This window comes from Callospermophilus lateralis, chromosome 11 (genome assembly GCF_048772815.1).
Source record: "Callospermophilus lateralis isolate mCalLat2 chromosome 11, mCalLat2.hap1, whole genome shotgun sequence".
Taxonomy (NCBI): Eukaryota; Metazoa; Chordata; class Mammalia; order Rodentia; family Sciuridae; genus Callospermophilus; species Callospermophilus lateralis.
Window position 1 is genome coordinate 116,816,718 of NC_135315.1, and position 72,089 is coordinate 116,888,806.

At 33.7% G+C, this 72,089-nt stretch overlaps 1 protein-coding gene and 1 pseudogene across 1 annotated transcript; both read left to right on the forward strand.

Annotated features, from left to right (window-relative positions):
• Positions 1-5,923: 5,923 nt before the first annotated feature.
• On the forward strand, positions 5,924-43,444 carry LOC143410777 (A-kinase anchor protein 9-like). Its single transcript, XM_076871504.1, is given in 10 exon segments — positions 5,924-6,190; positions 6,711-6,755; positions 10,157-10,210; positions 10,578-10,751; positions 11,686-11,841; positions 12,614-12,811; positions 17,231-18,492; positions 18,494-19,586; positions 27,169-27,382; positions 43,428-43,444. Coding segments are annotated over 10 exon segments (3,480 nt in total).
• Positions 43,445-44,255: 811 nt separating this feature from the next.
• On the forward strand, positions 44,256-45,539 carry LOC143410778 (synaptotagmin-17 pseudogene; annotated as a pseudogene).
• Positions 45,540-72,089: the final 26,550 nt, after the last annotated feature.

Below are 72,089 nucleotides of genomic sequence, written 5' to 3' on the forward strand. Positions count from 1 at the left end.
GCTGGTTTCCTTAGAATTGCAGGTAAAGAAAGGAGAAAGGAAAGGAAATAATTGAAAAATTTTCTCAAAAAACCCCAAGACCTGGAGGAAATTTTAAATGATCCTTCTAATGTATCTCTTCATTATACAGTTGAAGAAACTGAATTCTCCTTATGTTAAGTGGCTTGTCCACTGTCACATAGCTAGTACTATATGACAGCTCAGCTCTATATTATATGTATTCCATATTGTTTTGAAATTCAAGAAATATTTGGGTTGTCTGTATACCCAGGCCATGAAGTACACAAAATTAAGATGATTCCTTAAGCTACAGAATCTGTTTTCTTTTTAAACATGAAGGTGATCGAATTGAATGAGATTATAGGCTAAAAATAGGTTCGGTTGCTCAATGATTTAAAGTCTTATGGTCTTTTCCATTCTTGATTTCCTTAGTTTTATTTAGCACTATTTTTTTCTTACAGGTTTTTTTTTGAATGGGGTGTGTGTCTTGTTGATTCTGAGGCTGACCCCAAACTCCTACATTCAGGAGGTCCTTCTGCCTCATCCTCTCAAATAGCTGGGACTACAGGCATTCTACTAGGCCTGGTTTGTACCTTTTTTTTTATTTTGGAAAATATGATTCAGAGCATCCTAAAGTGTTGCTTTTATCTTTGCTCTCATTTCCCCTTCTTCAGCTGGTTTTTAGGTTAGTCGTTATAATCTTTTTGTTTCCATGGTTAGGCCACCAAAGTTTTTTTGTGATAGTTTATATAGCTTCTTGTTTATCATCCATAAAGAAATATTAAAAAGGCTTAATGACAGCCCTGTAAAGAACAAATAGTCACCATAATTAAAATTATTTGGGATTTCTTCCATTTTCTACAGGAAAAACATAAAAATCACTTTTTATAGTTATTTTTAAATACTATAGAGATTACCAGATTACATATTTTTGTAACATTCTCTTTGAGGTATGTGCATTTTCACATTTGTTTTTCCTGTTATCAAAAACCTCTTGTCAGTTTGGCAATTTCATTTGTTCATGCTTTAAAATTAATGTGCTAGGATTGTGAAATACAATGAAAAAGGACCTAAAAATACATAGAAAGCAAATTAGTATAATGAAAGGTTGGATTTGGAGTCAGATACTCTAGTTCTGTTTTGTTTTGCCACTGATTAAAATATTGATCAGGTAACATTGATTTTTTAAAATATTTTTATTTCTACATAATACATTTATTTTGTTTATTTACTTTTATGTGGTGCTGAGGGCCTCGCATGTGCTAGGTGAGCGCTCTACCACTGAACCACAACCCCAGCCCCTAACAAATTGATTTTTATATATCAGCTTCTACATTTTTTTCTCAGTAAGATATTTTCTGACCTCTCCCTACAGTCCCACAAATTGAATTTCCATTGTATGCTGTCTTTAATGCATATACTTTCTCTTCAAAGCACTTTTTATAACTTAAATGTATGTATTTCTTTATTTGTTTAATATTATCTTCCTTAATGGATTACAATTCATGAGAGTTCATATGTGTTATTTGTCACTACATGCCCTGTCATAGCTCATGATAGGCAGTCAATAAGTATTTGTTAAATAACTGAACTATATACTTACAACCTGACATAAATCCAATTTTTATGCTTTCCAGGCATAAAACTACAACACATCTCTTTCGGAAGTCCTTTTTAAAGAAAATCAGGACAATACAGTTTCCTATAACACAATACACCTCTTCTCTCTCTTCTCGCTGTCCATATATGTATATATGAACGATTGCCAGGCTTAAGAAATTGTGCTCTAACCCTTATTTCTCACTCCATTTAATAATAGAGTTTGGCATTATACTCTGAAGTTCTACTTTTGGGGCCATGTGTTTCATTGATGTCTAGCACAGTGCCTGGCATGTAGTAAATAGTCAATGTACACACAAAAAAACTAAACAGATTTCAAATAGTCATTTATTTTTGAAGAAACATTATAAAAACTTGGCATGTTTTTATATATAACATTTTGAAAATGTATTGTTTTATTGAGAATGATCATTTATAAAATTATAAATATTGAGTTTAAGGAACTCAATATATTTATATTCAGGTGTTTATTCATGTTCTGGTCAAGATAAGACATTTACTTGTGATCTGGTCTACTTTTGAAAGATAAATATGTGAACATAATATCTTTCCAGTAAATCTTGCAACTATTTCTGTGACTACATATGTTAACACTTTTATAATTGGGTTCCAAATGACAAACACAGATGGCTGTAGTCTGAATTTTCAGCATGTTTTAGAATAAATGTTTTCTCAGTAATTTAAAGTGCATCATTTTAGTATCAGATGGTTATCTAATTGATTCAGATTTTTTTGCTTATCTGCTAGCTTGCCATTTTTCAAATTTAAAATAAAACTAGTTATAAATAACTGAACACATGATACAATCTTATTCCTTTCACATTTTTATAAAACAGTAGTCTTACCAGAATTCTATTATGGATATTATTTTTTTATGAGAAACTTTTTGTTCTGTTTTGGTTTTCTTGGTGGAAGAGGGAGGTTATAGTGAGAAGGATTCTTTTTATGTTCTTATTCATTTATTAGCCATTTTTGTAGTTGGTCTATTTAATAGTTACAGTAATTCCAATCATATATTTCCTCTTTTTAAGGAACAAAGAAATTCACTTCATCTCATTCTTTTATCTTTCACCTCTTAAGAGTGATTCAAGTAATTTGAAAATTGTTCATTTTAATTTTGAAACCACGGAACATTTTAATAAAGTAGAATTAGGTATGCCTTTTATATGATCTTGCTTAGTTTGGTGACTTTTCAATAAAAGATAAATTATCCTTTTAAGAAATTCAACATAGGGGCTGGGGATGTGGCTCAAGTGGTAGCGCACTCGCCTGTCATGCATGCGGCCCGGGTTCAATCCTCAACACCACATACAAACAAAGATGTTGTGTCTGCTGATAACTAAAAAATAAATATTAAAATTCTCTCTCTCCCTCTCTCTTTCTCTCTCTCTCTCTCTTTGCCGCAGTCCGGCTGCAGAAAACTAGCCGGGGGATGACGAACAGCTTGTGTATGTTGATACAGCAGGAATGGGAGCCGTTTATTCTAGGACAGGAGCGATATTTATACATTCCACACAGCTTATCTAATTAACATAAACTAGATACAGCAGTCAACCAATCAGGAATCTCCACACTTAATGGCTCACTGGCATTATTTCACAAACCACTCCCTCTGGCAAAATGCCAGGTGCCAATCCAGACTTGTTTACAGACTCTAACATCTTTTAAAAAAATAGATAAAAAATTCAACATATATTTATTTAATATTGCTCTAGGCTTTTAATATATAGAAGTAGGGAGGAAAAAATAGTCCTTGCCCTCATGGGGTTTACCTTCTGGTTAATTTTTCTGAAAAAATAATATGACTCATATAATGAGTAGTATAGGCCTAGAACAGTATCTTTAATTATGTTTGTACAAGTGATTCATTCTAAATACTATAATGGAACTATTTCTACTTTTTATTCCATATCTGTGTGCTTCTTTTTGCATTTAATAACAGATATTCGTATTTTGGAGGTTTTTTTTTTTGTTATTTTGTTGTTGTTGTTGTTGTTGTTGTTTAAATCAAACTTTCCATTCTTTATTTATCTATCTTTCATTTTGTGCTGATGGTTGAACCTGGGCCATCTGTGCTTGTTAGGCAAGCACTCTACCACTGAGCCACATCCCCATATCTAAGTCATTCTTTCTATAATGCAAAGTTAATAATTTTTTCCTTTGTTGTATATTTTATATTTGAATAAATATTAGAGATAAATTATTGATATAATCTAACACTTGGAATTTTAAGCAAAATCTTCATCTTTGCCTTGATAAATTTTGCTGACTAAATATATTCTGATGCAGAAACGTGATATTTCAAGAAGTTTCTGAAATTGAGTATAAATATTATAAATGTTATTATTAGTATTTATTTTTTGGCATTGCATTCTCTCTAAGGGATGTTTTTAAATAATGCTCCTGGATTTCTGATTCTATTTATAGATAAAGTATTTGCCAATATTCTAGTTAGTTTATTTTTAAGAATGATCTGCTATGCTCCAAGTAGTTCAAGTACATTCCAGCAGCTTAATAATGAGAAAATAGAGGCAACTGGTCTTGCACCTGTTCCTCAACACACTGGGTAGTTACTAAATAACTGGGAAAAATGTTAAATGTGATATATTTTTATACTCTGTAAGTATAATCATCAGCTATTTCTGACTTATGAATTAAATATCTTTATTAAGGGAATAGAACTTGTTTATATGTTTTTCTTCATCTACAACAGATAATTTAAGTATAAAATGTTATTTATAAATAATGTATTTGCCACATATTTTGATAGTAACTCTTAGCAAGATTGCTTTAATACTTTAGATAATAAGAAATTTATTTGCTGTCTTTGTAATTGGTCTGGTTATGAGTTATGGTAATTCTAGGCATATGTTTCCTCTTTTTAAGGCAGAAAGGAATTTACATGAGGTCTTCTTTCTTCTCCTCTTAAGAGTGATTTAGGAGCTCAAATTAAATTTAAGTCTTTGTCAGTAGTTGCTTTATATAAAAATCAGAAAACTTACTGTATTTAAAAAAATACAGTAATAGCTCAGCAATATATCCTTTGCCTAGCACAGACAAGGCTGTGTGTTTGATCCTCAGTACTACATAAAAATAAATAAAATAAAGTTATTGTGTCCATCAAAAGAAATTCTTAAGAATAAATAAATAAAATGTAAGTGAGCAATAGGAAAAATACCTGTAATCTGAACTCCAAATGTAAACATGAGACTTGCCTTATCTTTTAAAAAATGAAGTGTAATTTTCCTTTCATGAAAAGAAATAGATATGCTACAATACTACTTTATACTTGCTATTATATTACAAAGTCTTTAATAGCAATTGCTTGCATTGGCATTTTTAATATAAGTTCACCATAATTAGTTCTAGTGTTACCTGGTATATAATGTGTACTTCTGATTTTAGGTGGTAAGAAAATATTTTAGGTCTTAAAAAACTTTGGATAGTATAGTAAGAAAGTTTTTACCTTTTTCAGTTTTTTTTCTGCTTATGATAATGAAAATCTGTTTGATGCTTGTCTCTCTTTAACAGTCTTTTATTTTGTCCATTTTTTCATAGCCTTCAGCAACCTCTTACTAAAATTTCAATAATAGATTTATCATTTCTTTTATTTTCAACTTATCTCTTAAAAGAAATAACAAGTGATATTAACTTTCAATTTATGCCAGAGATTACATCTCCTTTTAAAATAAATTTAAAGAAAATACACTGTTTAAAATATGTTAAGTAAATGATAATGTATCGATGACTAGGATTTGGTACAAATTCTGATGAGGACAGACAAATGATAAAGGGTAGAAAACACTGCTGTTTAAAATTTTAAGTTACTTGTAAGTTTTTCCCACTATAAATATGGTTGCAGTGAGCATTTGTATAGCTAATAGGCTAATTATCTTTTTTGTATAAAAGATAATTATAGACAATATCTTTTGTATAAAGTAGTAGACCAGAACAAGTGTGTTTGGAGCTCCTTGTTTTTGTGTGTATTTTCATATAATCTTAAATCCAGAGATTATACTGTGAATGAGAGTCCCTCTATTTCCCTATTGTAGTTATAGAATAGTTTTTCCCTTAACTCAGCTAATTTCCTCTTCTTTAGACTTAATATGTTCATTTCTTACCCCTCAATATTTAATAAGTTTATTCTCAAGTACCTAGTTTTACAACCTTTACAACCCGAATATTCAATCCAATAGTTATTCTGAAACTGTGAAGTCATCTATATTATGATCATCGTTTTAATTTGGTGATAGTTTGATCTTTTAAAGAAAGTGATCCCAAAGAAAAATTATCATTGATATTAATGATACTTTTTTTCCTGTACCTTGCCCAGTTTCAACAAAGAAGAGCTTGACTGGATGGACAAAACCCTCATAAGAAGCCAAAAAAGAAGAAAACCTCAAGCAGTAAAAATGATGTTCATGGCTTCAATATTGATCAATCAAAGAGTGAGGAGATGTTCATAAATAGTTCTCAGGGTGTTGGATCAGCCATGATGCCTGAATCCACAATAATGAGAACTCTAAACAATGAATAAATGCTTAAGCATGAGCAGGTCTTTTCTGTTGATGTAAGTATTCATCCAGATTTTAAAACATTCTACCTCTAACTAGAAAGTAGTGGCAGTGAAAAGTCATTAACATCCACCTGAGGGAAGATTGACAAAGTCATTGACTTTTTAGCATCAAGAACTGATGATTCTTTTAAAAAACTTGAACTTTTCTGATGGCATATTAAGGATTTACTTTTATTTAAAAAAGTTACATGAATTAGAGGAATGGTGTCTTTGATGCTTTTGGCTTACAGATGACATCTACTATATATGTAAAAGTTCTTGGTACTTTTGTATTTATAACAATGCCTTGTGATAAATTTTATATGCATTATTATAAGTCATTATAATTCATAATGGAATGAAATTTTTAAAGATTTGGATAATTTTTACTAGTTTTTTAATAGTATTTTTGTGAATTTTCTATCATTGTTACTAACAGCAACATCTTAGTAAAGCAGGATTTTTTTTTGTAAAGTATGATATTTAGCAGGGGAAAAAATGTCATAATTGTAATCATGTTTTACTTTTGCTGTAGCCAGAAAGTGAGATTTCAACCACAGCAGATGATTACACTTCGGAGGTAAGACTAACATATCCCAATTAAAAATGTCATAGATAAAATTGATATTTTTTGAAATTATTGATTGTTTGTACTTTATTACTTATAAATTTATATGCTTCTGCAAATATTTAATATAATTTAAGGTAACATAATATAATATAAGTGGATTGAAAAACTGAAAATTATATTTTACTGCTGTATCTTTTTCCAGTGGTTAGCTAAAGTCTTAACTGTTTGAATTGCTTAATCCTTAATTATATAGCAGCCCTATTTTGTTTTTTAGGAAAGTGAGTCTGCATTTGTAGGATCCATGACCATTTTAAGAGCCATTTAGCACAGTAAAAATTTCATAATTAGTATGATTTTTATAGTAATTTTTTTAAAAATGTTTGAATACTAGTGTGTGTGTATATATGTATGTGTGTATATATATATAACATTTATATATATAAATGTTTATTGGAATTAATGTTGCTGTAGTGTTGTGCGTGTGCATGTGTGTTACTGGGCATTAAACTCAGGGCCTTGTACATGCTAGGAAAGCACTTTGTCACCAAGCTACATTCCCAGCCCTTTTTCAGTTTTATTTTAAGATAGATTCTTGCTAAGTTGCCCAGGCTATCTTTGAACTTGTGATCCTCCTGTCTCAGCTTCCTGAGAAGATGGGATTAATGGTGTGCATCACCATGCCTGACAATGATGATTTTTATTTTAGGTGATAAACTATAAAATAGGCATTGGTCTCTTAAGAAATACCTGCCTTCTTTATATGTTTGCAATAAGTATCCCTTTGTTATCTTATTCTTTTTAGATATGATTGTCATTTCTTTGCTCCCAAGTTTAGAGTACATGAAAAATTATTCTTTATTCTGAATGTTTAAGCAACTTAGTATATTTCATAAGTCTGAATTTATTGTAGGCTTCTAATAGAAAAACCATGTCCTTTTTTTAAGAGAGAGAGAGAGAATGAATATGATTCTTTTTTGTAGATGGACACAACACGATGCCTTTATTTTATTATTATTTTTTAATGTGGTGCTGAGAATCGAACCCAGGTCCTGCCCATGCTAGGCAAGCACTCTACCATTGAGCCACAATCCCAGCTCGAAAAACCATGTACTTAAATTAACATATTACAGTTTTTATTTTTGTTGTTTGAGTGTGGGTGTGTGTTTGTTACTGGGGATTGAACCCAAGGGCGCTCTACCACTGAGCTACATTCCCAGCTGTTTTTATTTGAAACTGACTTGCTAAGTTGCTCAGGCTAGCCTTGTACTTGCAAACCAGAATTATCTGAACTTTTTCCATGGTGTGGTTCTCTGAGGACCTGCCTCTGAACATCACCCAAGAAAATGCTCCAGCAGAGTAAAGTCTTGAAAGTCATTCACAAAGACATTGTTAAAATTTGCCTTGAGCTTTTTTCTGAGCTGGCAAAAAATAAAGAAAACTACAGGGAAAACATGTCAGAGGCATTCTCTTAAACTCTCTAAAACCTAGAAGCTCTGAGGACTCCCAATAACTACTGATGCCTTTCTGAGCTGCTTGACTATCATACCTCCCAGTCTGGAGGTGAGATCACTTTTCTGTCAAAAATGTCTGTTGCCTGAAGGAGACTCAGGTCTCATCACTGATGAGAGCAAAGATAAGATAGCAACTCTGCTTTTGTGGAGTGGAGAAACAGGGCTTTCAGTTTGTATATTGATGAGTGTTGTATGCTGTAGCTTGGGGAATTTGGTGGGAAGGCCTGCAACTAACTAAAGATGAGGATGAGAAGAATGAAATGGAGGAGAGTAAGGTGAAGTTTGAGAACTCTTCTGCAAACTTATGAAAAAAATTTTAGATAAGAAGTTGAGAATCTTAGTTATGAAGGTTGTGACAATCCTCCAGTAGGCTGTCTTCAACCTGCTACATTGTGACTAGCACTTAGGGCTGAACAGTGAACTCAGAGCAGATCATAACAGTCCAGGCACTTCAAGACAACTCTACAATGGGCAACATGATGGCCAGAAAATACTTGGAGATAGATCCTAACCAACTCATTGTGGGGCATTATAAATATGTTTAAACTGAATTAGAGAAGAACTAACTGAATATTTGCTATAGAGGTATTAGATATAACTATTATACTGGATAAATAATTTATGTAATACTGATAACATGATATTTGACATTATCTTTGATGATATTTACAAATATTCATTTTATTACACTGTTACTTCAAAATAGAAATTTTAGTGTGTACTAAAATCAGAATGTGTCATTTCTGAGTCATGAAAAACTAATTGAAATTTAGAAGTATTACAATTTGAAAATTATCACAAGTGACTTTATATCTAGAAGTAGTATTCTACATTCTTGTGGTTTTTCACCAATTACAATAATGTGTTAACAAAAGTTGTTTTTTTGCCTTCCCTTTAGCTTTATTTCTCAGAGATTATTCTTAGAATAAAAGTAGAGGAATCAAACTGATTTTTTAAAAGTCTCTTAGTTAGGACCCTCTCCCCCTTTTATTTTGGCAGTTGTGGGTATTGGGCCTTGCACATACTAGACAGATGCTCTACAACTGGGCTACATCTTCGGTCCTAGGATTTTTACTTTTTAATGTTTCATGGCTCATACAGACTTAATCCTAACTCTAGACATTCTGACTAGTCTGTCCTACATATTTCAATGTTAACAATTTTATTCTCCTGGGTTCTATTAACATAGAATTGTGAAGGCTTAAGATATGGGAAGGAATGTGGGCAGGAATGAAGTTGGTTTTTGTATTCTTAGTGGTAAAAAGGCAATTAAATGATTAATTGTTAAGAAATTAATTTCCCACTCCTTAAACATTATATACATATTCTATCATCCTCCTTTCTCTTACTACACAATATCTGTTCTACAGACAAGTGGTGATATGTTAAAGAAAGCCCCCACATCTGTCTGGATTGGCATGACTAGCAGTAGTACTATCCCCAGAGGAAAGATTTTAGGGGAGTGTTCTTTACCTCTTTATTTCCCTTGGCTTGCTTACTAGCCTTAAATAAAATTTATACCAGTAAATGGTTTTATTTGAAAATAAATAAGGCTTAATTTTAAAAATATATTTAGCTAATTTTAAGGAAGCATTTTGTAAAGAAGATCTAGTAACTTGAAGCTTTTAGTTATCTTTCTGGAGACTAAACAGGAACTGCACTTAGAACTTCAGTTAACTTAAATGAAAGTGTCTTTTGCATTGTAAGAACTTAGATGTTTGAGGAATGATTGACATTTGATATGCCTCTTGGATACTTCAGTTAAATATAATTACCATATTTGTTTTGCTATTAAGGCATTTTCCCTAGACGTAAAATATACACAGTTAGTAAAAATATTATTGTTAGGTAAATAAAATTTGGTCTATCATAATATATCAGGAAATTGTTTTTATACAGGTAAATGATTGCTGTAATGTGGTGAAAACAGGAAAGCCTACCAATTTATTAATGGTACAGTATATAAAACTACTCATGATACTAATATTTTTTATTATTTAAAACCATTTGACTTACTAACCAAGCTTTCTCCTGTATGTAATTCTTTCTGTATGTGATTTATAAAAGTTACTAGATCTTCTTTATTGCTTAACATAACAAAGTTACCTCATTTTCATTATAACATGGAATTGGAACAAAATTTGAAGATATGCTGTTTAGGGGTAATATCACATTAATAGCAAACCAGATTGCCATAGAAGTGAACTTCAAAGTGAAGAGTGATGTTTTAAAGTGGATTTTGCTATGGAATTCAATATTCGAATTCCTCTCTCAGGAATGTTGCTAGTACTGAATTATTAAAAATATTGGATTGATTTAGGAAGAAGAATTTGGTGTCGTTGATTCTTATTCTGAACAAGGCACACACTATAGTGAGACTCGCCTAGAGTTGATAGAAAACAAATTAGTTGGGAAACCTGAACATGAGCTCGAAGTACTGAACAGAGAACTGGAAGAAATGAGGGCCAACTATGGGACTGAAGGATTGCATCAGGTACATTTACCTTCTGTGGCCTTTGTTTGCTACTCACAAAAACAAAAACAGGAAATTTTTTTTTAAATTTATTTTTTTTAGGTGAACACAATATCTTTATTTTACATTTATGTGGTGCTGAGAATTGAACCCAGTGCCTCATGCATGCTAGGCGAGTGCACTACCACTTGAGCCACATCCCCAGCCCTCCAGGAAATTTTAATGATAGTTTATTTATTTAATGAGAATTACAGGTGTTAAGATTATCTCATTCACGAGAAAAATGGGGTTCTTGCACATAGTATTAAGAATCCCATTTTACACCTAGAATTCAACTAATAGGGGTATCATGTATGTTACTTTGTTTATTTAACTTAATAAGATAGAGTAAAATAACTTTAGTGATTTCAGGACAGATGTTTTTCTAATGAGCCTGAAAGAAAATTGTGGTATAAATCATATTTTTTTTAAAATGATGACTTAAACCCATTAAGAATATCAGCAAGTCCCTGTAAATATTATCTGCAGTTAGAGTGACATCTCTTGTAGTAAGTAATCAGTTATGAATCAAGATGAAAATGGGATATTAATGAGGATGACAGAATAGATTTCAGTTTCATCCTCTCCAAGAACAAGTTGGTGGTGTTGCCTGGTAACAGATTGGGGGAGCTCCCCAATATAAAGGCATTTGCTTCTAGAATTTGATATATAGAAAAGCCAGAACAAGTGAAAATATTTTGCATGTGCACATTAATTTCTTTCAGATTGATTTGGAAGTAAAACAAATTTCTTAAAGCTCATAGCTCTCAAATGTGGGAGATAGCATACAAATTGTAAGAATTCCACTAATGTGTTTTGAATCTCATATTCTTTAAAAAGTTGCTTGTAACAATGATAATCAGTTTTATGTAGAATATAAGCCTGGAATGTAATTATTTTCACTGATTTCCTTTAGTTACAAGAATTTGAAGCAGCACTTAAACAAAGAGATAGTATTATCACACAGCTCACCGCCAATTTACAACAGGCAAGAAGGGAAAGGGACGAAATGGTGAGAGAATTTTTAGAGTTGACGGAGCAAAGTCAAAAATTGCAGATTCAATTCCAACAAGTAAGTATTACAAGTAGAACAAGACATACTCGATTTTTATAACGAACTTTTAAATTTTTTCACTTTCTAGAACAATTCTGTTATAAAGCCATTTGCTTATTCGTACTGGAAAAACTAGTGAATAAGTGTTATGTTAATCAAGAATTTAATTTATACTTCTTGGGTAGTTTCTTGCTGTTGTTTTCTTTGTACTTCCTCCCTGTCTCTATTTAAAAATTCTACAAAGTCTTATCAGGTGTATTTTTGCAGAAATTTAACCTGCAGTTACACCCTAATTTTTCCAACCCTGGTATGGTTTTATGTTAATTAGGTTCTCAATTATTACTAGACTGACAACTGGATATATTCCATTTATCTTTAGTTGGAACTATAATCTAATTGTGTTAAACAAAAGGGAGGAATTTAAGGTAATAATACAGGCTTGTTTATAGAACTTAAGGGCAGAAATACAATCAGAACTCTGAGAGAAATTGGAACTAGAGTTTGAAAAGTCATCAAGAATCCAGGAAGAACTTTCAGTCCGTATTTTTCTCTGCCTCTCTGCCTGTCTTATTTCTCCTATTTTCTCAGCTTTATAATGTGAAAGGTAAATTCTTTGGCTCATTACCCAAAGTGCACATGACCTATCAGCATGTTGACGGCATGGAAACATGTTGACTGAGATCGTAAGCCTATGAAGTGAGCATAGTTTCCAGAGAACCCCTGTGGGCTGAGGGTACAATAAAGTGTCACTTCAAAATTTAATATTTTGAGGTTTCTTTCTATTTTCAAGTTACAGGCTAGTGAAACTCTACGAAACAGCACTCACAGTAACACAGCTGCAGATTTACTGCAAGCCAAACAACAGATTCTCATTCATAAACAACAGCTTGAAGAACAAGACCATCTATTAGAAGATTATCAAAAAAAGAAAGAAGACTTCAAAATGCAAATTAATTTCTTAAAGAAGAAAATTAAAGTATATAAAATGGTATGTGTATCTTAAGGAAGTCAACCTACTTGTAGCAGCTTTGTAATTAACTTTAAAGTTTTTAATGGAGGTGTTTATCGTTTTTTATGCATATGCACCCAAAATTTCATAATTGAGTCAAACTCTTTGAGTATATAAAATAATATATTTCAAAAACATTGAGAATTTCGTAGTAATAGTTTTAAAGATGATACTACTCATTACTCTGCTCCTTAAAAGTGATCTGCCTATGTTAAACTAAATTCTCAGGAGAATCTATTTTTATAACTAGGATTTTTATCCTTTTTCCTCCAACTAAGTGTATTTCTTCTTATTTTAGCCATGATTATAAAATTCTGAAAAAGAAATTTTGTAAATTTAAACTAGAAAAAAATGTGGTTGATTCTTTTTATTCACTTGAGTTATATTCCAGTTTGGGGGAACTATTTAGTCAATAATTGCTCCTGGTAGGAAATGTATCACATGGATTGTAATCTTTAATCTTAAAAGCAATTCATGCTAGCAGATTTCATTTTTTGTTTGTTTTTTTGAGAAGTTGAAGTTTAGATGTGATTTGCCTGAAGCTGCCCCATTAACAGGTGCCAGAGTTGAAATTCTGAGCTCCTTGCACTACACTTCACTCTGATCCTTGCCATCTCTGTCCTCTTTTTTGCTCTGTGAGAGCTGAAACAAGGCAGTGTGATCACTGTGTTTGAATGTAACTGAACATCATTTTACAGTAACCCAAATTTTTTGCCATCACTCTGTGTGTGTCTACAAATGTCTATGAAAGCACCATTGGTATGGATTTGTGGGTTTCAAATAAATTTGAGCAAGTAGGCAAATACAGAATCTGGGAATAATGAAGATGGAGAATACATATAATACAGCATATTTAATAAACTTAGAAGATTCTACAGGAAGTTGAGAAATTACCAAGAAAAGAATATTGTTTGGATAACAAAAGCATTAACTAGCACTTATAAAGTACTTACTCTATAACAGGCAGTATTCAAAGCCTCTTACACATATTAATGCATTGAATCATCACTACAACCCCATGAGATAAGGGTACCTTTATCATTTACAAATGATGGTACCAAGATAATGCAAGATAAAGGAAATAATCCAGGTGCAGAAGTGATGTATTGATAGAGCCAGATTTCAAAGCTCAGCTATCTGACTCCAGAGACTCCTCTTTGAAAAATAGGAAATGTACAAATTAAAATTATGAGAAGGGTAAGCTTTTCAACTAAGGCAATTTAAAGATTATGCAAGTGTTTACAGAATACCTATTCTGTAGTAACCCTTGCAAAAGATACATGACGGACCTTAAGATGTCCCCTTTCTTCACTGAACCCATGGAGAGGTGCGGCATGTACACACATTACCACAAAATAAAAAGTAAGTGCAGGTAACAAGTGTTATGAATGTTTTGACGAGGTCTGATTTATGAGGAAAAGATTCAGGGTAGACATCAGCACGGAGGTAATATTTGAGATAGATCTATAAATTGGAATAATGTGTTATTTATATTTTGTTTACCCATAAATTGGTATAATAAATGGAACATAATATATGGAACAGCTATTCAATACCTATTTGGTAATCAAGAGAATTGCTTATGAATTCATGACAAATAGAGATAGGCAGGATATTCTTTGCGGGGTGTGGAATGGGCATAAAGACCCAGGCTGAAATGTTGAAAATGTATAGGGAGCAAAAAGTAATTTACTTAGAAAGCAATAGGCTTTGGAAGTGTCTTTCTGGAGGGTAAGAGTAGAAAGACAATCAAGTCCTAAGTTGAAAGTGTCTGTATCTAGGATTTTATTATTTCTTATTGTCACTAGGCTGTATAATTTCAGATTACCTAAAATTTATGTAATTCATTTTAGTAATGAAAATAAACTGTTTATTTGAATGTTAGCAATAATACTTTTATTGTTCTTATTATTATATTTTAATTTCTCAGTTTTCAAAAAAATTAATCCCTTTGAGAAGTAGTTCTGTCAGAGCAGCTGAAGTAACTATATTGATAGTCAAAGGCTCATTATCCTAATCCTCCAAACCTCCTGTGTTATAGTAATCACAAACAGGAAGTATATTATTCCCCACTCTTTCAGGTGTAGTTCTAAAAATAGAGGTTTTCTTGACTGAAGGGCTCTCAGTTTTGTAACATAGAACAAGTGATTTAAAACTATGTAATTTGAAAAAAGCTAAACAAAGAAAACTGTGAATTTGTGGTGTTTAATAGTTGAATGAAGAATTATGGTTATCATATTAGGTGTTGGACAGTGTTGTTATTTTCTTTTATGAGGAGTGTTCCTTTCATCTTATAGAAAATCAGGAAATAAAATGATAACAGATTTTTATATCAATGTTAACATTTTTCAAAACTAGTTATTATTTAGCAGTTTAGCTAAAATTGACCATCATGAACTGATTTTATTTTTTTAATTTTTTTTTTAGTTGTAGATGGACACGATATCTTTATGTATTCATTTATTTTTATGTGGTGCTGAGAATTGAACCCAGTGCCTCATTTGTGTGAGGCAAACATTCTACCTCTGAGACCCAGCCCCAGTCCTGATTTTACATTTTATATAGGTTCCAAATAATTTATAAATTTCTTTCTAGTATATGAATATATTTGTATAAAGCTCAGTAAAAATAAAATACCTTTATTATTTTATTTTAACCTCAAACACATTCTGTGATATAGAGGAAATTTATCTTTATTGTACAGAAAGAAATACCAGAATTAATAGATTACACTAATTTACTAATGTTGCATTCTAGTGTAGAAATTAAGAAGGCTCAGCACTTGGTAATAACATATGATGTAATTGGAAAAGGAATATGTGACACTAAGACAACAGCTCATAGTCTCACTCAAGAGGCTGCACAAGATAACCTTGGTTTATGTAGTGCAAAATTTGGCCTTTATTTGTTAGGCTCAGAAGTCATATTTTTTTTTCTTGAGCTATATCAGAGGTGAATTAGTTCAAGATGTTAATCTTTGAGTCTAAATATAAGACTGTGAATTTACAATGAGAAATAATTATCACAAACTTCAGATTTTAAGCTCATTGGATTTTATATTCTTTCTATGGACAGATGAATTTTAAAAGCCATGTAATAATTTAAAAAGTTGTTTATTAAGTATTAGATGAAAGGGTGTTGGAGGAATCAGATATTCAGTGGCATGAGGTTGAGATAACCTGTTACATCCATCTCAGAGTAGTAATGTTCATGTCTGTAGACTAAATTTCTTAAATGCTCCTTGCTGTAACTCCTAACATTGTTTTCTGCATTCAGTATGGTTTTTCAAGAGGGATCAGACTTCTCAAAGGTTGACGGTGCATTGGTCTTTTTCCAAGAACTATACTCAATTGATCAATGCATACATTTTCTTAGTACATTCATTCAAGGTGCCTAGAAGTCCTGTTTGGCAAGGACTCGTGTCTCCTTAAGATAACTTTACTTCCTTACCTATATTTTCATCAGTTATATGGATTTCACTTATTTTCTTGGCTTTGGGACTATAGCTCTTAACTGTTTAATGAATATGCATTAATATGTCTTGTCTTAGCCTAATCTCCAGTTCCAAAATTGAGTCCCCAGATAGGAACTGGGGAAAATTATTGATGGTCTTTTATCTTTCTGTTTGAACTGTAGGTCTAAGCCCAAGTTGGTATGCTGTAAATATACAGTAGTGGTCTTAGGTGTCACTTGATGTTCAGTCACTTAAGCATTGCATATCCCTAAATTTCTGATTCACTTAAAACCCCAGGAATGAAGTTAAGGAAGACTTAAAGGAATCCACTTTAGTTCTTGTTGTTGTTCTCATTTTATAGCACTTGTCCATGAAATACCTTCAAATCACTAGAATACAGGGGAGGACCAGTATTTATTTATTTTTTGTTTTTTCTGAGAATCCAGGGGAGGACAGGTTTTTATATTTTTGTGTCTTCTGAGAGTGTCTAGATAGTATGTAATACTATAACTAGCCATCAGAAATACTTATATTTAGAATATTGACCAGTTAATATGAAAAATGAAAATGTGATAGTTTATATAGATATTTTAGTCAGACTGGTTTTTGTTTTGTTTTGCTTTTTTGGTGGTGTTAGAGATCAAACCCAAGGCCTCACACATCCTAGGCAAATTAGATTGCATTTTTAAATTTAAATATTTAATCACAGCACAATGTAAGAGAAATTTCTTCCCAAGAAGGGTAAAACTGTTATATTGTTTGCTCATATGTACTGTCAGGTAGATAAGTCCTAGGTCTCCTTGTACTGGGAAAAATGGGGTGGGGGGGGGGGCAGGCCCAACAGTTGCTTTTTATAGAAATTTATAAAAAGGAGACACCCATAAGTAGTTGCCAGAACCTAAAAAATGTCATTCTTATATTTTCATTTTCTTTTCTTTCTAAAGGAACAAGATGAAGTAGAAAAGTCAAATAAAAAAGAATTACAAGAAAAGGAGGCAATCATCCAGGCATTAAATATAAGAATAATTGAAGAAGAAAAAGTGAATCTTGAGCTAAAGGATCAAGTCACAGCCACTGAAAAATTAATGAGAGAAGTACAGGAACAAATTGCAAGTATGAAATTAGAGCTGGCTAATTCTAAGCCAAAAGAAAGACAATATTCTGAAGAAATAAAACAATTAATGGGTACAGTTGAAGACCTTCAGAAAAGACATCATTACACAGATAGCCAGTTTGAATCTGAGGTGGTACAGAGAATGATGGAACAAGAAATGCAGAAAAGATTAGAACAACTCCGAGCAGAGATGGATGAAATGTATGGGCAACAGATAGTACAGATGAAACAAGAGTTAATAAAGCAACACATGTCACAGATAGAGGAACTTAAAGCACAACATAAAAAAGAAATTGAGAGTGTTTTAAAATCACATTTAAATATTACAATTAATGAAGATCAAATAAAGTTAATGAACGTGGCAATAAATGAACTGAATATGAAATTACAAGATACTGATGCGCAAAAGGAAAAACTCCAAGAAGAACTAGGAATAGTTTCAGGAGAAAAATCTACTCTGCAGAGACAACTTGATGACCTTTTTGAAGAATTGAACTTTTTAAGGGACCAAATTCAGAGAGCTAGAATGATAATAGCTGAACAAAAAAGTCAACTGAATGAAGCACGTAAGTCCCTTAGTACAGTGGAAGTTTTAAAAGCTGAGATTGTTCTGGCATCTGAATCTAGGAAAGAACTAGAGTTAAAACATGAAGCAAAAGTTACAAATTACAAGATAAAACTTGAAATGTTGGAAAAAGAAAAAAATGCTGTATTAGACAGAATGGCTGAATCACAAGAAGCTGAATTAGAGAGGCTGAGAACACAGCTCCTATTTAGTCATGAAGAAGAACTTTCGAAACTAAAAGATGATGTAGAAGTTGAACATCAAATAAATATTGAAAAACTTGAAGATAGCTTAGGCATTCACTATAAACAGCAGATAGATGGCTTACAAAATTTAATGAGTCAAAAGATGGAAACAATGCAATTTGAAAAATATAATTTGATAACTAAGCAGAATCAGTTGGTTTTGGAAATTTCAAAACTAAAAGATTTACAGAAGTCCATCATGGATTCAAAATCAGAAGAAATGACCCTTCAGATGCATGAACTCCAAGAGGAAATTGAAATATTAAGACAAGAAAAAAAAATGTATGCTTGAACAAGAAGTTCAGGAATTACAACTTAAAATTGAATTATTGGAGAAACAAATAAAGGAAAAAGAGGATGACCTTAAAGAAAAGTTTTCACAACTTGAAGCAGAAAATAACATTCTTAAAAATGAGAAAAAAGCTTTTGAGGACATGTTGAAAATTTATGTTCCTGCTGAACAAGAAGAAATATTGATTTTCATTGACTCCAGCAAGTCCATATCCAAAGATTGCAGCTGGCAAAAAGAAATGGAAATGCTTACAAAAGAGAATGAGGCCCTCAAGCAACAGTGTATTCAGCTAAATGAAGAAATTGAAAAGCAAGGAAGTACATTTTCATTTGCTGAAAAAAATTTTGAAGTTAACTATCAAGAGTTACAGGAGGAGTATACTTGCCTTCTCAAGGTAAAAGATGATTTAGAAGACAGTAAAAACCAACAAGAATTAGAGTATAAAAGTAAACTTAAAGCACTTAATGAAGAGCTTCATTTACAAAGAATAAATCCAGCTACAATCAAAGTGAAAAGTGCCATGCTTTATACTGACAAAGCTTTTGTCGCAGAGCCATTAGAAATCTGTGAAGTTGTTGAGAAAGATACAACAGAACTTATGGAAAAACTTGAGGTAACCAAGCGAGAAAAGCTAGAATTGTCAGAGAAACTGTCTGATCTCTCTGAACAATTAAAACAGAAACATGGTGAGGTTAATTTTCTCAGTGAAGAAGTCAAATCTTTAAAGCAAGAAAAAGAGAAAATTCTATTGAGATGTCAAGAGCTAGAACTCCTAATTAACCATTATAGAGCAGAAAATATAAACATGTGTGATGTTCATTTAAGTTCTTTACAAGATGGAATAGTAACTATTATAAACAAGGATTCTCAAGGATCATTATCTAATGTAGGTGAAGATTTTGGAGAAGAATCAAAAACAGTAGTGGAAGAGAAAATTTCTTTTGAAAATGTGGCTATTAGAAGAGAAAGCAAGCAAGAACAGTTATTTTCACCATCAGTAACAAATGAGTCCTCACCTGGGAGAGATCAATCAAGTGAAAACGATAAACTCCATCAGGAACTTTATGTACTTAAATCAGAACAGGTATGTTTACTTATTTACATATGGTATAGCACAGTGAAAATGTACATTTCATGCTAAAAAGAGTTTTCACCTTCTTAAAACAAATTTATAAAAGAAAATGAAAGTGAATCATGTAATTCTCATTTGGATCTATCATTTATCATTTAATTTTCCTATTTTTTTCTTAAACTGTTTTTCTTTTAGCTAATCTGTTATATATTCTGCTCAGGAAATAAAGCAATATTTTCTTTTTAAAGACAAAATAATATTGTTTAGAATTTCAACTTTACAAAAGTTATTGATTTTATAACTTAGTATTTTGTTGCAATTTCAAAGAATTTTAGAGTTTTTATTTCATACTGGTCTTTTTCAAGGTTCCACAATTGTAAACAAACTCTTGAGTGTTTTAGATCCTTATGCAGTTTTTCAATAGTTATTAATTCTTTTTCCTTTGTGCAAGAAAAACACTTAAGCCCTAGAGTTTTTTGAGTCTTATACCTGAGGAGGAAAAAATAGTATTAATTTTCTGTACAGCTAAAGAAATAAAACACATAAGATAATAGGTTATTTCCTTTTATGTCAGCTATTCATATTAGAAATAACAGAAAAGTCTGATGTGTATCTTCAGTATGATAATGCTAAATAAACTTTTGATAATTAAAAACATCTTTTAGCTGTAGATGGACATTTTACCTTTATTTTATTTATTTATAATATGGTGCTGAGGATTTAACCCAGTGCTTCACACATGCTAGGCAAGCTCTCTACTACTGAGCCACAACTGTAGCCTGCTAAATAAACTTATGTTTTTCTAAAACTTAGGTAATAAATATCTTTTGCAGATATAAGAGTTTAGTGTTGAAAGAGAGAAGAAGTTAAGGAGTATATATTTCAGTGAGGAAGACAGGTAATAAATGAGAAAATAAGACAGAAATATTGTTAACAGTCTATGAAGAAATTAAACAGGGTATTGTGATAAAATAAAACAGGGAAGCTCACAAAAGAAATTGAGAACGATGGGTGGAGGTGGGTGGTGGTCTGGAGCTTGGAGGAATTAACACTTGAACTGAGATTCGAATGAGAGGGAAGAGGCTGCATTATGGAAATTAGAGCAGTTGTTCCATGAGTAAATTTGAGGAACCGAATTGAAGGCCTATGTAGTTGAGTTTGAGAAGAGTTTGAAGAAGGAAGAAACTCAATCATAGGGAGCCTTATAGACTTTGTAAGTTTAGATTTTTTTATCCCTAAGTACAATAGGAAGTCATCGGAAAGTTTTCTGTTTTTATTTCTAATGACATGTTCATGTTGATGATCTTATCAAATGTGGTCATACTTTACGTTTTTAATAACTTGAATAGACCCAAGAAATTCAAATTGCTTAACTACTATTGCTATGTTAAATATTGCAAAATGTTTTAAAAACTATAAATGGTGGTAATTACTCCTAAAAAATGTCAAACATAATTTAAATTTTATTAAAAATCATTATTCAAAGAAGACCTGAATTTGAAGCACATTTGTCAAATTGGTAAAATTTTCTTAATAGGAATTTTGTTTCTGTATTGAAGATACTTGCAATGGTATTTAGATACTCTCTCTTTGAAATTAACTAAACAAAGTGAAGAAAAGCAAGTCTGTAAATTGCTCCCATTTATCATTACTAAAATAAACCCCATCATTGATACAGAGGGGGGAGTAAGGTATGTATGCAGGTGGAGGGAAGCTCACAGAAGAAATTGAGCGGTGACTTAAATAGTGATACTGTTTACTTGTCTGAAATACTGCAGAGGCAACAAAATACTCCTACTCTCAGTATTAAACTTAGTAATTAGAGCAGATATATCTTACTGAAACCAAAATAAATGTGGCTGTTAAGAATTTTTAACTGGCCAGCTGCAGTGGCAAACACCTATAATCCCAGCTGAGGGAGGCTGAGGCAGGAGGCTATTGAGTTCGAAGCCATCTTCAGCAACAGTGAGGCAGTAAGCAACTCAGTGAGACCCTCTCTCTAAATAAAATACAAAATAAGATGAGATGTGGTTCAGTGGTCGAGTGCCCTGAGTTCAATCCCCAGTACCAAAAAAGAAAAAAGAAAAAGAAAAAAAATATTTTTTTAACTGAAAAGAAAGAAATGAATAGTTTTGGAGTATAATTCCAGATTATCAAAGAGTCTTTTCAACATTGGGGTGCAAGAAATAATGAGTGGCAGGAACATTATAGATATTGGCTAGTTATTGATGCTGAGAGAAGCCATAAATTCGAGTGTGTGTTTAAAATTGGAGGTAATTATTGGTATTGGAAGAGATACTGAGCTTAGAAACATCTACTGGAGCTTAGAAACCTCAAGAGGAACCATAATATCAGTTCTGTGAGTGAAGACATACTACTATATTGGCTATATAGACAGCTACTATATCCCTAGTACATAGAATAATGTTTTGCACATGATCAGCAGTTAATAATGTTTTATGAATGGATGAATGAGGGGTGAATAGGGGAAATAAACAAAGCCACTTTATCAAGAATCAGCTGTGAATCAGGATAGGCCTTCATGTTAGAATGAAAATCAGAATAGTTTTTGTCACTTGCTATTTATCATTGTTCTATAAGCCCTAACCATTCCAAAGATAAAAAGATACATGGCATAAATAGAAGTAGATAATTCACAGGTGTAATTAAGAAATTGAGAAAAATAATCTAAGCAAATAAACCAAAAAACCTAATGTAAAATAAATGTCGAAATTAGCCAAAAATATGTAAGACCAATATAAATAAAATTAGAATACTTTAATGAAAAATATTTGAATAAATGAAAAGTCTCATTTCTGAGTGGGCAATTTTTTATATTATAGAATATCAGTTATCTCTAGATTTATCCAATTTAAAAAGTTACAGAAATTTGACTTAATTGGTTTATAGTTCATCTGGAAGAGTAAATGCACAAGGAGAGACATGAATATTTTTTTAAAAAAGTAGAACGTATGTAACATGATATGTAAAAAATAATTTTTAGGTTTAAATATTATCAATTTAATAAATGAGATATTGAAATGAGTTAAGTATTCAACAGCATAGAAAAGTGTCAAGAATATCTACATTCAAAGGAAGTAGAAGGAAGGAAATGAAGAGCAAAAATAAGAGAACTTGTAATAAACAAGTGGGAAAATTTTTCAAGAATTTTGGAGGTTTATTATTTGAAAAGATTATTTACAGGTATTAGATCTCCGAAAATATGACCAAGAAGGGAAAAACACATAAGCAAAATCAAGAATGAAATAAGGACATAAGTACAGGTACCACAAGAAATTTTAAAAGTCATAAATAATGCTACAAATAATCTCTGCCAATAGATTTGAAAATATAAGAAAACTCTAGATGGTGTTCTGGAAGAATATAAACTACCAGAACTAATGCAAATAGAAATGAATAAGTTCAAATAACCATTAAATAGAAATGAATAAGTCAGTATTCATTAAAGAGTTGAAGTAGTGGTCAGAAGTTTTCCCTTTTGCCTCATCTCAAACCAAAATGCTAGACTTAAGACCATTTTACAAGTAATTCTTATTAACTCTCCAAGAACAAAAGTGTAATTGTCCACTAAAGTAGGATTAAAGAGAGGATGGAAAAAGAAAGTACAGAAGAAAAACTGAAGAAAGAAAAACCACCCAGTTCACCTTAGAAGGCCAATATTTATATGAAGTCCTGATAGGAATTGTAAAGAAAATAAAATTGTAGAGTAATCTAACTTGTAAGTGTAGTTGCAGAAATTCCAAATAAAATATTAGCAAGTTATACCAAGAGTGGACAAATAGTTAAACATTTGAAAAAAAATATCTGTGACTGTAATCTCTACATTTTTATGTAGCAAGACAAAATCCATGATTATTTTAGTGCATATCAGAAAAAAATACATGAAAAATTTGACAACCCATTTATAAGTTAAGAAAAAAGCTTTAGGAAATCAGGAATAGCAGGGAAATTTTCTAGTCATGATGCTGATTTTCATCAAAATGTTGACAGATTCTATTTCTGATGGTGAAATTTAGAAGCATTTCCATTAGAATCAAGTATAGGACTAGGATACATACCCATTGTCAACATTACTATTGCAACATGGTTTTGCAGTTCTTAGTGAATGCTTCTCCAGTTCTTGCAATATGACAAGAATAGGAAATGAGAAAAAATATGAACAGATCAGGCAAAACTTTAAACCCAAGATAATAAGATGTTTTGAGTTTTTGTTAAGAAAATTATAAAATATTGAAGGACACAAAGACGTGACTGTGTGCTAATACATATCATATCCATAATGGAAAGATACAAAGAAAAATATCAGTTCTCTCCTAATTAATAGTTCTAGTCAAAATTACAATAAGGTTTCTTAATGAATGTGGAATACTGATTCTAAAATTGATATAGAAGAGTAAATAGCCAAGAATACTCAAGACAATCTTAAAAAGTATGTATTTGTTATCAAAACTTATTACAAAATCATTATAAACAATATGGTTTAATGCCAGGATGGTTAAGTAGATCAGTAGAATATAATGAAAAGCCCAGAACAGATCTGTATCTAGTAAAAATTTAGCAAGAAGGCCCTACAAATCAATGAATCACTTAGTGAATCTCTACTACATTCCAGGCACTGTTCAAGTCATTCATAATTTAACAGTGAATAAAAATGGTCAAGGAAGATAAAGTTTACTTTTTAGGGTTTAAATGAACATTAGAAAATACAGAAAAATATTTTTGGTGGTCTTAAGTGCTATGAATAAAATTACAGTATGATAAGAAGAATAAGATCTCCCTAAGTGTAGGGCATTTTTGCATTGGGTAGGTCAAGGAAGACTACTTTGGTGAGATGATATTTGAGCAGAGACAGAGGAAATCAAAAAATAAACCAAAATAGCAGAAGAAGCTTAGAGTATTCAAAATTGTTTGAGAGGAAAAAAAACAAAATTGTTTTGAGCACAATTGACTTTTGATACTAGAGGTTAGAAGTTAGGGAATTAGATCATTGTCGCTTTGGGGAAAAAATCAGGTTGGTTAAAAATGTACACATAAGAAGAAAATAGAATCTTAAGATAGGGAAAACTTTTAATAAAGACAAAGCATTGGAAAAGATTTAAAATTTTTATTGTATCTTTTAAAAACAATAATGTAAAACAGATCTGAGGACTGGGAATAGATATTTGCCATGAATGTAAGTTGCAAACAAAAGCTATCAAGAATATAGAAAGAACAATTAATGTAACAAGAGGTCCAAAAACAAAATAATAATGGGCAAAAGATTTGAAAGTATCTAATAAACATGAAAATATTCTTTCAACCTTACTATTCAGTGTAAAAATAAAATAACATTTTATACCCATTAGATTGGTGAAGTTAGTCTGATATAAAGAATGGTGAGGATGTGAGTATATAAGTACTCAACCTTCTGGTAGCATTGTAAATTAGTACTGTAATATAAAAATAATTTGATCAAATCTAGCACAGTTAAAAATGCACTATCTGTGACCTAGCAGTTATATTTCTAAGTAGTTCTCAAAGTGGGGTTCCTGACCAGAAGCACAGCATTACTTGGTAACGGGTTAGAATTCAAAGCTCTTTGACCTCTCCTGAATCAGAAACTGTGGGGACGGGGTTAGGTTCCTAAATTAACCTGTTTTAATAAGCATTCCAAGTGATTCTGATGCATGTTACATTTGAGAACCACTAATTAGAAAGAAATTAGCACATTTATCCAAAAATTAGGAATAAACCAATTTATCTCCTGAAAGGAAATGGACAAATTTTGGTATAGTCATAATACCACAGTTAAAATGAATTAACCTGTTGTCTACATGCTGTTAATTTTTTGTTTGTTTGTGGTACTGGACATTAAACCCCCCATTACCTACATGGAATAATACCAGAGACATATTGAATGAGAAAATAAATTTGTAAAATTAATATCATTTGTGTAAGTCCATAAAAATACAAAATATACAGTGCATTGAGAATGCAAAATGTATTGTAATGAGAAGTGATAATGTAAGAATTGGACTGGATTTGTACCAAACTATGATTATGGTTGCCTGTGAGAAAGGAGTGATGAGAACATAGAAGTTTATGGGGAGTACAGGGAATGAAAAAAATAGAGAAAATGTTATAGTACTTGTTAATATGGGTTTTGAGTTTATTGCTTGCATTTTTCCATATTTAAAATAGTATTTTAAATCCAGGCATGGTGGTGCATGCCTGTAATTCCAGCTATTTGGGAGGCTAATGCAGAGGAGGGTTCTAAGTTCAAGACCAACCTTGGCAACTTGTTGAGATCTTGCCTCAAAAAGGGCTGGGGTTGGGATTGTGGGTCAGTGGCAGAGCGTTTGTCTCACATATGTGAAGCACTGGGTTCAATCCTCAGTACCACATAAAAATGAAAATATTGAAAAAAAGGGGGCTGGAAATGTAGCTCACAGGTAGAGAGCACCCCTGGGTTCAATTCCCAGTGCCATGAAAATAAAATATTATTTGAAAATAAAAATGAAAGATAAGGAAGACTCAACACAACATGAGAGAAATTGGTATGAAAATTTGTTCTCCTGGTTTCCTTGGCTAACTACTCTTACATAGCTGTAGCCGATCCATTGCTGTTAGTCCTCTTAGGGTTTTTAATTGGACCCTTCATCTTTAACTGTTTATTTAATAAGATATATTAAACAAAAAATACATTCTGTAAAACTGATGGTCCTCCATACTCACTACAGTAGCTGTAAACCAATAATGATTAATTAATGATTTGATTAGTTCCATAAAACCAGTGGGGAATGTTATAGGCCAGGCTATATAAGCAATGACAAAACAGACTTCATTTTACCCTGAGACTCAATATTACGTAAGAAGAGCTTCTCCGATAGGAAAGCCCCATCACTGTACCACAATACTAATTGCCTAGCATAGCCTACTTGCAATACAGAATAGCAATTCTTACACAATGTAAAATTTTTCTCTTTGGTTCCCACTTTCCTTGGGCAGTGTACCTTTCTGGGGAATAATTGATTAGATGTTAGTAGCCATTTTTAATTTGTATTCAACTAGGGTCACTTTGATCCATTTCTCTTTTGATTATGATTATGAAAAAATCCCAGGAGAAATGAATGAGATGAAAATTTGATTAAGACATTGCATTGTTTTGCTAATGGCTTTATTCAGCTTCTGTACTACTTCTTGCTTGCTTGCTTGCTGGTTGCCAAGTCAATCTGGATGTGGTTTTCGCCTTTAAATATCCTAAAATGTTGAGGCTCTAGGCTGTTTCCTGCAGAGACAACTTGTTTCTGTAAGGAGCAGTCCCGGACAGTCAGAATAAAGATTCTCCAATATGTACAAATCATAAGCTATACCAAATATCAGAATTTGCTCTAAAATTGAGGTAATAATACTACTCTCCTTTAAAAAAGAAGTAGCTCAGTATAACTGAATGAAGAATGAAGAAAAAATGTCATTGGTTCTCTTAAGAAGTTTTAAACTATAATTTATTTCTCCTCTTGTTTTAGTATATGCAAAAAGCAAATTATTTTATAGTAAATTTTTTTAAGGTTTTCTAATATATATTCACTTTCAGAATGATTTAAGGCTACAGATGGAAGCTCAGTGCATATGCCTTTCACTGGTTTATTCATCTCACGTGGATCAGGTTCATGAATATATGGAAAATGATAAAGATAAAGCTCTTTGCAATCTTAAAGAGGAGCTTATTTCTACTCAAGAGGAAAAGATCAAGGAACTTCAGAAAATATACCAGTTAGAACTACAGAATGTAAAAACACAGGAAACAGGTAAATAGTTCCTGACTTATAATTACCATGAAGCATCACTTAGAGTCCACCATTTCTTAATTCTGTCCTTAGAACTCACAGGGGAAGGTGACTTGTGTATCTAAGCCCTAGTCTTATTTGTTCATATAATCATTGGATATTCATTCAAGTGCTAGAGAAAACTAAAATTACTGAGTCATTTTCCCATAGGAAATTATAATCCATTGGGAAAGCATATATAAAATACACTGAAAATTTCTGAAATGTAAAGAATGGAGGGAGAAAAAAGAGTCTTGTCTTTCCTGGGGAGATGAGTAGGATGAGGGTATGGGTAGGAGTAACTGGGTTGGAAATTTGGGGAAGGCTATGGAGTCTTAAGCATTGAGCTCTATATAAGACTGCATCCATTTGGGAGAACTGGGAGTTCAGGTTGTCTTAGCTAGATAAAACTGGAGAGATTGGAAGGAGCTTGATCAGGAAAGGTTTTATGTACTCTGATGAAACATGTTTATGTTTTATGCTATTGGTGATAAGACCTACAGCAGGATTTTAAATAGTGGGAGTAACAATAAGATTTTTATTTTAAGTTGATACCATTAGGATCAGTTGGAAGGGATGAAATTATTGATGGGAAGACCAGCCAGATTGAATTGAGTATGATAGAAAGTTAAGTTCAACACTTAGAGTTAGGTTCTAGTTTGTCGTTAATGTTATCAAAAATTAAGAATGATACCCAAGTTTCTAGCTTAAGAAACTAGAGTATGGTTCTAGTCATAGAAAGGAACCAATTTGTGAAAAAATAATAATTTAGTTTTAAATATATTGAGTTAAGAATAGAATACTTATTGACTTTGAAAAAATATATAGGAGTTAGTTGAAAATAGAAGTCTGAAACCTGGGAGAAAAATTTAATTATGAGGTAAAGATTTATAATCAGCATGAATGTCAAGGACAAGAGGTCAAGGACAAGAATGAGTTATCAGGGGAAACTAGAGAGTGAGTTAAAATACCAAGATGGCATAATGGGAAGTAACAATGTTAAGGGACCATACAATGAACCATAAACAATTAGTCACAGTTAATGATATTCTTTCATGATTATTTGGCCAGTTAACTAGACTTCTTGTGTTCAAGGTATCTCTAGGCCTTCACTTTTGCTTTTAGGAATGAGTTTTATTATTGGAATTGCTTTGGTGAACAGAATAGAATTTCAAGCATATCAGATAATACCATGCTTTTTCACTTCAGGAGTTCTTTGAATATAGTAATATTTTAAGTTTGTATTTTTTTAAATTGATATCTTCTTGAGGTAGTCTGTCCACTATTTCCCAAATTGCATGTTAACTAATGGCTCATTTAATTGGCAAAAAAGTTAGTTTAGTGATTAATTATCAGCATTTTTAAAAAATAAAGATAAAAGAGGAAAGTGAAAAGTGTTAACTACTCTCCTCTGGTCCCTTTTCAACACTTCTTTTGTTTCATGTTTCTGAATTGTTTTAAAGATATAAAATTGTTAAATTTAGAGATACTATACCATAAGGATAGGAGAAATGATCTTGAATCACACTGTTTTCTTGTTTTCATCAGTCAGAATGAGTCAAATTAAAACTTGAGTTTCACTCAAAACATTTTTCAAAGAATAAATATTTTTATACATTGAAATAAAATGATTGCTATTTCACTGAGAAGTTTGTATTGAAATGTGTATTGTCTTCTCTTCCTGTTATCTTCTCTGAAAGATACCAAAAAATTAAACAACTTGAAGAACAAATTTAAGAATTAGAAAACTTCATATGCTTTTTGCTCAAACAATTGAAAGAAAATGAAAAAAATCATAGGGCAGAAATGTATTCTCTACAGGAGAAGCTTCAAGCCATTAGTGAGACCACGGTGGACCCAAGGTATCTATTTATTTAAAACTTCATTCAGCAGTATTTGTAGCTTAGTAACAATGATAGTATCATCTGGAATGGTTATTTTAAGAATAAAATATAAATTTAACAACGAGATAGGATGTAACATTTTTAAGAAATAAGAGCAGGAGATAATTCTGTATCTTTGAAATGTGTGAAATAAATGTTGGTATAAACCAAAGACATTTTATTATAGGAATTTTACTTATACTTTTATTAAGATGTTACTATTAATCTATTTTCTGAATTAAAATAAGTCAGGTAGTAGACATTTACTTGTTTATTCTATGCCTAGGCTTTGATATGTTGATGTGGTCAATACTTAAATAGTCTAAGTATGATCATTCCACAATGGCTTGAATATACTGCATTTGATTGTCTAATGCTCAAATTCATCATGTCCCAAATAGAACCCTGATCTATGAGGAAAGAAGAAATGATCTTCAATTACCACTATGTATGTTTTCTTGGATCAGGATCTTCTAAAATTTGCTCCTTCTGTAGCCATCTTCATCCATCATGACTCCTTTCTATCATAACTCTCTGCCATTCTATGAAAAAATCTTGGGTTTTTTTTTAACCTTCAAAGTACATCAAAACTGTGCCACTCCTTACTGCTCCACTGGTCTCTGCCATTGTTTTGTGTTTCACCTGGATTACTCAACTTCTGTTTACAGTCTATTCTCTATATAGTCAACACAAGTGCCAGAACCTTTACTTTTATAATTTCAGTTACATCATGTTACTCTAATCCTCTTCTGCTCTTTACAGTTTCACTAGTCCTGAGGACCATGACATCTTTGACTTTCATTTCCTACTGACTTTCTTATCACTTACTGTTCTCAAACCATATAATCCCATGGGGTTGGGGTTGGAGCTCAGTGGTAAAGCGCTTGCCTGGCTTGTGTGAGGTCCTGGGTTTGATTCTCAGCACCACATATAAATAAATAAAGTAAAGGTCCATTGACAACTAAAAACAATTTTAAAAGATTAAAGAAAAAACCTCACACATTCCCACTGTGATCCTCAAATATATCACATATCAGTACGCTTATGCTTTAGGGATTCATTGGCTTTTTCTTCTACCTAGAATGATTATTTTCCAGGTATTTGTATTCCCACACCCTCATCTCCATTGGATCTTTACTTAGATGTCATGTTCTTACATAAATTAAAATCGTCCCCAAAGAGTCTGTGTCTTACTTTTCTATTTCATTTTTTCTTAAAATTATTTGTTTTATATGTATGCATACATTATAATCATTGTGTGCGTGCATGTATATGTGTATATAAATAATGTATGTATGTAATTTATGTATCCAAATATATATAAATTTAGAGGAAGTATTGTTTCATTTTGTTTGTTTTCAATTAAGGAATTTAAGCCTTTTTAAAAAACATTTTTATTAGTTGTTATTTTATTTATTTATTTATTTACATGCAATGCTAAGAATTGAACCCAGTGCCTTATACACACTAGGCAAGTACTTTACCACTGAGCCACAACCCCACCCTAGGAATTTAAGCTTATCTTTGTCTATTTAAGTCACTGATGTATTCTAAATTCACATGATTTCTAAATACTAATCTTACCTTATTGTTATAAGATTAGACATTTTAAGAAAACATTGTTACAAAGTAGTGAATGCTTACATAACAATACAGAATTCAGACATACATACCAAAAGATATGTGGGTAGATAAAATTAAAATTAAACTGATTGTAAGTTAAAATTAAACTAACTGTAAGTTAAGAACCTTCTCTTTCCTGTTGCCACACTTCATTTCCAATATAAGCAATCATTGTTACTTTTGATATGTATTCTTTCAGACATTTTCCTATTTATATAGACATATATGTTAAAACAGGCTTTTAATGCAAGTGAGAATTTACAAGCTTTTTTTAACTCAGTAATATATCTTAGATATATCTTTATATATATATATATATATATATATATATATATATATATATATATATATATACATACATACATGCACACACACATATATCTATATCTATATCTATATATATCTATCTCTCTCTCTCTCTCTCTCTCTCTATATATATATATATATATATATATATAAATTATATATATATGATTTTTTTTGTATCAGGGTTTGAATTCAGGGGCTCTTTACCACCAAGCCACATCCTCACCCCTCTTCTTCTCTTCTTTTTTTTCAGAACTACTGTTTTTATTTAAAATAACTCATGTTCAGATCTACCACATACCAGTTGGGTAATGTTAGACAAATCAAATTTAATGAACTATTTTTTCTATATATGTAGTTTCAGTAACTAATTATTTTTTTTTAGTTCTAACATTTTTTTCTTCTAACTAGTTATCTAAGACAGTAGGATGCATTTTGACATATCATACATAAATGAAGTATAACTCCTCATTCTTTGTTTGTGCATGATATAGAATATGTGATGTAATCATATATGTACCTGGGGTAATAATATCTGATTCATTCTACTATCCTTTCTTCCCTCATAATCCTCCCCTCCCCTCATTGCCCTTTGCTAATCCAAAATATGTTTATTCTTCCCTACCCCCCCAACCCATTGTGAATTAGTATCTGCATATTAGACAAAATATTCAGTCTTTGGTTCTTTGGGATTGGCTTATTTAGCTTAGCATGATATTCTCCAGGTCCATCCATTTGCCACCAAATGCCATAATTTCATTCTTCTTTAAGGCTGAGTAATACTCCATTGGGAAGATATATATCACACTTTCTTTATCCATTCATCTATTGAAGGACACCTGGGTTGGTTCCATAGTTCAGCTATTGTGAATTTAGCTGCTATAAACATGATGTGGCTGCATCACTGTGTTATGCTGATTTAAAGCCCTTTGAGTATAAACCTAGGATTGGGATAACTGGGTCAAATGGTGGTTCCATTCCACGTTTTCTTAGGAATCTCCATGCTGCTTTCTATAGTAGTTGCATCAATTTGCAGTCCCACCAGAAATGTATGAGTGTACCCTTACCCCCACATGCTTGCCAACATTTATTGTTGCATATTTTTTCTTTTTCTTTTTTTGTGGTGCTTAGTATTGAATTAGAGCCTTGGTCATGTGAGGCAAGCAGTCTACCAAGTGAGCTATGTCCCTAGGCCTGTTGCTCATATTCTTGATAGTTGCCATTCTAACTGGAGTGAGATAGAATCTTATTGGAGTTTTGATTTGCATTTCTCTAATTGCTAGAGATGTTGAATGTATTTTCACATATCTGTTGAACGATTGTATGTCTTCTGTGAAGTGTCTGTTCAGTTCCTTAGCCCATTTATTGATTGTTTTGTTTTTCTGGTCTTTTAATTGTTTTTTAATTTTTTTTTAGTTGTTGATGAAACTTTATTTTTTAAATTTATTTATATGTGGTGCTGAGAATCAAACCCTAGGTCCCTCACACATGCCAGGCAAGCACTCTACCACTGAGCGACAACCCCAGCCCCTGGTGTTAAGTTTCTTGAGTTTTTTATATATCCTTGGGATTAATGCTCTGAAGTGTATGTGTGGTAAAGGTTTTCTCCCATCCGGTAGGCACTCTCTTCATGTTATTGATTGTTTTATGTGAAGAACCATTTTAGTTTGAATCTTTTTATTGATTCTTGCTTATAGTTCTTGTGCTCTAGAAATCTTGATAAGGAGGTCAGTTCCTAAGCTGAGATGGTAGAGTTTGGACCTACTTTTTCTTCTGTTAAATGCATCGTCTCTGTTCTAGTGCCTAAATCCTTGATCCACTTTGAATTGAGTTTTGTGCAAGATTAGAGATAGAGGTTTAATTTCATTTTGCTTCATGTGGATTTTCAGTTTTCCCAGCACCATTTGTTGAATAGGCTATCTTTTCTCTAGTGAGTATTTTTGTCACCTTTGTCTAGTATGAGATAACTGTATTTATATGGGTTTGTCTCTATGTCTTCTATTCTGTATTATTGGTCTATGTGTCTGTTTTGGTGCCAGTGTCATCCCATTGTTTTTTGTTGTTGCTGTTATGGCTCTGTAGTATAATTTAAGTTCTGGTATTATGATGCCTCTTGCTTCACTTTTCCTCCTAAGGATTGCTTTGGCTATTCTGGGTCTCTTTTTTCCAAATGAATTTCATGATTGCTTTTTCTAGTTCTATAAAGAATGTCATTGGAATTTTAATAGGAATTGCATTAAATCTATATAATGCTTTTGGTAGTATGGCCATTTTGACAATGTCAATTCTGCCTATCCAAGAACATGGGAGATATTTCCATCTTCTAAGGTCTTCAATTTTTTTCTTTAGTTTTCTGTAGTTTTCACTGTAGAGATCTTTCACCTCTTTTGTTAGATTGATTCCAAATATTCCATTTTATTTTTTGACACTATTGTGAATGGGGTAGTTTTCCTAATTTCTTTTTCAGTGGCTTTATCACTGATATATAGGAATGCATTTGATGTATGGTTGTTAATTTTATATCCTGCTACTTTGCTAAATTTCATTCATTAATTCTAGAAGTTTTCTGGTGGATTTTTTAGGTCTTCTAAATATAGAATCATATTGTTGGCAAATAGTAATAATTTGAGTTCTTTTTCTATTCGTATCCCTTTAATTTCTTTCTTCTGTCTACTTGCCCTGGCTAGTTTCCAGGATTATATCGAATAAAAGTGGTAAAAAAAGGGTATTCTTGTCTTACTACAGTTTGTAGATGGAATGCCTTCAGTTTTTCTCCATTTAGAATGATTTTGGTCTTGGGTTTAACATGTATAGCTTTTACAGTGTTGAGATTTGTTTCTACTATCCCTAGTTTTTCTAGTGTTTTAAACATTAAAGGGTGCTTTATTTTGTCAAATGCTTTTTGTGCTCCAATTGAAATGATCATATGATTCTTCTTGTAGTCTATTGATGTGATGAATTACATTTATTAATTTATGTATGTTGAACCAACCTTGAATCCCACTTGAATATGATGCACTATTGTTTTAGTCAGCTTTTTTATTTCTGTTACTAAAAGATATGACCAGAACAATTTTAAGAGAGGAAAAGGATTTATGGTGTTATTTGAGGGCTCATGGTGTTTAGATGTCTTAGTCCATAGAAGGCCAGCTCCATCCCTTGGGCTTTGAGGTAAGGCAGAACATCTGGAAGAAGAGTGTGACAGAGGGAAGGAGTTCACATAGTGATCAGGAAACAGAGACAGAGACTTCACTCTCCAGATACAAAATATATACCCCATATAGAGACTCCACTCTCCAGATAAAAAATGTATACTTCATAGCCATCCCCCCAATTCCCATCTTCTCCAGCCATACCCTGCCACTTTATTTAATTCCTATCGGGGATTAATTCACTGATTAGGTTAGTAATTTCTCTTCTGAATCTTCTTGAATTGTCTTATGTGAACTTATGGGGGATACCTCACAACTAAACCATAACAACTATATTTTTAATGTTTTTATATGTGAGTTGCCAGAATTGTATACAGAAGTTTTGCATCTATGTTCATTAGGAATATTGGTCTGAAGTTATGTTTCCTTGATGTGTCTTTGTCTGATTTTGATATCAGGTGATACTAGCTTCATAGAATGAGTTTGGAAGAGTTCACTCCTTTTCTGTTTCATGAAATAGTTTGAGGCTTATTGGTATTAATTCATCAAAGGTCTTGTAGAATCTGTTTCATCCTGGGCGTTACTTAAATGGTTGGCTTTTGATGACTTCTTCTATTTTATTGCTTGAAATTGATCTGTTTAAATTGTGTATGTCCTCCTAATTCCATTTGGGTAGCTCATTTGTCTCTAGAAGTTTGTTGATGTCTTTAAATTTTTCATTTTTATTGGAGTATAAATTTTCAAAATAGCTTCTGATTCTCTACTGTATTTCAACAGTATCTGTTGTAATATTTTTTGTGATTATGAATTTTAGTGATTTGAGTTTTCTGTCTTCATTAGCACGATTGAGTTTATCAATTTTATTTATTTTTTCAAAGACACAACTTTTTGTTTTGTAAATTTTTTAGTTGTCCCAATTATTTCAATTTTATTTATTTCAGCTCTGATTTTAATTATTTCCAGTCTTCTACTGCTTTTGGTGTTGATTTGTTTTTCTTTTTCTAGGGCTTTGAGATCTTATGTTAGGTCATTTACTCATTGACTTTCTATTCTTTTAATGAATTTAGCTTAATAGTGTCCCAGAGATTTTGACAAGTTGTATCAGTTCTCATTTATCTCTGGTATGTATTTTAAAATTTTCATCCCTGACTTCTTCTTATATCCATTGGTTAGTCAATAGCGTATTATTTAGTCTCTAGGTGTTGGAGTTTTTATTTTTTATTGTATCAATGATTTCTAATTTCATTCCATTATGATCTGATAGAATGCAGGGTATAATCTCTTTTTTTATTTCATAATTGTTGCTTTGTGGCATATTTTAGAGAAGAGTCTGTGTGCTGCTGAGAAGAACATGTATTCGTTGATGGATATAATACTCTTTATATGTCTGTTAAGTATAAATTATTGATTATATTATTAAGTTCTATAGTTTTTTTTTTTTTTTTAGTTTTTGTTTGACGATCTATCCAGTAGTGAGAAAGGTTTGTTAAAGTCACTCACTATTATTGTATTATGGTCTATTTAATTCTTGAAATTGAGGCAGGGTTTGTTTGATATATGTAGATGCTCCATTGTTTGGGGCATAAATATTTAACGTATTATGTCTTGTTGATGTATAATTCCCTTAAGCAGTATGAAATGTCTTCTTTGTCCCTTCTGATTAACTTTTGGCTTGAAGTACACTTTATCTGACATGGAGATAGAAACCCCTGTTTGTTTACTCAGTTCATGTGAGTGATATGTTTTTTCCCATCCTTTCATTTTCACTCTGTGGATGTCTTTGCTTATGAGGTGAGTCTCTTGGAGACAACAGATTTTTGGGTTTTGTTTTTTTTAATCCAATCTGCCAATCTATGTCTTTTGGGTTTATTAGTTTAGACCATTAACATTATTTTTGAGATATGATTTGTGTTCCCAGTCATTTTAGTTTATTTCTACTTTTTACTTTGAATTAATTTTTCCTTTGATTGATTATTCCTTTTGTATGGCTCCTCCCTTTGTTGATTTTGACCTTTTTTTCCATCTTCATGGAATATTTTGTTGATAATGTTTTATAGCACAGATTTTCTAGTTATGAATTCTTTTAACTTTTGTTTATTATGGAAGGGTTTTATTTCATCTTTAAATCTGAAGTTTTATTTTGTTAGATATAAAATTCTTGGTTGGCATCCATCTTATTCAGAACTAGGTATATATTATTCCAGGACCTCCTGGCTTTGAGGGTCTGGGTTGAAAAATCACATGAGATCCTAATTAGTTTCCCTCTATATATAATCTGTTATTTTTTCTCTCATAGCCTTTAAAATTCAATCCTTATTTTCTATATTTGACCTTTTTCTTTATGATGTGTCTTGATGTGGGTCTGTTGTGATCTTGTACATTTGAGGTCCTCTTGTATTTGATTTTCCATTTCATTCTTCAGATTTTGGAAATTTTTTCATATTATTTCATTGAAAAACTGGGCATTTCTTTGGTTTGTATCTCTATGCCTTCACCTATCCTGATAAATCTTAATTTGGTCTTTTCTTGTTATTTCATCATTCTTGGAAGTTCTGTTCATGGTTTCTTACCATCTTCCCTGTGTAGTCAACTTTATTTTCAAAATTATATATTTTGTCTTCATTGCCTGAGGTTCTATCTTCCAAATGGTCTAGTCTACTGATAATAATTTCCATTGAATTTTTAATTGGTTTATTGATTGTTTTATTTTGAGGATTTCTGGGGTTGTTGTTGTCATTTTCTGAGAATCTCTGCCTCTGCAATGATCTTTTACCTCCTCAAAATTATCTCTGATTTTATTCCCTATATCATTCTTTATGTACCAGGTCAGTCTAATATGTACTTTCTAAATTCTTTTTCTACATTTCTTTTACTGTGTTGTCTATGGGTTTAACTATTGGATCATCTTGGTTTGTTTGGGCCACTTTGTTCCATTGTTTTCTCATGTTGTTCTTATGTCTGTTCTTCTAGCAGTGTGAATTTCAGGCAGTACAATGTCTACCCTGTAGATTCATAGTGTCCCTGAAGATTTCTAGTACCTCGCCTTTAAGGAAGAGACAAATAATAACTGCACCCAATACAAACAATATACAGCTTAAACCAAATAGCTCCTACTAAGGCATCCACAGTTTTGTTCCATTAAACTGAAATGATGTGTTCAATTATTGTCTACAATATAAACAGCAAGTTTGCAAAAAAGTTTACAGTTTCCATTGGTGGACAAAGAGAGAACAAAAGTCATGTAGGGTGTGATGTTTATGAGGAAGGATCAGAAAAGATAGAAGTTAAAAAATTATAGGAAGAATGAAGGGAGGACTTAATAGAGGTTGGGTGTTAGCAAGAGAAAAGTGAGAAAGCGAATCCAAGGAAACAGATAAATGAGAGGGGAAAATATATATATATATATATATATATATATATATATATATATATATATATATATATATATAATTTTTAAAAGAAAATAATAAACAACAAAACTGTAATGTACTATTCAGATATCACAGTCCTCCATAAAATGATCCATGAAAAATACTTGGTTTCAAAAATTGTAGACATGTGAGAGAAGAAAAAAAAGGAATCTGGATGAAAAATTGAACACTTTTTTCCATTGCAGTTCAAGTTTCTCAGCTTATCTTCTGAGCAGTTAGGTATGTTGTCTGGAATTTGATGCTAGCTCTACCCTCAGGGTAGTTAGGGTTGCTAGAGTGAGAGTGTTAGTCCTGGAAGCGGAACTACTAGAGCCAAGGTGTAGGCTTAGGTACGTTCCAATCTCTTCACTGCGTGCCTATTGGTCTGAAGATTTTAAGTCATCACACCTCCAAGGCTCAGCAATTGTCTGTCCACATTGGAAGACGGTACCTCGGGAATCTCCTTTAGGTTCTTCACATGTGATGTAGGAAACTGTTCATAGCCCACTACTTTGCCTGCAGACCCCATGAACCCTGGTCGTCATTTGGTCTCCAAACTTGATCTCTTCCTTTGCCTGTCCTTTCAAATTCACAGTCAGGCATTTCTCTTCCAGCCAGTACTGCTAGCAGCTGATTGGATGGGGAGGGGAAAGCCAGGTGGGTTTCCTTGATCAGAATTCTCCTGTGTAAATGTCCCTCCATGCTTGATTTTCTCCTGGTCACTTTGGAGCACTCTCTATCACACAGCATGGGTTTGCCTTGCACATTTTTGGGGCCAGACTTCAATCTGCCAATAATTGACTCACCTAGCTGCAGGCCCTTCAGCCACTGCTTCACAAGGGTTCTTTCTGCTGTCCTCCATGCATGCCGCCAAGAAAGCTGGTGGCTTCCCTCCTATACAGAGATGCTGTGCAGCACAGCTTACTGGGGGTTTTGTTTGTTTGTTTGTTTGTTTGTTTGTTGTTTTTTGAGCAGTATCTCTGAGCTCTTAAGCTCTCCATACCGCAAAACACCTCTGTTTTCCTAGGAATGGGGGTTTCTTTATTGCTTTACTACATTCACATAGGGATTATTCTGGTTTGTACTTCCAGCTATTTTACAGCTCTGGAGCTGGGGATCTTTCCCCCTTATTTTATTACACAAGATCTCTTGAGTTCATGATCTGTTTTGAGTATCCAGTATTAAATTCCAGTTAAGTCCTTCCTAGTTCTGGACCATTCACCCATCTTGTTGAAAAAAGTGACCTTTTTGCTTTTCTTGGTTCACTCCACAGATCTGTCAGGGAAGCAAATACTTTATTCAGCCATCTTCCTGCATTTCCAACCCCCCCCCTTTTTTTTGAAAGAGAGTCTCACTAAATTGCTAAGGCTCATTCTGAATTTTTGATCCTCCTGCCTCAACCTCCCAAATTTCTGGAGTTGCAAGCACACACCACTGTACCTGGCTCTTTAAATATATTTAATCCAACATAATCCTTTCTATATTATTATATGTTTTGTGTCTGTGTAATTTAGATATCCATATAATATGAATAATATGTATCATATATCTTAGGTATATAAGTAGAGTGTAGTATCAGTGTATATAGTATGTTATATTATGTACACTGTTGCTATATAAGCAAATCTAAGATGTTATTTTTAAAAGACTTATTAAAAATGTTTTTTACATAATTATTTTTTTATCATACATTTATACTGAAATTTATTAAATGACATAATATTCATTGTTACTTTTAAATGGAAAACTTAGTCAAAAATGTTTTAAGTTACAATACTTGTAACCCTGGGGGAACTATCATTTTTGTCTCCCCACTGCCTCAGTACACGTTATGCATGGTAGAAACTTTGGATAAAACACACAACACTATTTTTTTTTATACTTTTTAATTTATATTTAGCTTCTCTGTTGATTCAGTGGTAATTAAAGAATCTGATGTACAGAAATCAGTAGTACATCCTGGAAGTTGTCTAAAAAAGACTATTGATCATGCAATAGAGTTATGTTATTTTTAATCTTCATTTTTAAACAGTTATGTACACTGATACTTTTTCTTACTATCAATTTTATGTTTTCAGTTTTGTAATTATGTAGAAAATATTTGGCTAAGATTAAGCAATGTAGAAAATATGTAGAAAATATTTGGCTAAGATTTACCTTAAGTAAAAGATCCAGAATGTCTGTAGAAATATTTTCATAGCATAGGAAAAACACAGAGAAAGTTAAATTTGAAAATTTTCCTCCCCTGTTACAGTTTAAATTTTTTCTTTGTAACATTTCTTTATAAACTGTGTAACAAATCAGCTTCAGTACCATGGCCAACATAGTCTTTGCTTCCCCTTATGGAAGCAGAGGGTATCTTCAGAATGGTGTATAGGATTCCCTAAAATCCAAGGTGCTAGGGCTGGAATAATGAATCAGGCCATCTTCCAACAGAAGTAATGATAGAAAAATGCTTTTTTTTTACCGTGCTTGCCACTGAACCACTATCTGCCTGTCCTCAACATTGTATTATTCAAAACTTTTTTCAAACCCCCAACTGCATCTTCATCTTCACTCAATAATTCTAAATTTTAGTAAAAATTAAAATCACTGACTATTGCCCATTCTCATTCTGAATATTAAGAAGAGATATGAGCCACAGTCATCCCTTATTAAATGTCTGTTGGATGAAATTCAAATAATTGGTAAATAAACAAATACTTGTCACTTTCATGTTGACAGTATATCTACATTTCTAAAAGAAGATTTATTTTTTAATTGATAAAAATAATTTGTATGTGGAAAATTGTGTTCTTTTAATAAATACCAAGAAGAAAATTTGCTCATGATTTCATTATCAAACATAGCCACTTGTTAACATTTTACTTAAAATAAATATACATTTATACATATGTCTTATTAATTATATTTAAGTATCCTTAACCCACCCTAGAATTTATGCTAATAATTACAGATACGTAAATATATTTCTCTCTTTGCATCTTTAAGTTTATAGTAAGTGTAATTATTTCATAGGATTATTAGATTAAATGTTTTTAGTTAAAAGATAACTGAAATTTATTTTTATTTGAAAGTGTCCAAAAATAGTGATATTTTTGGAATATTGACTACATCCTTAAAATTAATAGTATAAAATCAGTGTAAATTGTCATATTTTACCCTTCAATTTAGTTTTCTAAGGAATGTGGAATGAAATAAGAAACAAATATGGTTAAATTGTTGGAAAAACAATACCAAGAAAGATTAGAAGAAGAAATAGCTAAGGGAAGTTTATAGTTTATCTGCAAGGTTTTCTTGGTTTATAGATTTTCTTGATCTTTGAACTGTCAAAAAAAGCATGGATTTTATTGATGGTATGTACTTTGTTTTTATTTGTAAGTTTCATATATAGTCCATCAAACAGTTGTGTAACAACATCAACTATAATTGGTGCTTCATAGAATGTTTTGCGGTGCTTTTCATTGATAAGAACATTTTTTTCTTGATATAGAATAGTAATTACAATTTTTCAGAATGCCACAAGTTTTTATATATGTGTTACATTGTAAATAGTTACCTTGTGAAGGAGTTTGGCATTCTAAAAATGAGGGAAAAGTTATGAAGAGAAAAAGTAGTTGTATTACCCTGATAAATTATTGTAATGTTAGATAATAACTACAGATACTGATGGAGGATTGTCACGGAACATTATCACTCATGGCCAAGTGAATTTTCTTGGAAGGAAGAAATATAAAGACTTTTATTTTTTTTTATTTTTGGACTGAGCATTTATTGATGTTATAGTTAGAAAAGTTTTGCTTGTTTTATTTTAAAAGGCAGGCAGTAAAACACTTTGATGTTAAATTTATTGAAAAATAGCCAATCTCTGTATCACTTTATCAGAGGATTTATTTTTGTTTTTAAAACTATGAGGCCAGGCTTTTTTCTAATTCATATAATTTTGAGTAATGATCCACTTTTTAAATCCAGCTGGTATTTATAAATCTAATACTTTTTTGTTTGTTTGATTGATTGATTTAGGTCATTGTGTCAATGAGTGTTGCATTTGCTCAACAAACTGAACTATCTAGACTATCAAAGGGAAAAGAAAATACTATGTCATCAAAACAAGCACTTACTTTCTGTCAGCAAAATGAAAAACATTATTTTAATGAAATGAAATTATCTCAGGATCAAATTGATCTTCAGACCTCTGATGCATTGGACATGAAATTTAAAGAATTTAAGCCACTTAGTAAAGAGTTAGGAGAAGATGGAGAAGTTCTATTACCAAACAGTGATCATCTTGATGATATAGTAGAATCAGAGGTCCACCAACTAACTATTTCAGAAGAAATGTTCTCCAAAGACAAAATATTTATAGTTAGCGAATCTATAAGTATGCTTCTTTGAATATAAAAAAGAAAAACTTATAATAATGTCTTCAGTTTAAAACAGTAGCAATAATGCTGATTAATAGAGAATGAAAGTATGAAGTCCAGTCTTGACTTTAATGTATTTTATTAATTATAAGGTATTTGATTAAGTGAAACAATATTGGTGTGAAGTATAAAATAAGTCAGGTCATAGTATTCTTGGTTGTCTTATGGACATAGTACATGTTAAGTTCTCATTGTAAATTATACCTGTGTTAATTTTATTTAAACTAATTGAAGATTAATTATATTATTACTAGGTAATACCTGTGGCCAAATGATTTGCTCAATTAAATGTAAGAACATAAAAGGAAATTGCTACGAATTCAAGAAGACAATTCAAAGTATCTTATTATCTATATACTAATTCTTTTTTCTTGTTAGTTGAGGATCTGTTACCCCAACGAATTGCAGCCTTTATTAGAAAACAATAAATTCTACTTCTTTTAAAATTATCTGAATTTAAAATTTATTTTATGTGTTCAAGATAGATATATCTTGTTCAGAGGAGTATTCAAATAAAACTGTCAGCTTTCTATGTAATGCAAAACTTGTGAAATGTTTATGAAAACTAATTTAGCTGTAGCTGTTCAAGGCAGAATGATTTTAATTAGTATTTTAAGGGATTAAAGTATTCATAGAACCTATTGACTTGTCATGAGTGTGAGAAACTCATAAATGTAAAGCATTTATTTCCAAATAAAATTTATTATAATTTTTCTTTGAATAAGCAGTTTTCTATAATACTGTGATGACCAATGAATAAAAATTAAATAGGCAAAATTCCTTGTATTTTGTGAACTTAATTTTTAAAAATATTTTTCTGGTTGTATATGGACATAATACCTTTATTTTATTTGTTTATTTTTATGTGGTTCCCAGGATTGAACCCAGTGCCTCATGCATGCTAGGCAAGTGCTCTACTACTGAGGCACAACCCTGGCCCCATTAACTTTGCGTGTGTGTGTGTGTGTGTGTGTGTGTGTGTATGTGTGTGTGTGTATATTTGTTGTTGTTGTTTATATTATTTCTCCATTATAAAATATCAAGAGATATAAAGGAGTTATAACTTCATTAAAAGAAGGGGCTGGAGATCTAGCTTGGTGGTAGAGCACTTGCCCAGCATGTGTGAGGCCCTGGGATCAATCTTTAGTATGGGCGGAAAAAAAAGTGGATGGGGTGGGGGTTGGAGGGGGTGAATAAAGAATCTTGAGTATTTTGTTTTTCTCTTTTAGAATTAGATTTTAGCTAAACTATCTTGTAAGTAGCTGTTTCCTTTTGGAAAATAACATATATTGTGGTAATAAATGAACTTCATGTTGTTTTGGAATTATAAATAAGAAAAATATTTTTTTAAAAAAGTGATTTATGGACTGGGGTTGTGGCTCAGTGGTAGAGCACTTGCCTTGCATGGGAGAGGCACTAGGTTCGATCCTCAGCACCACATAAAATAAATGAAAAAAGGTATTATGTTCATCTACAACTAAAAAATAATTTTTTAAAAAAAGTGATTTATGCTTTTGTTTATTACTAAAGCTAATACTCAGATGCTTCATGTTGTTAATAGAATTGTTTTCATATTCAGTTAAAGTATCAATGCTAATTGCCACAAAATATGTTATGATTGAGTTTTTGCTTGTGTTTTTTTCTATCAAAGATTCATGGTAAGATGTTGACATCAAGCATGGATGCTTCTAGACAAATGATGGCGCTGCAGTCCGCGGCTGCCCCGGGCTCCCTCCCAGGCGGCCCGGCCTTACTCCAGCCTGGGAGTGCCTGGGGGGAGCGCGGGACAGCCAGGGAGGCCGCGGCGGGGGCCCCGGTGCCGAGCTCTGCGATCTGGGGAGGCGGCCGGACTCCGGGAGCCGGAATGAAGGGGAGGCAAGGACAGGGCGGCCAGCGGAGGGGCGGGCGCCGCTCATCAGCCACGCCTGTCACGTCTGGGGCCACCGGCTGCCTTCTCCTTCCTTTCCCCCTTTCTTTCTCCCCCCGCCCCTGTCAGCGAGGGCAAAGTGGTGGTGGCGGCGCCATGCTCAGGCCGGAGTGTGTGCGCGAGGGCGAAGATGGCGTACATCCAGCTGGAACCACTGAACGAGGGTTTTCTTTCTAGAATCTCTGATCTGCTGATGTGTAGATGGAGCTGCAGGCACTGCTGTCAGAAGTGCTAGGAGTCCAGCTGCTGCCAGTCAAGTGAGGATGAAGTGGAAATCCTGGGGCCTTTCCCCGCGCAGACTCCTCCCTGGCTGATGGCCAGCCGGAGCAGCGAGAAGGATGGTGACTCTGTCCACACAGCCAGCGACATCCCCCTCACTCCCCGGACCAACTCCCCGGATGGGAGACGCTCTTCCTCAGACACATCCAAGTCCACATACAGCCTGAGGCGGAGGATTTCCAGTCTGGAGTAGCGGCGCCCCAGCTCCCCGCTCATCAACATCAAACCCATTGAGTTTGGCGTCCTCAGCGCCAAGAAGGAGCCCATCCAGCCGTCGGTGCTGCGCCGGACCTACACCCCCGACGACTACTTCAGGAAGTTCGAGCCCCGCCTCTACTCCCTGGACTAGAGCCGCGACGACGTGGACTCGCTGACGGACGAGGAGATCCTGTCCAGGTACCAGCTGGGCATGCTACACTTCAGCACGCAGTACGACCTGCTGCACAACCACCTGAAGGTGCGCGTCATGGAGGCCCGGGACCTGCCGCCCCCCATCTCCCACGACGGCGCGCGCCAGGACCTGGCGCACTCCAACCCCTATGTCAAGATCTGCCTGCTGCCCGACCAGAAGAACTCCAAGCAGACCGCCTTAAAGCGCAAGAGGCAGAAGCCGGTGTTCCAGGAGCGCTACACCTTCGAGATCCCCTTCCTGGAGGCCCAGAGGAGGACCCTGCTCCTGACCGTGGTGGACTTTGATAAGTTCTCCCGCCACTGCGTCATCGGGAAGGTGTCCGTGCCCCTGTGCGAGGTGGACCTGGTGAAGGGCGGGCACTGGTGGAAGGCGCTGATTCCCAGCTCTCAGAATGAAGTGGAGCTGGGGGAGCTGCTCCTGTCTCTGAACTACCTCCCGAGTGCCAGGAGACTGAATGTGGACATCATTGGAGCCAAGCAGCTTCTTCAGACCGATGTGAGCCAAGGCTCAGACCCATTTGTGAAAATCCAGCTGGTGCACGGACTCAAGCTCGTGAAAACCAAGAAGACATCCTTCTTAAGAGGCACCATTGATCCTTTCTACAATGAGTCCTTTAGCTTCAAATAGAATTGTTAATAGAATTAACAAGAAGAACTGGAAAATGCCAGCCTCGTGTTCACAGGTGGTGGACCGGATCCAGCTTGGAGACTCAACTTTGACTAACCCGTCTGTGTAAAGTATACTTGTATGTGCATTTGTGGAGAAAATTCTGTGGGATAATAGTCCTATAAAGGAATGTGTTGGGACTCAAGTTAGGATGCTTTTATTTTGAACAGACATCCCAAAAGTCGAACCAACTTGCTCTTCCAGCAAGAGCACATGAGAGTCCTTAAGATTTCCTTTCTTAAAGCCCCTTTCCTGCCAGGCGTGGTGGTGCATGCCTGTCATCCCAGCGGCTTGGGAGGCTGAGGCAGGAGGATGGCGAGTTCAAAGCCAGCCTCAGCAAGCTGCTAAGCAACTCAGTGAGACCCTGTCTCTAAATAAAATACAGAATAGGGCTGGGGATGGGGCTCAGTGGGAGAGTGCCCCTGAATTAAAAAAAAAAAATCAAAGTCCTCTCCCAACGATATAAAACCCATACCCATTTACTAGGTGTGTTATTCATTGATATCCTCAAGCTTTGGACAGAGGGAGAAGAAGAGAATGTTTTGCCCCTGGAAGAGAAAAACAAATGGAGCCTAAAACAGTCTCATAATTGTATCCTGTTTTAGATCTGATGCCCTCAGGGAAGGGGAGTCTGGAACCCATTCTTGTTTGGTGACCTCCAACCTCTATCCCCCACTCAGCATGGTTAGGAGAAGTCCTGAGTGCTCCCTGTTTTTAAAAATTGTTTTTCAAGAGCATTAAAAAAATTATATAACATTCTTTTCTAAATTTAAATATCTCATGGTATTTGGGAGCTATATTCTTGTCAACTGCTATATAAAATATACTCACAAAATTATTGCAGAAAAGCAAGAAATATTTACATGAAAGTTCTTATGAAAACAAATTTATTGAATTTAATTTTAAAAACTAAAACGTGTATTTTTTAAATATAAAATAATAGGGAAATTGATATTTGAGAATAAAATATATCATTTGAAAAATCAGTTTTGCTTTTCTTCATTGCATTTTGTGAATTTATTCTTCTAAAATTTCAATGCAAAAATTGACAGAGAAAATATTACTCGAACTATACAAATTCCTGAATATTTAAGTTTATATAACTTTTTTTCTAAAGTTGCAAATTTTGCATTGAACTTCATATGTGCCTTTTAATCCCTAATAATGAAATATGAATCATAAGGTAGAACCAAGGTCTCTTGGTCCCAAAGGGTTAAAAGAAATCTGCTTAATGTTTCTGCTTTTTACCTCTATCACAATCAATATTCTTCCATGACCTCTTTTCTTATTTAGAGATCCTCATTAAATAACAAAAACCTGGTTTCAGAAAGAGAAAGTGTGCTTTTAGAGAAGTTGGAAGCACTAAAGCAGCTGTCTTTAGCTGGAAGAGAGAAGCTGTGTTGTGAGCTGCGCAGCAGCAGTACACAAACACAGGTAGTATTGACTTTGGTGCATTTAGGAACAGTAGATCAACAATGCAGTAGGATTTGTTTGTCTTTATTGTCGGTGAGAGACGTATTTTTATAGTTACTAAGCTTAACATATTGGTGATCACTTAGATGTAAGGTAGGTGGAGTCAAAATGCCTTTCTTTCTGTTTAAAATAATTTGAATTTGGCATTGCTGTAGGAGAAACTGTTGTTCTACCAAGGAGCAACCTTTATTGATAACCCTTATTGCCACACTATATAGAGTATATTAGTTTGAAGCCATTAAAACATTTTTCATCTCTACACTTGAATGTTTTATCCTTTTTTTGATACTGCTGATCTCTTGATAAATTGTAGTTAAATATTATTTTAAGCACTTTCTTTTTCACATCATACCAGTATAGAAGAATGATATGCTGTTTTTAAGTTGACAGATTTTCTTTCTGTCTTGTCCTCTCTGCCGTTGCTCAAACTTAAACAGAATGAAAATGAAAACCAAAGGGAAATTGAGGAACAGACATTGAAAGAAAAGGAAATGGAAAGAAAACCTGAAGATGTACCTCCTGATAGTCTGTCCAGTGAAAGCTATACTAAATGTGTATTTTTTCAGTGCAAAGTCAATTAAAATGGTTGTTCAAATGTAATAAACTTTATTCATACTGATTTTTATCTTGTACATGTGTATTTTCTTAAAATGTCAATCAGTTATTAACTTGCATAGCCTCAAAGAATCTTTTTAAACCAGAAAATTAAGTATTTTATGATCCTCTTTTGAGTAGTTACTGATTCACCAGCCAAGGGAAGATTGCATGATAAGGAGTCTAAATTTAGGAGACAGTCAAATGTGCCCAGCCATTCCTGCTGGAGGTAAATTATTTGAATTGGCAGCAATTTTCTGGGGAATGCAATAAACAGGATCATCTTCCTGAGAGCTCTGATGTTCTTACTGCAGCTGTTAGAGTTGGGGCCACTCTGCCCTCTTCCTTGACCAAGTTCTCAACCCCCTCGATTGAGGCAGGCCACGGAGGAGTATGGTTCTCTATTTCTTTGTCTAAGTCTTGTAGTCCTGATGTATCCAGTGCAGAAACCCCTCCCTAACCCATAGGAATTCATGTGTTTTGACTTTTCAGTTGCAGCAAAAAGTCAAAGACTGGAGTACATCACACGCTGAGCTCAGTGAACAAATCAAATCATTTGAGAAGTTCCAGAAAGATTTACTTGTAGCTCTTAATCACAAAGATGATACTATTAATGTAAGTTTATACTCCAAATACATGTTTCATCTCATGAATTCTCCTGAAATCTTCTGAATTAAAATCGAGAGTCTTCCAACCTTTTGCTTCTTTTCTAGGCTTTGACTAATTATATCACACAGTTGAATCAGTTACAATGTGAATCTGAATCTGAGGATCAAAATAGAGAAGATGAGTCAGATGAATTAACCAACGGAGAGGTAGCAGGTAAGATCAGTCTTAGGGAGGTTGAATCCTTTTTTTTGCTTTCCTGTCTTTAATTAAGTATTTATACAGATGCCACTTTTCAGCTGGCTGATTTTCTTCTTAAGCTTCAGGGTTGTAGACACATATCACTGGATCTATAGATATGTCTGTTGCATTGGCAGAGGTGGGTTGCTGGGGTATAATGTAGCAATAGGCATGTGAAGAACACTGACTTTTTCTATCCCATTGAAAACTAGTAAGTACACTGCAGCTACAATAGTCACATCCTATACCTCTAAGTATTGAACATTGTACAGTAAGAGAAATTTATTTCTTAACTTATGCAGATGATAGTTGATTTTGATACTCATCATCTCTATGGCTCTGTGGTTTTAAGGTCCACTGTCAGTCTTAAGAGTCTGGAGGTAGTTGGAAACATAAACTAAGGCTGTGAGAACAGAGGCTAGAGACTATCAGAAAGCTAGAGAGAGGGAGTGTAACAGTGTTTACTGATGAGGAAAATATTTCCAGATGTTTTCTCCCAGGTTGGATATTGCTTACATAGCAAGTATTTCAAACGACACCTGGTAGTAGATTCAGGGAGAACATAGAGGATTGAATCTTTCTAAATAAGACACTTACTTGCCCAGGTGAAGATAGATCTGAGAGAGAAGAAAAGCTTTCGTCTTACAAGAATAGCATAGATAACATTTTAGTTGTGCAAACTAGAAATTCACCTTTTTTTGTTTTGTTTTTAAGACAGACACAGTACTTTTATTTATTTTTATGCTCAGGATCAAACTCAGTGCCTCACACATGCTAGGTGAGCACTCTACCACTGAGTCACAACCCCAGCCTGAAATTCACCTCTCTCTCTCTTTTTTTTTTAAATCTAAGCTTGCAATTCTCTTAAAAGTCATTAGTCTAATCAGTTTAGTTATTTAATTGATTTTTTTCTTCTGGTGTTTGAACACAATAATTATTTAGTTTGGGGAAGTTAGGAGAATATAGAGTTAAAAGTAAGGAAAGAAAAAGCTAAAGTCTTTTGTTTTTTAGGTGATCAGAATGAGAACATCAAAGATCAAATTAAGCAGATGATGGATGTCCTTCAGGTATAGTTTTTTGTAAGAGTCCCATAGTGCCTGTGAATTCTTCCTGTGCCTCACTTTTAAGAATACCTCTCTTTTTGCAATTTTTAGACACAAACTACAATATCAGTAGTTGAAGAGGATCTAAAACTTTTACAACTTAAGCTAAGAGCCTCGATGTCCACAAAATGTAATCTAGAAGGTGGGTTCTTCTTGAGAAGAAATTGCCATGTTGGAAAGACTAAAAATTTTATTGGAAAGATAAAGAATGGCTTCTTGCTTTCATGCTTCTTACTTTTCTTGGCACTACTCCCTCAAACAAGTTCTTAAGTCCTTGTACACATATAGAGATAAGCTGTTTTATCCTTTACAGACCAAATAAAGAAATTAGAAGGTGACTGCAATTCACTACAGTCTTCTAAAGTTGGACTGGAAGAGGAATGCAAAACTCTAAGGCAGAAAGTGGAGATTTTAAATGAACTCTACCAGAAAAATGAGATGGCAATACAAAAGTAAGATTTTCATTGTTTGTTATTATTATCACTGTGTGAACTAATTGATAATTTTATCTTTTCTTAAGATTATTTACAATTTCTTCTAGTTGTAATAAGTAGAGATTTCTCTTTTTTCCTTTGTGTTTTGTTTCCTATAAGTTGCATTTTTCTTTCCATCGTCGGTCTTAAGAGTCCTGAGGTAGTTGGAACCATAAACTAAGGCTGTGAGGACATAGTAATCAATTGTCAAATTCATATGAAGGCAGGAAGTGGTAAAATGATATTAACAGTCACTGATGTGGAAATACCTCTCAAAGTTCTAGACCCTTTCTATGATCCCCCTATTAATTTTAATTACCTTTCATTGTGATCAGTTATGTAATTCTAATGTTTTGAACTTGTATCTCTAACTCTGGACCTTTAAAAAAACTGAGTGATTTGGAATGACATGTTTTAGTAGAATAAAAACTTCAAAAAGGAATAATATTTACTTATTGATGGTACAAATTTTGGACTTGAATATCTCAGATGTTCACACAAAATTGAACTGTGGCAAGGACCTTAGGAGTTATGATTACAGAAGTACTTGTTTGTAGTATATATTTATATATTAATCTTCTTAGTGTGGAGCTAGTTATTTTTTGAAAGTTCATTTGAAGTTTTTAATCCACAAAAATACTTGAATTCTCTAAAAATAGGTTGTGTCAGATTTTATTTGTTTTCACCTGATTTTACTCTTTGGTATATATATATATATCTTTTAAAGCAAAGACAGACCTTCTTACAGACCTAACTATTTTTAGGTATTTTGACTTCTGTTGCCTAATTAATGCATTAAATATTGAAACCTTTCCATTAACTTTTCTAAAATTCTGTGATCTCCAAGCAACCTTTTTAGAATCTCAAATTTTTGTTCAGGCCAGTTCTAAATTCCTGGCCTGTTTCAAAGAAACATTTCTCATTTTATCACTTTTTTTAAAAAAGAACACTTGTTTTCTCTGTCCCTACTAGTAATCTAAATGACCTAAATGGCAATTAATTTTCTTTGTAAAGCAATTAAATTGTAGCACTATTTTTCTCAACTCCTCCAAAATTCATTCAGTCATCATCTGTGGTTTGTACTCTTTTTACTCATCCCCAGGTACTATGTTAGTTCATGCCTCTGTCATCTTTTCTGTTTCTAACCTAGATCATGTGTCTTTATTCTCCATTTTTTATATTTGTATATAACTTATTTCAAATTCTTAGTAGTTTTCTCTATAGTCGCTTGAGTGGACTTTCTAAAATATAAGTCTATCCATGTCAATATGTGCCTGTGGTTTATGAAGAATTTGCTTTCTATTTGATGACCTGTTCTTTTTTTCTTCCTTGTATCTTTTTAATAGTTTAAATATTTTTAATTATTTTCCTCATCCCCTGTATAAGCTTGATGTAATCATAAATTATAACGGAATTACAATTATATAATTATAATTTTATTCATCTTCTCATTATTTAAAGGCCATGGTATATATTCTGGATTTAATAAAAACCTGACATAGATTAATAGGTTTATTATTTTTTTATGGGCTTTAAGTAGCTCCTGAATCAGATAACTGTTGTGGCATTATATGTTAGTACTTCATATACTGTGAATTCCACAAGACATTCATTCAATTTATACAAATATTTAAAGTTTCTGTAGTTCTGCATTCTACACTGTTGGTTTCTTATTTGAAATTATTTTTATTCTATTTGAACATTGTCCTTTAATGATAGATTTGATTAGTGTATCAAAGGTAGTACAAGGATAAACAGAGAATAGTATTTTATCCACTAAATATTGCTACCTTTATATTCTGTATTAGGTTGACATGAACTTCATGATTAGAGTTAAAACCAGTTTCCATTTTTAAAGGATCTTTCTTTTGGCTACTGAATTTTGACTGTTACTTAGTTTTAGCAATTTAAAAATATCCAATTAATTACCATCTGTTTTAAATTTTTTCTTTAAGGAGTCCATTATCATTGTTGTTTGGTCTTATCCCTCCCCTAGTTTCTGTAGTCCTTTCTCTGTTTTTTTAACAGTTGTATTGGGAAGTGCCTAGGTGTAGTTTTCCCCACCCCACCCACTTTTCCTCTTGCAGTTATGTTGCTTGGGACCATTAAACACTTCTTGAATTTTTGAGTCTTTTTCTAAATGTTGATTTTACCTCATTCTCTCTTCTGATTATAATAATGCATATTAGAATTTGATTTCCCCTGCCTCCTACATTCTGGATTTACTTCTTCTGGATATTTTCTTCTGACCTGTCTTCAAAGTGCTAGGATTTATTTTACTTCCCAAATCTGCTGCTAAAATCATTCATTGAGTTTAGAATTTTAAAAAATTCAGGGTTTAAAATATTATTTTAGTTGTAGATGGACACAATATTTTATTTTTTATAGGATTTTTTTAAGAGAGAGAAAGAGAATTTTAATATTTATTTTTTAGTTTTTGGCAGACACAACATCTTTGTTTGCATGGGGTGCTGAGGATTGAACCCGGGCCACACGCATGCCAGGCGAGCACGCTACCGCTTGAGCCACATCCCCAGCCCGACACAATATTTTATTTATTTTATGTGGTGTTGAAGACTGATCCCAGTGCCCCACACATGTGGGGCCCGTGCTTCACCACTGAACCACAACCCCAGTCCTATTTCAGTACTACAGCTCAAACCCAGGACCTTGAGCCATGTGCTCTACTATTGAGCTACCTCCCCAGACTCCTTGCTCTTTCTCATAAGGGACTAGGGTGTTACTGCTTTCCAAGCTATCTTTAATCTCATAATTCTGCCTCTGCCTCCTGAGTATCTTCGACTGTAGGTAGGTCACCACACCCAACTATTTCTTGGTTTTATAGTTTCTAATCCTTTGACAAAATTCATAATCTTTTTTTTTCCTCTTTTGTGGTGCTGGGGTTTGAACCCAGAGCCTTGTGCATGTAAGGCAGCACTCTACCAACTAAACTATATTCCCAGCCCTGAAATTCATAATCTTGACTTTACTTTTTTGACTATATAAAGCACAGTGATTTTAAAACATGTGCGGATAACCCCATTAGGTGGTTTCCTTTTCTGTGGGATTTTTTCTCACAGAATTTTGTCGTATGGAGTGCCTGGTCAGTTTTGATTGGCCAACATTGTTGTGATAATTATAGATGAAATTTGAGGACTAAGACGAAGTTATCTTCTTATAGAAAAGTGTTGAGGTTACTTGAGTAAGATTGTCACTTTAAACTTAGTCAGCAATTAAGATAATTCAAAAATGACTTGTCTTTTCAATGTTTCAGTATTGTTCCTTTTGGATTTTTTGCCTGTTCATCACTTAAGTGTGCAGTACTTTCTAATCTAAACTCAAAGGCTAGGGCTTTTACTAAGGGTCCCTTTATTGGTAGCCTCTTTTTTCCTCTAAGCCCAGGAATTTAATGAAGGCTTGGTTCAGACTCATATCTTTGTGTTATCTTCAATAGGAGAAAAGTACCTTAAAGTGCCAGCCTTACTTGTAATTCTGAGATTCCTTTTTCTAATGGATCTTGGCCACATACATATATCTTCACTGACTTTTTAGCTTGCATCCCTTCAAACACAATTTTATATTCTTATAAAGATGTTTTGATTGTTCTTAGTGCTCTCAGACTAACACTTTGATAATTGGAAACAAAATTCTCTCTGTCCTTCAAGATTCAGTTTTCTCCATATTCCTTCTTAAGCCAGTGGGGAAAATTATTATATTCCTTTAGGCATCATTTATACCTGAAACAGTGAGCTCTTTTATTCTTTAGCATCTTACAAGGTAACTAGTATATTATAGCCACTCATAAAATACTTGCTGAAGAATTAAATGAGAAGCTATATAAGAATATATAATCCCCTTTTTTTGATTTGGTATCAGTAATCCTCTTTTACTGTAGTTCTTCTGATTTATGGAAAATTAAGTTTCAAGTTAATTATTTTTTGAATTGGAACTATGGCTAAAGTAGTACAAGGATAGCAGAAAATAGTATTTTTAAATCATTAAATGTGGCTACCTTTGTGTCAGTAGATGAACATCTTGAGTCTCATGATCAGAGTTAAAACTTGTCAGTAGATAATACTCTGATAGTGGGTCAGTTTGGCTTCTTTTTCTGGTTGATAGACATTACCAAAACTCAGATTTGTCTTTTTGCTTAATTTACAATTCTTTTGAAATAGATATCTAAAGTGTGAAAAATGTTCTGTGGTTAATTGCATAGCTAAAAGACATATTCTAGAAGATTTTTTCTTTGACTGACTATATCTTTATTATGGTACCAGTCTTGGATATAGAAAAGAGTTCCTCCATGACAAAGAAATACTTAGTGTCCTACCCATGACAGAAATGAGAAAAGAGTTATCCACTGCTTTATCCTAATATGTTTAATTATGTTAGGTTGATCAGTGCTGATCTTCCACATTGAAGTAAAGTGATTTTTTATTATCTTACACACAGGAGACTTGCCCTTGGGGCACATGTTGTTTTCACATTTATTTTATTTACTGGTAAGTAGAGAATTAAGAGGAGAAGTTAGAAAATGTAAGTGATTTACCAGAGTTTGATTTATGAAATTGCATGTTTGAATTCCTATTTTATGTGCCTAAGCATTTTATAGAATTGTGGGAAGTGATATTCACAAAGAGAAACTTTTGATTTGATAACTGGCTTTATTTTAGGAAACTGAGTCAAGAAGAATGTGAGAGACTAGAAAAAGAGCAGCAGCTGTCAGCTGCAGATGAAAAGGTGGTTTCCCCTGTACAGGAAGTTAAAAATTACAAGTGAGTTCAGTTTCTAAGGGAGGGTGTCAATGTCTAATGAATTAGTGTTAGCTTTCTTTTTAATCTTTTTTATCTTTTTTTACATTATGTAGATAGAAGAAAATAGCATGGAAGTATAAATAATGAGAGAATATGAACACATTCAATTCACACAGGAGAAAAAATAAATTTCAACTTAACAAATGAAAAATGTTAACAAAAATTTACTTGTACCCAATGTGCAGGACCATAGGGAACTTGGTCAATGGAAACATTTCTGGGGGTTTTGTATGTTGTAGTAATTCTTTAAGAAATCAGTTTGCTGTGTGCTATATTAAGACCCACAAAAGTGTGGCATTTGATAGACCTTAGAAATCTTCTATAGATATAATTTGAAAAAAAGAAAAAAAGTTTTAAGGAGGAAGATATTTCTAGCAGAATTACTTGAGAACACACTGATGAACAGTTAAGGAAATTATAATTTATCAATTCAGAATCTCTAGCAATTAAATGATAAAGAAGTTATTAGTATTAGGTTTTTATTTATTTATTTATTTTTGGTGCTTTACTACTAAGCTACATCCTTAGACCTTTTTTTTTTTTTTTTTTTTTTTTTTTTTTTTTTTTTTTTTTTACTTTGAGACAGGGTCTCAGTTGCATAGGTTCCCACTTAATTGCTGAGACTGACCTCGAACTTGTGATCCTCCTGCCTCAGCTTTCCAATCATTGGTATTACTGGCATGTGGCATTGCACCTGGCCTGTAGTATTAGTTTTGATCACACTGGATTCATATAACTATAGAAATGTTTTTCTTATGTATGATAAAAGTCTTTAAAAGTATAGCTGATGGAATAAAGGGAAAATGGTCAGAATGTTTCAAATTTTATTCAATTGTTGTAATTCTTAGGCGGAGAATTGAAAGATGAAAGAAGAATTACAGAAAACCGAGTGCTCATTTAAAAACCAGGTAGTAATTAATACTGTCCTGTAGTTGCAGAATTCTTTTGTATCTAATACAGACAATTATAGGCTATTCTAATGAGTCCCTAAAAACATTTTTTAATGTGTTGTCTTTTTCAGATTGCTATGCATGAGAAGAAAGCTCTGCAACTGAATTTGAATATTTTCTCTTTAATAGCTCAAAGCTCGTTCTGCAGAAAGAGCTATAGCTGAAGAGAAAAGGGAAGCTGCTAATTTGAGACAGAAGTATGTGATTTTTGGTATCTTACTGTATGTTTTATAGTGTTTTAAGGTTATGCTAGATATTATCTATGATTGCTGTTTCATAATTCAGCCCATTCTTTCTCAATATTCAAGACTACTGGAAATGACCCAAAAGATGGCAATGCGGCAAGATGAACCTGTGATTGTAAAACCAATGCTGGGGAGACCAAATTTACAAAATCCTCCTCGGAGAGGTAGGGGGCACTTTGTAAAAGGAGCTATTTTATTTCTTGGTGCAGAATGTATGTAAATTACTTTTTATTTCTGTGTGTACTGGTTATGAAATAATCTGAATGATTTGCTAAAGCGGGAGGTGTGGGGGTTGGTGTCAGGGAGAAGGCTGCCTTAAAGTAGTAACACGGCATTGTTGTCTTTAGGTCCACTGAGCCATAATGGCTCTTTTGGTCCATCCCCCGTGAGTGGTGGAGAATGTTCCCCTCCACTGACAGCAGAGCAAGCTGGGAGACCTCCTTCTGCTACTCTTAATCAAAGAGATATGCCTAGAAATGGATTTGGTGAGCATTCACATGTTGCTTTATAGTAAACTGCTTCAAGGTTTTGGGTTTTTTTCCCTTTTGAATATTCTAATGAAAACATAGAATTTGGGCCTGTACAATATATAGAAGATAATTTCTTACTTTATCTTAGTGAATGTTTTCTGTAAAATTCGTTCTAGAATAGAAAACATTTTTTTTTTCCTGGAGATCCCTGTATTGTTTTTTTTCTTTTAAATTTTACACTGTGAAGTGTAAATCTTTATCTTTAAATTAAATCTCTATGGTTTTCCTTTCCCAAATATTATAAAAGTAGCCTTAAACTTTATGTAGCATACGTATTTCCAATATGAAATACTGAGTCTTATTTCCAATTCTAAATAGGACTGTAGTCTTGGTAAGATTGGAAGTCAGGTTATACAGACTGAAGAAAAGCCAACCTACACATACTTCAAGTCTATAGCTTAAAGTTTAGGACCAGTACGTATTAATTTGCTGTTCTATCAACCCACGGTAGTTCTTTATTTTACTTAAGTCTCTTCATAAATTGTGATTTACGTATTGGGCAACCCATTTTTTAAAAAAATATTTTTAATTGTAGATGGTGTGGTGCTGAGAATCAAACCCAGTGCCTCACACATGCTAGGCAAACACTCTACAACTGAGCTACGACCCCAACCCCTGGGCAACCCATTTATAATGTTGCTTTCTAGTTATTGTTGAAACCTGACCTGTCCACCAGTGGTTTATTTCTTCTGAAAAATACATACAAGGGCTCTGATCTTTCTTTCCCAAGGGTCAATGGATGGACCTTTACCTCGTACTCAATGGTCTTCTGAGGCATCTGGGAAACCCGTTGCCTCTGGTAAAGAGACCAAGTAATTTCAAAGAATCTGTAATTGTGGATGCAGGATTTTTATTCTTTTCATGTTAGAATAAGTCTGAATCCATTCTTTGATCTCTAACAGACCCAGGATGTGGTCCAGCTCACATGAACAGCAGCTCCAGAAGTTCTTCTCCAGCTAAGGTGACAGATGAGGGCAAGGTAAGTTCTGTAGTTACTGTGAATCACGTGGTCGTGCAGAAACATATAGCTTTCCTACAGTACTTGCTCTTTGCTTTATCCTTCTTTGTGTTCTATTTGTACTATCCCATTTGTTTTTTAAAAAGAAAACTGTTCCCCAGGAACCTGAGACCCCCTCAGTTTCTACCATTACTTCTTTGACTGAGCATCCAGTTGGAGTAAGTACTTAGAGGTTGAGAACTGAATTGGGTTTTATTCTGTGCATTTCTGGGAAGGATATTCAGAGCATGACACTGATCTTGTTTGCTTTAAACTGCATGCAATATTGAGCTTACTTTTCTCCTTAACTTGGAAATGTGGCTTAAGTGTGTACAACTATAATGAACTACAGAATGTGAAAAGTTATCACTCTAACTTTATATGGTCTTTTGTGTTGAATGTTCTAAGGCAAAGTAAATTCATTATAAATTATATAATTCATCATTTTTATTTTTGTTTGGAAGAATGCTATTTAAGAATTCCTCTATTTGAGCAAACCCTATTTTGAGTGATTTGAATTAGATTGGTATCAGATTTTATGAAAGTGAAATACTGTTTCAGTGCAACAATGATAATTTGAAATGACCTCTTGAGCCAGTCCCAAGCAATTGTCTCATTTGTTCACATAAGTGCATTTTCTTGTAACTGTGTTGCTATTATATCTGGTAGGTCTTCTGCAGCTCTATAATAAAATAAATTTTTAATTGTTTAGTTTCAAACCCACTACTCATAGGAAATGATAAATCAATATCTAAAATGGTGTACAGTAAATGAAAGTAAATATTAAAGCCTTGTCTTCCTAATTTGTGTATATAGCATTGTGTTGGAAAATACTTCTCAAGTTCCAGTCTATACATATTCCAGGAATATACATCTCTGGAGAAATCTAAGGGCAGCTTAGATAAGACCCCCAAACCCCTTTGTAGTAGAAGATTTAAAAGAGAGCAAAGACCCATTGTTAGAGAGAAGTAGAGGTGGGAAAAGCATGGCTTGGAGGCAATCCTGGGATTGAGACCCTTTAATATGCAGTGTGGCCTTCAACAAATTATGATAATCCATTTGCTTTTGTTTCCTCTTATTTAAAACAAGACAGTCTACTTAAAGATCTCAGAGTTTGAATAATATATGAAAGACTTACTGAAGATACTCTGAATAGTAGCTATTATTACATGGGTAGAGAATGGATTTTTCATTTTATTCTGTTCATTCTTAATATGGAAGTAATGAGCTATTGTGATAAAAAGGAAGTTATGGGGAGGGGGGGACTCCCTTTGAAATAGGTTGTAGTGAATACAGCATGACATACTGGTCAGAAATCACCTCTGTTGATAACCTCTGGCAGTCCTCTTGCCTTTCCCTTTCCTGTGCAGATATAATCAGTAACAAACTTCTCCCTCTTGTGGAATCCTTCTAACTTCTGTAAGCTGTCAGTGGGAAAACACAGGAGGGTTGGGTAGAGTTTTGTTGCACTGATGGTGTTCTCTGGACAGGTGCCTGTTTTGGGTTTTAGCTTTTATCGGTGTTGGTACTTTGTCTTAATACATAGGAATTTTAAAACTTTTAACTGCTTTCAAATCTTAAATTGCAGGTTAATATGGCTATGAAAGGGCCCCCTCCTTTATCAGGGGTACCCTTCATGGGCCCCCCTATGGACCCCCGATGGGACAGCCTCCACCACCTCCCTTTTGGTATGGACTGCCATTTCAGCTCGGTGGGCCTTTTGGGCCTCGGCCAATTCCTCCACCATTTGGTATGATGATCTGAACAGTAGTGATTGACTTATAAATCACATTCATCTTTCATTTCTATTGCTTTCTAAAACACTTGTTTGCTATCTCAGGTTTTAACAATGAAAGGATACAGCTGAGTACATTTTAACTTTTCCTCCAGTTTTCTGGGACATATGGGACACTACATAATCTTATACTGAGATAGGCAATAGCTATCTCATAGACAAGGATAAGGGGCTATATAGAGAAAAGCCAGAAATATTACTTCTGCAGATGTTTGTTGAAAATATTTTGATATGCACTGCAATAGATGGAAAGGTGGATGAGACACATGCCATAACTTAAAATTTTGTCACAGATATGAAAATCCTATAGCATAAAGTTTGTAATCACCCATAATGGAAGCATAAGCAGTAGGTTATAGAATATAGAAAAGGAAAAGTCAAACCCTCCTTACCTTGAGAAAAGTCAGAGGGAAGTGTTAAAGAGGAGGATTTAACAGTGACCTAATAAATGTTGCTGATTTAATTAGGTGGCTGTGGAAGGCCTTTTCCAGGGGGGCATGCACCTTGATTCTGATGGCATGTGTAAAGTCCATGCTGAAATACTTCATGAATTTTTAATGGATACAATAATAATAAATAGTGGGATTTCCTTTTATCAAAATTTCTTTGATGTAGTAAAGTTCTTATTTCATAATCTATCATCTTGTCATGGTAATATAGTACTTCCAAATAAAAATGGAGCTCTTGTGAGATAGAAATAATTCTGCAATTATATAGTAGGGAAAGAAAAAAGATAATCCTGGAGCTAGGTAGAGCCATGTTTAAATCCTTAATATGTTGCTTCATGACTGGTTGGCCAGGCTATAACCTAAACTTGTTCCATTTCAGTTTGCCTCATCTGGCAAGTCAGGATGTTCACCAGTTGATGTTCTAGGCTTGGGAGAAACTAAAGACTATATTAACATACTTGAAATCACCCAAGTTCAGAAATTTCTGGGTATTTACATAACTTCCTTTTTATTTTCCAGGTCCTGGTATGCGTCCACCAGTAGGCTTCAGAGAATATGCACCAGGTGTTCCACCTGGACAATGGGATTTGCCTTTTGACCCTCGTGATTTTTTCCAGGACCTGCACCATTTAGACCTTTAGGCTCATTTGGCCCAAGAGAGTAATTCATTCCTGGTGCCCCATTACCACCTCCAAATCATGGTCCCCAAGACTATGGGCCACCACCTGCTGCAAACGACTTAATGTCTTCAGGCTTTAAAGATGAATCTACACCTACACCTGATTCTCAGAGTAGTGAGGGCTGTTCACAGGCCTTAAAACAGGGCCCGTAAAATTAACCTCTGACACTTAGTCAGAAAGTGGACTATGAACTATTCATTGTGTTGAAGGATTATTGGCTTCAAAATATAAAAGTTTATTTTAAATGGTTTATGATTTTAGAATGAAGCTGTCTTGGTGCAGTATACATTTGGAGCCAAAATATTTTCCCCCTAAATATCCCCCACTAGAGTATCCTTCCAACTTTAAAATGTGCAATAAGGAATACCTTTGTTTTAGTTAATGTAGCATATACAATTGCTAAATGATTTAGAATGTCATACTTATGGATATTTCCTGTGGAAATGCTTTAAGAACATGTATTTTCATTATCCTATTTTTTGTGTATTCCAGTTGATAACAGAGAAATGGTGTTTTATAAGCTTGATTTTTCTCTTTAAATATCTGGTCGCAGAGACTGTTACGCTAAAAATGTTTACTCAAAGATCATAAACTTCATTTTCCTTCTTGCTGAAGTTCTTTGTTGTAATAGTTCATAAAAAATTGTTTATTAATATTTTCCAAGTGTCTGTTGATTCATTGGATCATCATGAGACTTTGTGCCTTTGGGGAAGCATGTAAACTCACTCTCAGAACTGAAGATGGTGACTTGGCAGCATATTTCCTGTTGCTCACTGTTAAGGAGGCTGGACCTTGGTCAACTGTGGACTTATACAGAGGAATTTCTTTTACTTGTGAGAAGTCTTGTGGATCTATTTTTGTAGCACATTCATGTACTTTTTTCTAACCACTGTCCATGTGAGAATGGTTTTCTGAGAATGAGTTTACACTAGTAAACTGTGTTTAAGTTTAGTTACTAAAATCATTTCTTTGTGAAGCAGTAGTGTTTCAACCTGAAAGTATTACTGCTATAGTTGTAATGATTGTCCAGTGACTCATCCCCTCCCACACTAGAAAGTAAATTTAAACAACTAATTTGTGAGATACAGATTGTTTTGTGTTAATTGCTTCAAGATAAAACCACCTTTTTTGTCAGGGGAGGTTTGGTTATTCAGGTCTGAATTAAAGCTAAGCTGATGACAATGTTCAATTTAAGTTTGTTTAATGCTGATGAAAGACATTCATACAAAGCATCCTCTTTTTTTTCATATAACCCCATTCTTTGGTGGCAGCTGGGGTTGTGGCTCAGTGGTAGAGTACTTGCCTAGCACAGGCAAGGCGCTGGGTTTAATTCTCAGCATCACATGAATAAAAAGAGGTTAAAAAAAGCATTCTTATGTGAAGGATGCTAAATGTTTCTTCATATAAATTATCACTTTGAGGGCCTGGGGTTGCGTGTGAGGCACTGGGTTTGATCCTCAGCACCACATATAAATATAAAGGTACTGTGTCCATCTACAACCAAAAAAAAAGGTTTGTTTTTTTTAAATTATCACTTTGATATACATGTTTTATAGTCTATGAAAAAAACAGAAAGAACAATGTATAAGTTTTGCTACATTTTAATAGTAGATTTTAAGGGAGCAACTTCAAACATCAGTAACATCAAACAAAAAGGTACTGAGTACTCCACAGGATACAGAGTGCTGCCAAGCACCTTGGAAAGTTTACATGACATGGAGAAGATGAGGCCCTTCTTTTGAGAAGTTTACAGTCTGGAAATTTTGACTACTCAGAGTTTCAGTTGAGTGAACAGTTTATTAAGGCTAATTCTTCATTTCCTAGAACTACTGTAGACTGAACTATTTTTGCACTTGTGAAATTAACCCAATACAGATGAAAGAAAAGACTAAATTTGGTTGAGAATTCTTTCAGGCTCATATAGTTTTATTAACATTCATCTAGTAAACAAAATTGACCTAACAGACAACTGAAAAATTAAAGACTAGATCTCTTGAAGTGCAAGGGCTAAAATAACTGTTATTCATTTTAAAAAGCAAACAGATGGTATGATTAGGGTTTACACTAGTTTAAAAATAGGCCAAGTATTGCATTCCCTTCATGCATTGTTCATTTAAAGTAGTGAATATTAAAATACATGGGTTCTACATGTAACCCACAAAAAAGCTCCTCACAAATCTTTATGTTCTGTGTATCAAATATCCACCTTGTGTACTATGAAAGTTTTATTTATGTCTCATCATTAAGTTAAAAGTAATGTAAATGGTGAAATTATAATAGGCTAATGACCTGCATATTTTCATATGAATGTCAATATATCTAAATAGGCAATAAATGGCAGTTGTATCTACCTATATTAAAGAAATAGAATATCTTTCCAGATTTTGCATACTCATCACTTTATAAAGACAAGGTATGCAGGTTTTAAGGTTTCACAATCTGTTGTGAGAAAAACAGCAGTTGTTCCTGCAGTTTCTCATTAGCATCTGACTCAATTATTTTTAGATGACATGATTTAAACCCACCCAAAAATTTGTAATTATTCTGAGAGAGATAGTTTTAATGTTAACCTTAGAATCATTAATGTTAACCCTAGAAACAATAGCAATGTGATGTAGAACAGCTAATCAACATGACTAAAAATATGCTCACTTTCAGAAAAAAAATCTGGTCATCTGGAAAAAAATCACAGCTACAATCTGGGGGGCACTCCCATATAAGATATTGATCTGGTCAAGGCACACTATTTCTAAGTAGAACTATCAGAAGAGGGTGAATTTAGGCCAGCTCTAAGGAACAGCCTATAAGACAGACCATAACTGATCCAATTTCCTTTCAAAGCAATCTGGTACTATCCTACCCACTTCAATTCAAAAGTTTGAAGTTAATTCAAATCAAAAGACCATATTGGAGCAAAAGTGAGCAAATGTGTAAACTCTAGCACATTCTTATTGCTGTATTTTAAAGTTTGAAGATGAGCATACCTACCACAGCAGTATTGTTCCAGGAAGCAGGGTAAGAACAGTGGTAAATTAGGAAAAAAGACTATTAATTGCACAATTAATAGAAAAGTAAAAACATGTTTCAAAATCTACAATAAACCTTGTATCCAAAGGAGTCATAACAATGAGGTGCTGGACTTTAGTTCTGTGGTACAGCTTTGCAATGGAATCACTGGCCTATAGGTACAGCTCACTTCCAGCCTCCTGAAGGATGAATATGCTACCCAGAGCCATGATGGTTTCTACTGAGTGGTAAAATTCACAGAAATTCCACATTACTCATGTCAGAATCATTCCTTGTGCAAAGTTTGATGTAGATGAAGATAAAGTGGTTTCTTGGTCAATAACTGCAATTTCATTCTTTTAAAATCAGTGGGTTTCTTGTATCTGTAACCACAATAGAAAGAAGATTGTTTAAAATACTTTGATGTTTGATTTACTCCAATGTTACATTCTAGATAAGAGGTACTAAGAAGAAACATGAACTAGTAACCATTAGAACAGTATGAATCCTATATGTATATCACTTACAGGTCTATTACAATTGGCCCAGGTTTAATCTCATCCATCTCCATGAAAGCAAAACACTTGGTGCTGGTAAACCTTTTTTTAGGCTTGCAGTGTTTGAATTCAAAGAAGATAGCTGCACCTAAGGAATTAAAACAAACCACATAAGCCAGAGACCACACATTTCTTATGTGTCACCAGAAACCTATGATTTTACAAAGTAACATGTGTCAAACAGTCTGATGACACAACTGTTGATAACTCACTGTAGCTGTCACTCCAAGCTCTTCTACCATGTCTAAGTGACATTTCTCCATATCATTTAATTCTACACAGTACAACAAAATTGTATAGCAAGAATGTAAGTTATGTACACAGGTAGAATCATAAACTACCAAAGAATATAAAATATTAAATACCACAAGAAAAACAGAAGTTACTTAAGTATCAGCAGTACCTATAGAAATGGTTTCAATAAGCACCTATATTAGATAGAATAAAAATTTAAAAGAGTTCCTTTGATATTTTATTTCTCTCCCTCCTAAAACCACCATGCCCAGATTGTCCTTTCCATATTCTTACAAACTAACTGCCAGTTATAGTATCTTTTTACCCAATGCATCTTATTGAAAGAAAAAAAAATAATTCTTTAACTGTTAGAAAGTAATCATTAGGTTCCTAAAAGGACTTAAGGTAATTATTAGAGAACCTGCTTCCTTAACTCTGTATTATGAGAAAAACTTCCCTGTCAAATAATAATTAACCACATTATTACACAACTAGATAATGCAACTGCTAATTCTCATATTTTAAAAAATATTGTTGATTTGACTTTATTTAAGTCAATATTCATAACTATGTGACATAAGATCTTGTGTTAAGTACACTATCAACACAAACCCAGATAAGTACTGTCCTTAAGAAGTCCTTAAGAAGTCAGTAACTGATAATTACAAACCTTCGGTTAATTTTTCAATATGCTTCTGGAGCTCAATGTCCACAATAAAATGAACATATGTATCTTCTTGAAGCCACAAGACTATCTTGCACAGGAGTGAAATCTATGCCATTCAGATCTGAGGAAACAAATAAGTTTCTGCTTATGAGCATTCACATATACAGACAGAAAATCTAGAAACTGCAAAGGTTACAGTTCCTAAAGAGGCATGGAAAGAGCTGAGAGGAGATTCTCATGCTAAGAGATTCCTATTTGGTGTGAGCAAGTATGTGAGAGTTGTTGAAGTTCATGGGGTATGTGGAGAGAAATGAATATAGACTGGATAGGAGACCTCATGAAGGGGACAAGGAAGCCTTTACATGGCCAAGTGGACAAAACTTGATCTTCATAGTGAAGTGGTAAAAAGAACAAACATGTTTTCCTTAGGGAACAGCCCACTATATTTTTCTATGCAAAAGAAAAATCTGGAGTATATAATTTGCCACAATGGAGCTCTGCCACCAATTTCTAACTTTTATCAAGTATATGGCTTATATAGAAAAGCCTTTAAACCTAACCTTATCATAATTTCCCTGTTAAGAACCAAAAATGAATGAGAACAGCCAACAAAAACCCTTTTGTTAATGAATAATTTTTCATATATATTATCTAAATTCTGCTTATACTGTTTACAACATACCCTGAATTTACAACAACCAGATGGTACGTTATATATAGTTTTAATTTTCTGGGTTTTAAAATCTCAGTTTAATCAAATTCAACATGGACTCATTTAATAACTCCTCAGTGTTTATGTGTTATTCATTTATGTATCTCAAAAAGCTCAAAAACAATTTAGTACATTTAATAATTAAAAAATATTTACATAAAAATATTTCAGTTTAACAAATGCAAAGGTAACTTAACATTTACAACATTATTAAATATTTTTGTGTTTTAAGTATACTTTCTGAATGAGTATGCAGTTTTACAAATGGTCTATCAAACAATGTAAATATTTTCCAGTACACTATATATTTGATAACTGGTAACATCGGAATTTAAAAGTGTACCAGTATTAGTGCTGTGGATTATGTTCTTTAAATAAATCTTTTTCTTTGTGGTCATATTTTTATTTTAATTAGCACTAATGAACCCATGGATCTGACTTTATTTCTGCAATTGATAAAAGTTCCTCCATTTAATTTCAGCACCAATCTGTTCCTTTGGTGCAAAACTACAGATTAAAATAAGCCATTTGTACTAACTATAGTTATTTCTGTAAAATGGTATAATTTATTCCTTAATCACATCTTCATCCCACGGGATTGCTTTCAGGGCATGGATGTTATGGACGCACCCTACTTCCCTGTCCCCTGATTTTCATCTGCCTCTGTAGGACTCACCTATGTAGATACCTCAGTAGCACAGGAAGAAGAGGGGCTGAAGCAGGAGAGATGGGAAAACAGGACATGGGGCTTTGTGTAGAAAACTACACACCCATGGAAGGTGAGGAGTGCTATGGTTAATCTACATCCTGAAGGCTGTAGCTGCTGTTAAGGACAATGTGTATGTTTAGTCCGCACATTAGCTGGAATCTGAAGAGCAAAAATCTATACAAACTCAAAAGCAAGTAGGAAATATATTTTGTAAGTCTTTCAGAACTATGTTCTGTTATGATCTCTTCTAGGATTTTGCCTCATTATAGAATGCATTAAAGTAAGTTGTCACATATACAAGACCATCCCCTGTCAAAAACTTTGTCCCATATGAGAAAAAACATAATGCAATTTGCCAGTTATTTACCCTTTACACTAACTGTAATATAGGGATCAATGCACTGTCCAGGGTCTTTCAGACCAATTTTCTCAATCCTGATAGTGAGTAATGTCATTCCTGGTTCTGATGGCAACCTTGGTAATAAAGTACCTGGCAACAGAGAAACCTCAATAAAAGATAGGTCCACCAATAATTCAGAGTAAATACTTTGACAAACAGAAGATATAGCCTACCTCTTAAGAACTAGCTAGGCATTATGTATTTTTATGTCCAAAATTCATGAACATCTGATTTATACTTTTTTAGAAAAATATTTAAATTTACACATAATATATCTGCATTTCCCAACCATACAATCACCTTTAAGCAGAAATAATAATTTCTATAATAATAGTGTATAGTATGTATAATAAAAGTTTGTTAAAAACATCACTTGAGGAAGCCCAATTATACATAATTGTATAATATGCTCACATAATATTTATATTCCATATGTACTTCTATATTATACTCAGCATCTTAATATGAAGTGGTAGAACAAAGACAAGAAAAGCTTTTAAAATACTTGTTATTCTGTTCTAAAGTCTGAGACATTAATATCAGAGTTGATCAATACATTCTTTCCTTTTGTTACTCCTAATAAAGAATAATTTACAATTTGATATTTATGTTTTAATTTAACTATATAGTCTAACTTCTATTCTTCATTCTATTTTGTATGATTTATTCTAAGAAAGTAGTAATATACAGACTGCCATATAAAAGGGCCATTTGTATAACTGAACATTTTCCCCAAAACCAACTAAAATTTTTAAAACTAAAAACCCACCCAGAACAACATGACAACATTCACCCACCAAGAACATATGAAGGAAGAAATCAACTGTTCAGTATGTTTCCTTTTTTGAAACTACCAATAGAGAACATATGCAAATAAGCTGATTTTAATCAAGCATGTATACAGAACCACAAAATACATTTAACAAAAGATTTTGGTTGATGTTTTTCAAGTTTCTATTCATCAATGTGTTATGCTATTTTAATGATGAGTTATTTGAAATACATGAAGCAATCAACACACTGTATTTGAAAATACACATTTGATTGATGGCAAATGTGGCTTGAGGAAATTTTGGGAGGTGATGGGAATGTTCTGAACTTGTATAGTGGTGACAGATGCAAAACTCTATAGAGGTGTCAAAAATCAATGAATTTTATTCTTACAGAAGGGAAATGTTATGATATACAAATTATACCTCAACAATGCTGTTAAAAATGTATTACTTTCTAATTTAAACAAATATGAAGACAATACAGACAAATGCAAGAATGGGAAGGCCTGGAGGCTGCATTCCACTGTTGCATTAACAAACCTAAATGGGCTCAGGCTGATATCATTAAATATATACATAATACCTTTTTTATGCATCTTCTTTGATTGACAAATGAGGGTACTTTTAGAAGAGGGGCTTGTACCTGGACATCTGGGATGAACTTCAGAGAGCTAAGAAACACCTCTGAAATTTTATGAAAAATGTGAATATGTATACATTGATATTTATATACATACATATTCACATGTATGTATATCATATATGAATTTTTCTGCAGAAAAGTTCATTCTATTATGTAGTACATGGCTGTATAAATATGCTACAGTTTATGTACAAATTCTTGTGTTGATAGATATTTGAATTACTCCAAGTGTTTGGATATAGTTAACAAGGCTATTATAAATACTCTTCTGAACATCTTCTGGTGCCCATAAGCACCCATTTCTGAAACAGAGGAATCACTAAGTCACCTGGCATGTTACCTCTGCTGGGAGCCATCAGCCAAGTAGGTATGACAATTTCCTTGCCAGCTACTCCCATGCTGTCTAGTGGAAGGACTCCTGAAAGGTGACCTTGCTCAAGGACCAGGGTGGATCCATGTTTAGGGTGTCCCCGGTTTAGCATAATAGGAGATTAGGGTGTTCCCCCTTTAGAATAGGGCGGTTTAGCATAATAGGAGATTAGGGTGTTCCCCCTTTAGAATAGGGCATATCCTGCTGCCTGAGTTCCTCTTGAGTTCTTAGGGTCAGACAGTATATTTGGGAGACAGAAGCCCAGTGGAGTGGTGGATTTGGGCAGAGAACCTGGATTCCCCCAGAACGTGTTTGTAGATGGCCGGTGTGAGATCAGGAATAAAGAATTGCTGTTTGAATCTACAAGCTGTGTTGTGGCTCGTGATTATTCACGTGATTTAAAAGGCTTAATTTAAATTAGGTAAACAGCTGTTAAGGATTGTTTTTAAAGGTGGTTAACAGATCTGCTTGTTTACTAATTTAAATCAGGTAAACAGCTGTTAAGGATTGTTTTTTAAGGAGGTTAACAGATCGGTTTGTTTACTTTCACCTTTCCTTTTCATTATATTTAATAATTCTTTTCAGGATAATGTCTCTTTAGCATCATTGCCAGAATTCCTATCTTCATCCCAATGAATATAACTCAACAAGTATGCTCAATCAAGGAGTCAACTTACTTTGGGAGGAAACGGACTTTGGGAAGAGAAGGACAGATTGATAGATTCCTCCACTTTGAACTGCTTACAGAACTTGCCTAGACTATGTAACTATTGTTTGGTACAGCGAATTGTGGTAATGCTGGCATATCTTTGCTGATGGTGTCACCAGTGGTGCAATTTTTATTTTCTTGCCAGCGCACCACATGTTAATTGTGGTAATGCTGGCATATCTTTGCTGATGGTGTCACCAGTGATGCAATTTTTCCAAAGGAACTGTCAATTGGCTTGGTGTCGTGGCATTTCTGTATCCTCCTCCCTTCTGCTAGTGATGGTCTAAATTTGGGGGCCAATGGCTATATGCTGGACCGGTAGTCAGTGACGGGTATGATCCAATTTCAGTGGTATTAACCTAAGACAGGAGGCTGACGCCTAAAGGTCAGTTGCCTAAAGGTCAGTTTTCCGATGACGGGTAAAAACCATATGTTGAATTGGACAACCTACCAGGCACATTAACCTCCTTAAGCCACATTAACCTCACTCCCCCACTGGCACCAAGGCCAAATTTGGGGGCCAACAGAGGTGAGGCAAAGAACCTCACCCCCCCACTGGTGCATAGACCTATCCACAAGTATGGCTGTATGCTGGACTGGTAGTCAGTGACAGGTATGATCCAGTTGCAGTGGTATCAACCTAAGACAGGAGGCTGACGCCTAAAGGTCAGTTTTCCAATGACGGGTAAGAACCATATGTTGAACTGGACAACCTACCAGGCACGGTCCTTAAGCCACATTACTTGTTGTTTAATTAATCAGAAGGGGGGAGATGCTGGGAGCCATCAGCCAAGGAGGTATGACAATTTTCTTGCCAGTTACTCCCATGCTGTCTAGTGGAAGGACTCCTGAAAGGTGACCTTGCTCAAGGACCAGGGCAGATCCGTGTTTAAGGTGTCCCCGGTTTAGCATAATAGGAGATTAGGGTGTTCCCCCTTTAGAATAGGGCATATCCTGCTGCCTGAGTTCCTCTTGAGTTCTTAGGGTCAGACAGTATATTTGGGAGACAGAAGCCCAGTGGAGTGGTGGATTTGGGCAGAGAACCTGGATTCCCCCAGAACGTGTTTGTAGATGGCCGGTGTGAGATCGGGAATAAAGAATTGCTGTTTGAATCTACAAGCTGTGTGGTGGCTCGTGATTTTGTGCCCAGCCAGAGACTGCAGCAACCTCCATACCTACTATGTAACGACAATCCATTTCCCAAGGTGGTTGTGCCAATTTTTATTCCTAGCCCAAGTGCAGTAGTGTTCCCATTGCTCCGCTTCCTCATTAGGTACTGTTTTCTCAGATTCTTCATGTTAGCCAATTTTGGTATAAAGAGATCAATCATTTTAATTTGCATTCCTCTGAAGATTAATAAGGTTGAGCACCTTTTCAAATAAATCAAATAAATGATTTCCTTTTTTCTGAAGTGTGTTCAAATATTTTGCTCGATTTTTTATTGAGATGTCTATCTTATTGAGCTGTAGGAGGTCTCTATTATTTTGCTGGACAAATGTTTTACAAATAGCTTCTTAGTAGTTTTCTTTTATAAAGACTTTTTGTTGAAGTACAGCGTATACATTTTAAAATATACAAATTGTTAGCACAGTTTGCTGAACTTTCACAAAGTGAATACACCTGTATAACTAGCATCAGATCTAGGAAAGATATGATCAGCCTCCTGGGAGTGTCCTTCCCCACACCCTATCCAATGCACTCTTCCAAAAGATAGCAACCGTTGCTAACTTCTAACACCAAGTATTAGTTTTGAATGTTAAGAATGACTTTTGTCTGCCATGGTGTCTTCTGATTATGATAAATACTTACTGCTAGTAATATCAAATTTCTTAATATCTTCCTTTACAATCAGTGCTTTTTATGTTATATTTAAGAAAACTTACCCCACTCCAAAATCATAAAGGTATTATCTTGAAAGCATTTTATTGTTTTGCCATTCACACTTAATTCTTTTTTTTTTTAAGAAAGAGTGAGAGAGAGTGAGAGATTGGGAGAGAGAGAGAGAGTTTTAATATTTATTTTTTAGTATTTGGCGGACACAACATCTTTGTCTGTATGTGGTGCTGAAGATCGAACCCGGGCCACACGCATGCCAGGCGAGCATGCTACTGCTTGAGCCACATTCCCAGCCCCACACACTTAATTCTATATGTCACACAGAATTATTGTCTATGGTGTATAGTAGGAGCTTTAATTTAATTCAATTTCACATAAATACTCAATTGTCTCAGCACTACTTATTAAAAAGACTGACATTTTCCACCACTTATCTGCGGTCCCACCTCAATCATAAATCATGTGGCAATCACTTTCTGAGTTTTCTGTCTTACCGAACTGTTTATCCTCTTATCACTAATACAGTATCTTAATTCTATAGCTGTATAAAAGGTCCAGGAACTGCAATAAAAATTCAGATGAGTTTCAGAAAGAGTCTATCTATATAAATTGCTTCTTCTAATTTATGAACTAGTATATATCTTTACATTTTAAAAATCATAACATTTATTTAATAGAACTTTATTTGACCTAAAAGCCTTCAGAAATAAAGACCTACAGATCCAGGGAATACTCCTGTTTTTATGTTTATGTTCCATGAAGAATGGATGGCCATGTAGAAATGACTGGAAAGGGGGTGTGAGCTAATGGTAAAAGGCTGCCAGGATCCTAGCAAGCCCTGTCTGGTCAGATTCTTCTTGGCCTCTCTGTATAGCCTTCTTTCCTTCTGGACCTAAGGCAGGTCCTGTCTGAAATGAGGGTTTTTAAGGGAGGGGGTAAGGGAGGGTAAGGGGACAGGAAGGGAATAGCAGAGAGGGTAGAGGAGGGAGAGAAGGGTGAAGGACAGGAGGGCAGGAGGAGGGCAGAGGCTTTGCTGCTGAGG